Raw genomic sequence first — 72,089 nt, 5'->3', positions numbered from 1 at the left:
CAAAATTTTAATAACTCTAACAATATAAACTCTAAGTTTCTAAAGCAAAATGTTAAAGGATGATAAGAAGAAATAGATAAATTCATAATCATACTATGAATCATAGCACACCTTTTCAACAATTGATAGAGCAGAGACAAAAGCCATAAAGGCCCTAAAATAAACCTCAACATTTTCAAAACATTTGAAGTAATATAGAGTGTATTCTCTAATCAGCACAACTTATCAAAACTGTGTATTTCTAAAAACAACAACACAGGTTGTGCTAGTCACCAAGATGGAATAACATGGACCAGTTTATCTTTGTATCATAAACAACTAGAAAATCAGACAGAATATATGAAATGGCAATTTTTAGACATTGGACAAAAAGCAATATAGGACTATGATCCACGAAAGAAGAGAAACAAGCAAGATAAGCCCTATTATTGCCCAAGTTTATGTCCTGGGAGGCAATTACCAGGCTGCAGTAGGGAGCTGTGGGGGGAGGGGCTCAACATAGACCCAGCCAGTCTTGCTAAGTTAAGGAGACAGACAGGAAAGCTCAGGAAAATCAAGACAACCAGAATTTGTAGGTTGGGGTACAGGAGAGGAGGTTGCTACACAAAAAGAACTCTAGAAATCTGCAGAGGGGTCCTTTTGAGTTTGTGGCTGAGGAAAAGCCCCTGGAAGGGAGTAGCTGAAACAATTTCCTAAGCATACAAGGCTAGGAATAGTTTGTGTTCCTACCAGCTGGAGTGGAAAGACCTATAATAGATGAGGCATCAAATAAAATTTTCAAAAGTGTATTACCTAAGTAGTGGGGTAATATCAGTCAATAGATTAAAAGCTTAACAAAAAACCTCAAAACATTTCAAATGATACAAGGTAACTGTACTGCACACCAAAATAAAATCCAGTAGTATTAAAAGGAAAACAAAATCCAACAACAAAAATGTGCAATTTACAATGTCTAGCATCCAATAAAAAATTACCAGATATGCAAAAAGCAGGAAACTATAACTTATAACAAGAGGAAATATCAATCAATAGAAATGGACTCAGAAACAGAGATAATAGAACTAGTGGATAAAGATGTTAAAAATGCTTCATATTTCAAGAAGGGAGAGAAAATGTCAGCATGCTAAGGAGAGAAATTGAAGATATAAAAAAAGAACCAAACCAAACTTTTAGAGATGAAAAATACATCTGATAGAATATAATAACTAGATGGAATAATAACAACAGTAACTAGATGGAATTAACATCATATTTAGATACTACAAAAGAAAAGATCAGCAGAGTTGAGGACATAGCCATAAAAACTACAATGAATATGAAGGAAAAAAATGTTTTAAATCAGTGATCTGGGGGCTGGCTCAAATGGTGGAGCATATGACTTGATCTCAGAGTTGTAAGTCTGTCCCACATTGGGTGTAGAGATCACTTAAAAATAATAAAAAAAATTTTTAAAAAATCAGTGATCTGTAGAATAATATCAGGCATTCTAACATGTATATAACTGGAGTACACAGAAGAAGGGCAGTGAAAAGAAAAAAATGAACAAAAAAAAAGACCTCTCTGAAATTTGATGAAAAAATATATAAATCCACAGAAACAAGCTCAATGACTGCCAACCAAAAGAAATATAAGGAAAGCAATGCCATGGCATATCAGAATCAAATTACAAAATGCCCATTGATAAAATCTTAAAAACAGCCAGAAGGAAAAAAGACTCACTATGTGTAAAGGAGCAAAGATTGAAATGACAGCATTCTTATCAAAAACTATTTGAACCAATAATGGAGAGACATTAAAATACTGAAAGAGAAAAAAAACTTGTTACTTAGAATTCTTGGCCAGAAAAAAACTGTATAAAAATAAAGGCAAATAAAGACTTTTCAGAAAAATAAAAGTTGAGAGAATTTATCTCTAGCACCTGCCCTGCAAGAAATGTTAAAGAAAGTTCTTGAAGCAGAAGAAAAATGAGGAAAATTTAACTCTACAGAAAGGAATAAAGAGTTCCAAATGATAAACATATGAGTTAACAAAAATATATTTTATCTCATTTTTAAATCTCTTTAAAAGGTCATTGACACTTTAAGGCAAAAATAGTAACCCTGGATTGTGTGGATCATGTGGTTTATAGCCAATGTAAAATTAAAATGTATAACTGTAATAGTACAACAAATGGGAGGGAATAAATGGAAGTATATTTTTATAAGGCTCTTACAATAGAAAGGAAACGTTGTAACAGTATTTGAAAGTAAACTGTGATACATTAAAGATGTATATTGTAATCCCTAGACTAAGAACTATTAAAATATAAAAATAAAACAGAGATTTATCTAAGAGACTGATATGCTATAGGTTTTTATAAAAATTCAACTAATCCAAAGGAAAACATAAAAACAAGAAAAAATGAACAAAAAGCAGAAAAGACAAATAGGAAACAAGTAGCAAGGTTGTTTTAAAATCAGCCCTATACCTATTTATATTAAATGTAAATGGTCTAAATACTGAATTGAAAGGCAAAAATTGTTAAATTGGCTAGAAAATGAAGCCCCAACTATATGATATCTATAAGAAACCCAATTTAAATATAAAAATGCTAATAGATTAAAATTACAAGGATGGAAAAAGATATAACATGTAAAAATTAGTCACAAGAAAAGTGTCATGATTATACTAATATCAGAAAAGTGGACTTGAGAAAAGAAAATATTACCAGGAATAAAGAGATAGCTTTCATATGATAACATTAAGAGGATATAATAGTCCTAAATGCTTATGCATTTGAGTAACAAAGCTTCAAAATGTATGAAGCAAAAATGGGTAGAACTTCCAGACGAAAGAGATAAATCCAAATTAAAATTGGAAATTTCAGTACTCATCTTTCAATTATAGTAGAATAAATAGCAAATGAACAAAGATGTGGAAGATTTGAACGCTACTATAAACCAACTTGACCTAATTAATATTTACAGAAAAATTATACCAATAAATAACACATTAACATTCTGTTTAAGTGAATATTCTTTAACAATAAATAGAAAACAGTATTATTTACCATAGCATCTTGAAAATATTAGAAGACTGAAACCATACAAAGTATTTTTCTGACCACCACAGAATTAAACTAGAAATTTTAATAATACAATTTTCTGGGAATCTCCAAGTATTTGGATATTAAACAACATATTTACAAATAAGCCATGGGTCAAAGAGGAAAGCACACACAAAAAAGTAGTATTTTAAACTGAATGAAAAGTTTAAAAATATAACATATCAAAATTTGTGGAATACATCTAATGAATTGTTGAAAGGGAGAAAATATGTGCTTATAGAAAAGAGGAAAGATCTAAAATCCACGATATAAGATTTCATGTTATTAAACTATAAAAAGAAGAGCGAATTAAACCCTAAGTAAGCAAAAGTAAAGACGTAAGAAAGATAAAAACAGACATCAAGAATTAGAAAACAGAAAAATGCTAGAGAAAATTAACAAAGAAAAAGCAATTGTTCTAGAAAGTAAGCTCTTCAGGATGTGATTCTGGCAGTGGATCCCTCACTGGTCAGACAACAGCCAGGCTCCAGGGTGATTAGAAGTGTATGGTGATTTGTAATGCACATAAAACTTGATCTAACTAACCCCCCCCTGCCATTTTTTGCCTTTTCTAAAAAAAAATTGAGCCTGAATAATTTTTTACACATGATTCTCTCATATTTCCTCCTCAATTAAGTTAGAAATTACTAGAGGGGCGGGACTTTCTCTTAGCTTGATCATTTCCCTGAAAGAATCGTCTATAGACATTCACTTAGTATTTGTTCCTTTGACATCTGTATACAGGCACAGATAGTTAAAAGGAGGAAGTATCAAAGAAATTGTAGAACCATGAGTATTTCCTTTCACTATGTTTCCAACTTTCCTACTAAATGTCTCTTGAGAATTATTCTGGATTATGCATTTGAGACATAGATAAAACTTTTGGGGAAAACTATGGATAATACCTCAGGCCTTGGTATCTCTGTGTGTTCTCTGGAAAGAGTGTTCTGAGAACATCCATGGGCCCTACATGGCCATGTTGAGATTTCTTTTATACTCTGCCAATAATCCTCTCCACCAAAAGTAATTGAGGGGAATGGTGAGCCCAAATTTATCAGACAGATGCCCAGCATACAGTAGTCCTCAGCAGCATGGCTTACCCACATGCAACCTGCCATTAAAACTGTGCGGCCAGCACAAACTCTCATTTTGCTCTTATTAGTATGCTGGAAAACCACAATGATCATGATTTACTCAAGCTAAGCCCAACTCTTTCATGAAGAAAAAAAAAAAAATGGGCCTGGCTAAAGGGAAAAAAGGAAATTTCCCACAAGAATCATTCCAATTTAAATTCTGACTGGATCTTTACAGATCTCAAGTGAAAACATAAAAAGAACTATAAGGAGGGGAAAAGACAGCCTTGGACAGAGCACAGCAAATTGGAAAAGAAATCTGAAAGATGGATTCCCCAAAGACAATTAGCTTAATTATTTCCATGGGCATCCACTGCATTCAGTATGTATTGACTGACTTTACTGTTAATTAGACTAAATGACCTTGAGCATTTCTACAAAATCAGTTACATTCTATAGAGCATTTATTTTCAGTGGTATCTGACAGCAATTCAGCTCTTATCTTTTGATACTTAAAGTATGCAAGGGATTTAAAGTATACTTAAACATCTGTTGAAAAGGGATAAATGAAGAAAATCAAATATAAATTATTATATAATTTCCTCCAATTCTAAAATTCTGTAATCCTCTATTCTGCCACTATACATTTCTTTATAGCTAAATGTGGGCTTTAAATATCAATTTTGTAAATATGCTTGAAGAAAATTAAAGTCTGTGCTGTTCCAGAAAAAATAATTTGAATAAATGAATTTATAAGGAAGCAATTAATTAACTGATAATTAAGAGAACCTAATATATGGAGAATTAGTCAGGACCTGGGCTCCTGAAATGGGCTGAAATGAAATGGACTATTGGAAACTCCTCTGAGATAGAAGGTAAGTGATCAATGAAACTAGTAAGGGGATTCCTGCACTGGAAAGGCAGTTGAGCTTAGTGATTCCACAGGTCCCTTCCAAATACAACATTTCTATCATGCACTTGCATTTCTATTCAAGGCAACATGAAAATTAAGATGTAATGTGGCCCAAATATTGGGATGTGGCCAAGGCAAGGAAGAACTCTGTGTCTGACTTCCTTTGTGTAGAGTACTGGGTGGTCCTGCGATGGGATAAATCTATGGAGCCCAAGACACAGACCTCTTTCTGCTACCAACAAACAGACTGTTAAATGACCACTGTGCAAAGACCCGCTCAAAAGTTCCTTTTTGCTCAATAGCCGACCTACAAATGCTATAGATGGAGGACCTACAAACATCAGCTCCCTCTCTAACAGGCCTCCATACAGAAACCCAAATGGATCTTAACGTTATTGCCTGTGGTAACTACATTATACTTCAAGTGTCCTACCTAGTTTTCTACAAATGACTTCTTGGGGTTAATTTGGAAGATGAAGATGGCAGATGAAACCTGTATGACTGCAGTCTCAATATGGGACAACATGAGGGATGAAAGATGCCGAGGGAAGCAGCCAGGAACACAGGGTTGTTGATTTATGCACTTGCACAGGGGCTCAATAGTCGAGGCAACATTCACTTCATAGGCAGTTTTACCATTTTGAACTATTGTCAAATTTTGATTATAGCTTTATTGACTCAAAAAATGAGCAATTTGTCTATTTCTTATGACATTTTTCTAGCATAGAGCAGCTCTATATTTTGTTCTTTAAAAAATCAGTATATTTCCACCGTTCTCTAACAAAGGACAAACAAGTTTGATAATCAAAAGGCTTTGTTGGTCAAACATCTAAAATAACCTGTGTTTTTACACAAATAATTACATTTCTGACTAGCGTACCAACAGGTAAATATCTGAAAATATGAGCAAAAAAGTCCTCTATTGGTATTAGTGCACAGATTAAATGTAAAGCTGTATAACACAGTTCATATCATTGGTTTTTTGTTTACTAATATTTCTGAATTCTGAACTTAAGTCTACAAATACATTCAGGACAATATAAATCACTGTGTAACAGCAAGACTCAGTTCCCATTAGTAATATACAAAGTCAGTGTTACTTAGACATAAATTAGAGATTACTCATCCACTTAATACAGTAATTGATTATTTTTTGTTATGGAAATTCTGGCAGTACAAAAATTAACTACTGTTAAAATAATGCAACCTCCTGATAACTAGATATCATTTAATGCTATATGCAAAATGTACAGGAGCCAAAATTCAATCAATAGTGTCCTTGAAAAAATCAAAAGGAGTAAGAAATTCTGTGAAGAAACATGAAGTAATGTTGTTTACTAAAATTATACCATTGATGTTAAACCAACTGCAGCTTCTTGACTTTGGCACTAACTTCTCCCATGCTAAATTACCAGAAAGAGGAAGATTTCATCCAACTATAAGTCTCACTACCAGTCTGTCTATGATCTAAAACTAAATTTCAAAAATCAGCTTTTTTCCTATGTGGAATATAATAATATTGTCTTTGAAAGAAAGACTTATGATAATGAAGAATATCATGGTCTTTTCATTGTTCTAGATATTTGCTACTCGAGGTATAGTCCATAGACTAGCAACATCACTATTACCTGGGCCCCACCAGACCTACTGAATTAGAATCTACATTTTAACATGATCTCCAGATGATTCAAACACATACTACAGTTTGAGAAGTACTGTTCCAGATAACACACATAATTTGAAAATTATTATGAATGTGAATTACTACAACTTTGTAAAAATTTATAATTTATATTGACTGATGACTATAGTGAAGAATAAGATATTATCGTGATATCAGTAACTTTAAGTTGCTTTTGAAAAAATCAGTTATATCTCTCATTAAAGTATTACATTTCCCTGATCATCAGTGAAATGCAAAGGAAAACCACAATGAGTTATCACCTCGCACTTGTCAGGATGGGCATTACAAAAAAAACATAAGATAGTAAGTGTTGGTGAGAATATGGAGAAATTGGAACCCTCCTACACTATTGGTGGTAAAGCAAAATGGTGCAGCCACTAGAAAAAACAGTATAGAGACTCCTCAAAAAATTAAAAATAGAACTACCATATGATCTAGCAATTCCACTTTTGGGTTTTTATCAAAAAAAAAGTGAAGGGTATTAAAGAGGGCACGTACTGAATGGAGCACTGGGTGTTATACGCAAACAATGAACCATGGAACACTACATCAAAAACTAATGATGTAATGTATGGTGATTAACATAATATAATAAAATTTTAAAAATTTTTAAAAATTAAAAAAAAGAGTGGGACTAAATGTCCTTTCTAAAAAAAAAATTTTTTTTCTTTGGAAAAATAACAAAGTGAAATTAGAATCTAGAAGAAACATTTGCACTTCCATGCTCACTGCAGCATTATTCAAAAGTGCCAAAATGTGAAAACAACCTAAATATGTCCACTGATGGGTGAATAGATAAAGAAAATATGGCATATGCATACAATGGAGTATTATTCAGCCTTTAAAAAAGGAAATCATTGCCATTTGCAACCCATGGATGAACCTTGAGAACATTATACTAAGTGAAATAAGCCAGTCATAGAAGAACAAATATGGCACAATTCCACTTATATGAGGAATCTAAAATAGTCAAACACATAGAAACAGAAAATAGAATGGTGGTTGCCAAGGACTCGGAGGAGGGAGAAGTAGGGAGTTGTTATTCAACAGGTATAAAGCTTCAGTTATGCAAGATGATTAAGTTCTAGAGATCTGCTGTACAACCTTTGTGCCTATAGTTAAGAATACTCTATTGTACACTTAAAATTTTAAGAAGGTAGATCTCATGTTAAATGTTCTTACCACAGTTTTTTAAAGTTTTACAACAGCATGGTCACATTATTCATTAAAAGCTATTATGCACAGAAGAATAAAATCTCAAAAATCAAATGTGTGTATAAAACACTATACTTTCAGTGAGATACATATCCAAATACTTGGGGACATATTTAACTTTTCCAGTATTAGTCAGCAGTGGATAAAATATCTTCTTATAATTAAAAGGTATAAATTCCTTAAGGCGTTAAATGTCACAAAAGAGATGTCACACAAGTCTAGGAACACTTTCTATAGAAAGAAGATATTGGGATAGGGAATGGCAAGAGAGTAGGGGGACCCTAAGCTTGCCTCATCCCTCGAACACAGCTAAATAAATACCAAATCATTCTGAACACCCAAGAAATTGTTCTGAGGACTAAGAGAAGAAATTCCACATCTAGAGGTAGAAAAATAGCCACATCATGGAAGGTAAAAGCTGCAGAGTTGATTTGGAGAAGAAAAGAACTGCAGGTGCAGCAGAGGGGAAGGATCCCTGATCACAGAGAGAGGAGCGAGAGATAAAAAGAGAGAGACAGAATGAAAGTACGTGTAGGGGATTACACAAGAAAAACTCTTCCCCCAAACCATTGACTGGGAAAATTAGGCTGAGTACTGCAAGCGTTTATAAGCAGCAGAGCTCAAAGTCTGAAGGTTTAAAAGCCCATGCCATCACCAGGGTCATGGTCAGCAGGCTTAGCAGCACTCACTTGAGTGGGGAAGAAGGGTGGAGAACTGGGAGCAGGCAGCATGGTCTAAGGATCCCCTGGGTCTCACAAGGAGAAACAGTTCCCCTCTTGGAGTGCATTTGGAAGCAGTGGCACGGCCTCTCCGTGGACAGAAGACCTGGTGGTGTCAACGTGCTGCCCGGTTTACTACTGTAGGAGCAAAGACACCGGCTAAGATGGGGCACCTGGGGGCACAGTCAGTTAAGCGTCCAACTCTTGGTTTTGGCTCAGGTCATGATCTTGGGGTCCTGAGATCAAGCCCCTAGTTGGGCTCCACGCTCAGTGTGGAGTCTGCTTGAGATTCTCTCTCCCTCTCTGTCTGCCCCTCCCCTCGTGCTCTCTCACTGTCTCTCATTCTCAAATAAATAAATCTAAAAAAAGAAAAAAAGACACCAGTGGAGGGCAGCAAATTCGATGTCAGCTTTTTGCTGTGCTTTACCATAAACTCAGAACTCGTGCGCGGTCACGTGACCATTTTCTGGGCCAACTGGCCCTGGCTACAGCGCGGTAAGACCCTCTCCCAGAGATAAGTGCAGTCCTGCACAGGACAGGTCCCTAAAATTTCACATTTTGAAACTAAGCCATGCACCTTAGATAAAATATAGGAATGCTGTGCCGCCTGGCAGGCAGACAGCTTAGACACAGACGGGGAAGGCAGGGATCTGACGGAAGCCGGGTACATGAGGGGTGATTGTAAGCTCTTTTGTGAGGGCTTCCTAAAGAGTGGCAGGTGCAAACTCCCTGCTCTGGGACAAGAGAGTTGGGAGATGCCATTTTCCTCCCAATCCATCAGCACCGAGGAGAGGGCATAGACCTATCAGCTAACAGGTGCGGAGTCAGATACTAAACTTAGGCGTCAGGGCTGGCTCCTCCAACTTTAGTAAGTAATGCAGCACCACCCAGTAGATGCCTGAGCTGCTTACACCATGTGATGCCCACCCCGCCCCACCATGCCCTGCAGGTGTCTCTCCACTAGGGAAAGTCCACCTGAGAATCAGCTCAGCAGGCCCCTCCCCCAGAAGACCAGCACAAATCCCTTGCACACATCAAATCTATTGATCGTAGAGTGCTGTAGCTTCAGCTCTAGGGGAAACAGGATCTAGTTAGTTCCTTTTTTTTTGGATCTACTTCTTTTAACAAGCAGACCAAAAAACACCTAGTTAAAACTTGCCACACAGTGGACAAGGTCCAAACACACCCCACTGAAGGCAAGGAGAAACTCTGTACATGACTGACCTGAGGGAAGGAGCAGCCAAAACACAGCAGCAGAGTGCACACTCTGAAACACCTCCTGAAGCACCAAGCCCAGGACAGCATAGGATCTCTTCTTAATATAGCCATCACTCTCAGGAGCAGGAATATAACAGGCTCTCCTAACAGTCACACACACACACACACACACACACACACACACACACACACACACAAACAGTGACCCAGACAAAATGACAAGACAGAGGAATTCACTCCAAAAGAAAGAACAGGAAGAAGCCACAGCCAAGGGTTTAATCAATACAGATACAAGTAAGATGTCTGAATCAGAATTTAAAACAATAATCATACGGATACTAACTGGGCTTGAGAAAAGCATAGAAGACACTAGAGAATCCCTTACTGCAGAGATAAAAGAACTAAAAAAACTAGTCAGGCAGAAATAAAAAATGCTTTAACAGAGATGCGAAACTGAATGGGTGCAAAAACAATGAGAATGGACAAAACAGAGGAACAATTCAGTGATATAGAAGATAAAATTACAGAAAATAATGGAGCTGAAAAGGAGAGGGAAAGAAAGGTATTGGATCATAAATGTAGACTTAGGGAACTCAGCCTCAGTGACTCCTTAAATCGTAATAACATTCATATGATAGGAATCCCGGAGAAGAGTGAGAGAGAGAAGAGAAAGGGGCAGAAGGTTTATTTGAGCAAATTATAGCTGAAAACTTCCCTAATCAGGGGAAGGAAACAGACATTGAAATCCAAAAAAAGCACAGAGAACTCTCATTAAATTCAACGAAAGCCAGCCATCACCAAGACATATCATAGTCAAATTCCCAAAATATACAGACAAGGAAAGAATCCTGAAAGCAGCAAGTGAAAAAAATCCTTAACCTACAAGGGAAGACAGATCAGGTTCACAGCACATCATAAGTCCAGAGAGACTTGGCAGGGCAGAAGAGAGAGGCATGATATATTCAATGTGCTGAATGGGAAAAATATGCAGCCAAGAAAATACTGTATCCAGCAAGGCTGTCATTCAGAATGGGAGGAGAGATGAAGAGTTTCCAGAACAAACAAAAACTAAAGGAGTTTGTGACCACTAAACCATCCCTGAAAGTAATATTAAAGGAGACTCTGAGTGGAGAAAAAAAAGACCAAAGTCAACAAAGACTAGAAAGGAACAGAGAACATCATGAGAAACTCCAACTTGACAGGTAACACAATGACACTAAATTCATATCTTTCAATAATCATTCTGAATGTAAATGGACTAAATGCTCTAATCAAAAGACATAGGATGTCAGAATGGATTTAAAAAAAAAAAAAAAAGACCCAGGGGCACCTGGTTGATGCATTCAGTTAAATGTCTGGCTCTTGGTTTCGGCTCAGGTGGTGATCTCAGGGTCATGAGATTGAGCCCAGCATCAGGCTCCACACTCAGCAGGGAGTCTGCTCAAGATACTCTCTCTCCCCTCCTTCTCCCACGGCCCCTCCCCCCTCAAATAAATAAATCTTTAAAATTTTTTAAATAAAAAATTAAAAATAAATAAGAATAAAATAAAAATAAATTTTAAAATTCAAAACATCTATTTTATGTTTAATAATTCAATTTGCATTAAGTCCTAAAGAATAGTTTTATGTTTGTAATATTTCTTATTATTGAGGAAGATGCACTTTTTTCTAGTTTGCACAAAAGCATGCAAAGGGCCAGTGGCAGCCTTGGAGGTAGCACAGCCTACAGGAGAGAGCGCTGCAAAAGAATTAAGAGCCAGCCCTGACGCCTAAGTTTAGTATCTGACTCCACACCTATTAGCTGATAGGTCTATGCCCTCTCCTCTGTCTTAGTTTCCTCATCTGCAATGTGGGACTGACATAGTTTAAGTAATTATTTGATGTTATTATATAAAGCACTTAATACCTGGTGTATAACAATTGCTCAATAAGTATTAGCTGTTGCTATTATTATCTTTAGTGTAATTTAAAGTGCATATCATAGCTCTTAAACTCTAATAAGCATGCAACATATGATATCTGTTACTATGATTATAATCATCCCATCCCAGGAAATTTCAGGGAAATGAGATTGGGGGAAAGCAACCCTCTCATTGAAACTTGGATGTGAACATAACATGTCACCGATCACAATTTTGAAAGGATGAGTTTTTTTCATTCAACTCAAAAGTCAGGAATATATTATGAGTACTGTAACTTTTCTTCTTAATACTCATCTTGCCCCTGCTTTCAGAAAAATCTAGTTCATTCATAATTATTCCATTCATTAAAATGCTAAATGTTCAAGACACACTGGTGCATAATACATGATTTCTGACCCAAAGAATCACCCATTAACAGAGGTAATTATTAGTGTGGATAATAGCACAGTAGCTAAATCATCAGTAGCTTTTTCTAAGCACCACCAAAGGCTTTAAATTCCAGAAACAGAGTAATCAAATAGAAAAAGACTAGCTCCAGGAAGAACCCTAAGGGTAGGACTCACTAACTTAATTCTTTGATCCTTGTCCTATGGTTGGCCTTCCCTGGTACCATAACTTGTACAAATATTTTTAGGAAAGAAAACTTAAATTTTGATTGACAAATTGCCCTAGAAATGGTATTCTAGTGACCTATGACATCTAGAGGGTCTATTAGGAGTGACAAAGAGGTTTGATCTAGTGGAAATATAGCTGCACTAACTCTATTATCAGATTACTATTTCCCCACTGAGTGAGGCTGTACATCCCTGCAGCCACACTCCAGGATGTCAATGCCCATGTCATCACTTCAGAGTCAGGGTATAATATCTTAGCTAATGAGCTATCTTCACATTCTAGACAGAGTGACCTGAGGGCTTTAAGAAGAAGCTTCCTAGGTTTCATTTGCCTGGACTTTTAAACAAAGCAGCTACTGAGTATCATGGCTACCATAACTAGTGAATGACTGCACAGAGTATTATAGACTTGGGATCCTTTAGGGGCAGACACCTCCTAGCACCCAGACCCCACACATCTCTGATATATTCCCAGAGATGTGCCATGGGTATCCATGACCATCACCCCTGGGGCTGGCATCTACCTCAGTGGAAGGTAGACAGGCTGTTCAAGAAGTTCCTTAGCAGGCATCTCAGTATCACTTCAGTACACCAACTGTCATTCTTTGTCTGACTAAGCCTTATATGCTTTTGAATTTTACTTTAAATTTGTTTTCACTGGTGAAAACAACATTCTGACTGCTTTGATGGTTCTACTCCCAACAGTGGTCTGACTTCATTCCACTACTGTGCCTATTTCACTCTTCTCACTCACCAATTATTTACTTTGTTTCACTTAGCTCATCTTTTGGATCAGCAGGAATTTCAGTCAAAAAAGGCTGACTTGAAATTGAAGACGACACAAAGAAATGGAAAGACATTCCATGCTCATGGATTGGAAGAACAAACATTGTCAAAATGTCAACATTACCCAAAGCAATCTACACATCCAATGCACTCCCTATCAAAATACCAACTACGTTTTTCACAGAGCTACAACAAACAATTGTAAAATTTGTATGAATCACAAAAGACCCTGAATAGTCATAGCAACCTTGAAAAAGAAAAGCAAAGCTGGAGGCATCACAATTCTAGACTTCAAGCTATATTACAAATCTGTAGTCATCAAGACAGCATGGTACTGGCACAAAAGCAAACACATAGATCAATGGAACAGAATTTAAAAATCCAGAAATAAGCCCACAATTATAGGGTCAATTAATTTTCAACAAAACAGGAAATAATATCCAATGGGAAAAAGAGTCTCTTCAACAAATGGTGTTGGGAAAACTGGATAGCTACATGCAAAACAATGAAACCGGACCACTTTCTTGCACCATACACAAAAATAAACTCAAAAATGGATTAAAAGCCTAAATATGAGACCTGAGACCATTGAAATCCTAGAGGAGAACATAGGCAGAAATGTCTTTCACATTGGCTGTACCAGCATTTTCCTAGGTATGTCTCCTGAGGCAAGGGAAATAAAAGGAAAAATAAACTATTGAGACTACATCAAAATAAAAACTTCTGAACAGCTAAGGAAGCAATCAACAAAGCTAAAAGGCAACCTACAGAATGGGAGAGATATTTGCAAATAACTTATCCAGTAAAGTGTTAGTATCCAAAATAAATAACTATACACCTCAAAAAAATAATCCAATTAAAATGGTCAAAAAACATGGACATTTCTCAAAAAAAGACATTCAAATGGTCAATAGATACATGAAAAAGATGCTCAGCATCACTTACAATTGGGAAATGAGAATCAAAACCACAATGAGCTATCACCTCACACCTGTCAGAACGGCTAAAATCAAAAGCATAATGAACACCAAGTGCTGGCAAGGATGTGGAGAAAAAGGAACCCTCATGCACTATTGGTGGGAATGCAAACTGGTGCAGACACTTGAAAACAGTATGGGGGTTCCTCAAAAAGTTAAAAACTAAACTACCCTACATTGCAGTAATTGCACTACTGGGTTTTTACCCAAAGAATACAAATACACTAATTCAAATGGATATATGCACCCCTATGTTTATAAAAGCCTTATTTACAATAGCCAAATTATAGAATCAGCTCAAGTGTCCATCAATAGATGAATGGATAAAGAAGAGGTGGTATACACACACACACACACACACACACGTGTGTATGAAATCTTACTCAGCCATAAAAAAGAATGAAATCTTGCTATTTTCAATAACATGGATGGAGCTAGAGAAATAGAAATAAGCAAAATGAGTCAATGAGAGAAAGACAATACCATATGATTTCACTGTGGAATTTAAGAAAGAAATGAGCAAAGGAAAAAAAAGAGAGAGAGACAAATCAAGAAACAGACTCTTAACTGCAGATAACAAACTGATGGTTACCAGAGGGACGGCAGTGGGGGATGGGTGAAATAGGTGGTGGGGATTAAGGAGTGCACTTGTGATGAGCACTAGGTGATGTATGGAATTGTTGAATGACTATATTGTAACTAAACTGTATGTTAACTATACTGGAATTAAAATTTAAAAAATGATAAACATCAAAAAAAAGCTGACTTGAAGGAGTGGGCATAGTGGCTACAGATAAGCAGTGATGAGAAAGAAGTGAGTTTTGCATGTTTTATGGACTGAATGTTTGTGTTCCCCTTCCAAGTTCATATGTTGAAGCCTCACTCCACAGTGGGATGCTATTTGGAGATGGGACCTTTGGAAGGTAATTAGGATTGGAAGAGATTGTAAGGATGGGGCCTCATGATGGGATTAGTACTCTTACAAGAAGAGATACCAAAGAGCTTGCCTATTCTGTGTGTGTGTGTGTGTGTGTGTGTGTGTGTGTCAAGAAAAGGCCATGTGAAGACACACAGAGGAGGCAGTCATCTAAGGCCAGGTAGAGTCCTCACCAGGCAAAGTGAATTGTCTGGCACCTTGATCTTGGACTTCCCAGCCTCCAGAATTGTGAGAAATAAATTCCTCTTGTTTAAGCCACCCAGTCTATAGTATTTTATTATGGCAGCCCAAGATGACTAATACAGCATGGAATAGAACTGATACTATGTATCTGAATATCATTGTAAATCTTTAATATTTTAGGTCCTCCATTAGCACTAGAGGATATCAGGAATTATTTGCTCATTTATTTATATGTAAATTCTTGCAGAATTATGAAATATATGCTATACCTGAAAATGCCTATAGTTGACACTCTTGTTATATCAAAAACAGAATTATCTTAGAAATTGTAAGCTGTGCAGTCATACCATAAATTTAAGTATAAGCATGTTTCATGATGCATTAGATTAACTGTAAGAATCCAGTGCAATGTAATATCAATTTAACTAAAACAAATTATTTTCAATCATTCAACAAATTTAATGAAATTCCTTCTATATGGGTGTGGTGGTAGATGCTATCTATTCAAAGGTCTGTGTGCAGGAGTAAGAAATCAGTGTAATGAGTAAGGCATGGACTCCACCATTAATGGACCTAATGCCTGACACCCCAAAACCCATAAAATACCCACCTGAAAAGCTTCTGCAATAATTAATTTGCTGACATCTATTATAGACATATTCATTATTGACTCCATTTTTCAAATTCCTACTCATATGCCATTTATTATGACTTCAAATCCACAACATGAAATACATGTCCTTATTCCAAAAATGAGAATTTTTCCAAGTATAGAGATAAGAATCAATTTGATTTTCAGAGTTAATACAGCCTAGTAACATGTCTATGCAAAAAAGGGAAAAAAGGCTGAGCTCAAAAGTTTTTCACTTAGATACAAAAACAGACTATTCAAAGGCTTGCAGACTGCATTCAAGACTCTGTTGGAGATAATGAGACACCAGCTGCTTGTCACTCATTAACGGAATTTTATGTAGCCAAAGAAGAATGATCAAATATCCCTTCAGAGCTAGTTGTGCCATCTATCTTTCTGTACTGCATAGTATAAATGCATACATTTCTTTTAGAAACTAAATACAGGGGCACCTGGGTGGCTCAGTCGTTAAGCGTCTGCTTTCGGCTCAGGTCATGATCTCAGGGTCCTGGGATCGAGCCCCGCATCAGGCTTCCCGCTCCGCGGGAGGCCTGCTTCTCCCTCTCCCACTCCCTCTGCTTGTGTTCCCTCTTTCGCTGTGTCTCTCTCTGTCAAATAAATAAATAAAATCTTTAAAAAAAAAAAAAAGAAACTACAATTTTTTTATTAAAAGAAATACATTTTTTGGGGGCGCCTGGGTGGCTCAGTCGTTAAGCGTCTGCCTTCCACTCAGGTCATGATCCCAGCGTCCTGGGATCGAGCCCCACATCGGGCTCTCTGCTCCACGGGAAGCCTGCTTCTCCCTCTCCCATTCCCCCTGCTTGTGTTCCCTCTCTTGCTGTGTCTCTCTCTGTCAAATAAATAAATAAAATCTTTAAAAAAAAAAAAAAAAGAAATACATTTTTGGATATATTTAACTCTTAATAACATCTTCTGGCAGGGAAAATGTACTTTCTCCTTCAAAGAATATTGGAGTTGTGAACTTATCCACACCTGTTTCACATCTGTATAAAAAAAAGAAAGGTAAACTTCAGCATCACCTCCACCCATGCCTACAGGCGAATAAAATAAAAGTGCAGTAACAGCAGCAAAATGAGTTGGGATGGAAAGAAATGCTTCCTCTACCAGGAAAGGAGTGAACTAGTGTCTATGGATTCAAAAGTGGATTTTGGAGACAGGATATTAGTCATAGCTAATTTCCCACTGTGAAATAATCTTAAAATTCCTCATGCCCTAAAAGTATACAGGGGAATATTACATCAAAAAAAAAAAAAAACCTAAAACAAAAAACAAAGACTGTTCAGAGAGTGATTTTAGCATAATTCAAAACTAAAGTGTGTGACATAAACTTTTATTTACCTGTAAAAGTCAGGAAGCAAGTTGATAAATGACTTCATTCTTCCCGAACTATTTCTTCATATATAAAAACAGTATCTAAGAGCTGTAGCAGCTTTAGGATACAAGTAGTTTATTCTCACATGGCATTAACACCAAACAACAACAACAACAAACATGTAAGGAACAGATGTGAAGTTCCCATGCTGCTAATAAAAAAAGAAAAACAGAATGACAACTAAGCCAGATAAGTAATATTACTTTAATATCATTTACATAAATGTTATTTAAAACTATTATTTCTTTTAGAGGTGGAAACTTGCATTTGGAAGAACACAAGTCATCAAGAGGTCCTAAGGAAGATAACAGGAAAGAAGGACAAAGCAAAGAAAGGAGAGGTTTTTCCTCAGTCACAACAAAGAAAACAGCAGAATGGACCAGCCCTCTCATTTATGCACAGCACAACATTTAGTAAGCTACCATGATTCAACTACCATGATTCAACTCTCAACCTTGAGACCTTCCCTGATATTCTCAATCAGATTCACCTACTCTTCTCTCACCAACTCATTTAATAATGTCAGTTTCACAGGTATGTTCCCCTCTCTGGATATAAAAGCCTGCAAAATTGCTGGTATGTAGTACGTCTTCAGGAACTAGTTCTTGGAATCAATGAATTTCTCAGAAGTTTGCTTTGATAGTTCTAGATCTTTCCTCCTGAACACTGCCATGAGATGGTTTCAGGGACAAAAGACAGGGAAGGAGAGGTGGAAGGGGAAAAGATCCACTCTGTAATAACTTAGATTGAAAATCCCTTGGGTAGGGACTTGGAACTCCTTTTTTTTAAGATTTTATTTATTTATTTATTTATTTGAGAGAGAGAGAGAGCAGGGGGAGAGAAAGGAAGGGGAAATCATCTCAGGCAGACTCCATGCTGAGCACAGAGCCCAAAGGCCCAATCCCACCACACAGACATCATGACCTGAGCCAAAACCAAGGGTTGGTTGCTCAACCAACTGAGCCACCCAGGCACCCCAGGGACTTGGAATTCCTTATAGCTTTATATTCACCACAGAGCCTAACACAATGCCTTGTATTCAGTAACACTAGATAGGTATTTGTGGATTTAGCTCTCCCACAGATTAGCTCTGTTTAGATGAAGGACATTTTTTATCCTGATTACTGTTTCTGCAAGCAGAATCCTGATATTGTTGTTGTTGAGATCAATCACAGTCTTATATTTTGGAACCTTGCCCTCAGAGCCTGACTTTGGTTATTCTTTTCTCTGTATTACCCTTTCACCTTGTACATTTTGTATCATCTCACTGGTCAGGCCATCTTACAATTCTATGAAGCTAAGTTGTTTATTTTTGTGCTAGTACTGCAGAGTGGCTAGCTAGCCAGGGCAGTCATTCAATAGCAGTTTACTGAAGACAACCCCACCAGGATCTAGAATCCATTCACTGGTCTTCCACCTTTCTCTGTCCTTTACTCCCTTCATATCCTCACTTCTTATATTCCAACATTCAACATTATAATCACTCTGGTATATACACTCTCAGCTCTCACTGGTCTTCTGTCATTCTGTTGTACCTGTTCAGCAAACTCCAACCCTGCTTAGATCTAATTTTCCATCTACTACTCACCTGCACCTGAGTAACTAAATATGTATGAAGATAAACCACATTAAATGTTCCAAATGCTGACTGGTCTCTTTTTAAGCTTATAATCAATAACTTCAATTGAGTTCCTAGTTTAGCCCAGGACCCTTACTTCATTTCCCCAGAATAGTCACTCCCCAGCCCTTCTAGATGATTATATACCTCCCCCCACTTCTCAAACCTCTAACACCTCCTCTTCCTTCCTCACTCTCATCAGATAATAAGATCAGATAACATTGGCTCCCACTAAGAAAATAGAAGCAAACAGAAGAGAACTTCTACAAAATTCTAACACGTCTACCCAACTATTGTTTCTAGCCCTACCCTTCCTTCAGGTACTTTTATAAATGGATTGTGCTTACTTGGATCAAAGCCAGTCTTTCACTTGTACATTCAATCCTCATACCTACTCAAGGACATTTCTCTAGGAATTCTTTCCTCCCTCCCCTGCACTATCAAGTCTTTCCTCTCCACTATTTCATTTCCATTTGTAGACAAACATCATTATTTCTTAATAAAGATTTTTATTTATTTATTTGAGAGAGAGAGAATGAGAGACAGCATGAGAGGGAGGAGGGTCAGAGGGAGAAGCAGACTCCCCGCTGAGCAGGGAGCCCGATGCTGGACTCGATCCTGGGACTCCAGGATCATGACCTGAGCCAAAGGCAGTCGCTTAACCAACTGAGCCACCCAGGTGCCCCGAAACATCATTATTTCTTAATCTAAAACAAACACTCTCCCCATCCCCATCTCTCATACCACTTCCTCCTTTAGCTACCATTTCATTGCTCTTCTACCCTTTTCAGAAAATACTTCAAAGGAGTTGTGTATACCTGCTGTTTCCATTTCATCTCCTCCCAGTCTCTTTTGAACTCATCCCAAATCATAATTTTATCCCCACTATCTTTTCATCCATGACCCCCATGTTGCTAAATCCAATCAGCCATCTTCAGTTCTCATCTTACCTGAATTATCATAAGAATTTTACATCATTGATGACTCCCTCCCCTGAGAAACATTTTCTTCACTTGGCTTTAGGACCCATACATTCCTAGCTTTCCCCCTACCTCCATGGCCACTTCTTCAAAATCTCCTTTGCTATTTCTTCCAAATCTTCCCAACTATTGTACAATGGGATGTCCTAGGCTTCTTAAACATCTTATTTCTATCTACACTCACCCTGTTGGTGATATCATCCAGTCTTATGGCTTCAAATTCCAACCATAAGAAGCAATGACTCTCAAATTTGTATCTCTCCCCTGAACTCCATAACAACATGCCTTACCCCCATCTCAACATGTCTGTTAGATATCTACCCAGGATCTCAAATTTAACCCATCCAAAGGCAAGCTCTTGGCCTTCTCCCAAAACCACCTGTTTCCAATAGTTTTCCATCTCAGTAAATGCAATTATATCCTCCATCTCCTCAGGACCAAAAATCTTGCAGTTATCCTTGACTCCTCACACCTCACATCTAATCTATCAGTAAATCCTGTTGACTCTGCCATTAAAATTTCCCTTTCCCTCCTTCCTTTCCTCTCAAAATCCAAAGCACTGACAGCACCAAATGGGGCAACAGAAACTCTCATTCATTGCTGGTGGGAAAGCAAAACTGTACAGACACTTTGGAAGATCATTTGGCTGTTTCTTACAAAACTAAACATATTTTACCATATAGTCTAGCAATCACATTCCTTGGTATTTACCCCCCAAAATTGAAAACTTATGTCCACACAAAAACCTGCACACACACGCTTGTAGCATCTTTATTCCAATTGCCAAAACTCGGAAGCAACTAAGATGCCCTGCAGTAGGTGAATGGATAAATATACTGTGGTACATCCAGTTTACTTTTTTAAAAAAAGAGATGGATCTCAACATAAAGCATCCCAGTGCTTTATAAGAAGGGGTGTCTTTAGAATTCCTACTCTGTTACCCTAAAATGGTTACATCTGTCCTGCTGATGTCCCTGGCTGGACTGTGAGCTCTTGAGAGCAGAGACCATGTATGATTATTCTTTATATACACAAAGTTCCTAACACAGTATTCGGCACATACTGATATTTAGTAAGTGTTTATTAAAATAGCATATGATGTTTTAGACAAATTTGTGTCACATTTTAGGTGGTTTTTACAAATTAATTTTTATTAAAATGTCCCTTAAAAATAATCATGTCTATCAGTAAATAAACTCATTTTTTGTACATTGGAAATCCCAATACATTGACATCAACGTCATTTGTTTAGTCGAAAGAAGATGAAACAATGCAAGCATAGTAATGATGCATAAACCAATGGGCTGAAATATTATCTTATTGACTTTGCCTTAAAATGAAACTTCTTGGGTGGCTCAGTTGGTTAGGCGACTGCCTTCAGCTCAGGTCATGATCCTGGAGTCCCGGGATCGAGTCCCGCATCGGGCTCCCTGCTCGGCAGGGAGTCTGCTTCTCCCTCTGACCCTCCTCCCTCTCATGCTCTCTGTCTCTCATTCTCTCTCTCGCAAATAAATAAAATCTTAAAAAAAAAAAAAAATGAAACTTCTTGACTGACATACTTGAACTTTGATTAGTCACTAGCAATTGCTTGATCACTAGGGTGATATTCCTTACTTTCAAGTCACCAGGTGTCTCCAGACAGACAAATTTCTTTTAAATTGGATTCACGATCTTAAATTTTCTTCCCTGTAAGAACTGAATTAATGAACCACAAATATTTCTTGAGTATGTATTATGTCCACATCACAGAAATGGTCATTGTATGGGACCTCTCCAATACTTTATAATATAGATAAGGAGATAAGTCATACACAAGAATGACAGGTATAGATATACAGAGTCAGTATGCATGGAATGGCTCCAGCAGGAAGGGCTTTAGCAGAATCAAAAGTGAGAGGGATACCCATGTATAGAGGTAGGAAGAAATATCTGGGAGGAAATGGACTTACAGCTATATAAGGGAGGAGTCATGAAGAGTTTAATGAAAGGAATAACATGTGCTTCCTTGAATGTGAAGGTGATGCTAAACAAGGGGAGATTGATGACCATCCTCTCCAACCCAAACTAGCTTTTAAATTGCTAATGGTTATATGTAGCTCCAGAATGCACTTTAATTTTAATCAATATTAATTTTATTTTAATTCAATTTCTCCTATAGAGACTTTCCATTCTGATCTCACCTTCTTAGATTGCCTATATGGCTTCTTTCTTTGCCAATATCCATGTTTCTATAATTCCTAGGACTAAAACTAATGATTCTCAAGAGTTCTTATAATTCTTTAGGATACTATAATCATGTTCTTCCTACAGAGTTCCCTGTTTTGGTCTCCATCTTTATCTTTTACAGCTTATTTCACTATTAGAACCATATCCAGCAAACCCCATTGTGTCTCTGTTAAACATAAACAAGAAATAGCAGAAGACTGGAGATATCACCAAAATATAATTTGCAGATTTTTTTTGCAAATAGATGTTATAGATGAGGATTCAATTTTTGATGTAAAAATCCTAAGCCCCCAGGACATCACTGTGGGAACCAGAAATGATCCTGCATCAAAATTTTCACAATTGGTGAGTATGGCACACTTTTTGCTGGCCAGAACTCTGAAATGAGGGGTACCTGTCCTTATTCCTGTTTTCCTCTTAGTCTTCCTACCTACCTACACTTTCCCTTTACCCTTTAAAAACCAAGCCCTTTTTGGCTAGTATCTAAAATCTATAAAGAACTTACCAAACTCAACACCCAAAGAACCAAAAATCCAATCAAGAAATGGGCAGAAGACATGAACAGACATTTCTGCAAAGAAGACATCCAAATGGCCAACAGACACATGAAAAAGTGCTCAACATCACTCGGCATCAGGGAAATCCAAATCAAAACCTCAGTGAGATATCACCACACACCAGTCAGAATGGCTAAAATTAACAAGTCAGGAAATGACAGATGTTGACAAGGATGCAGAGAAAAGGAAATCCTCCTACACTGTTGGATGGAATGCAAGCTGGTGCAGCCACACTGGAAAACAATATGGAGGTTCCTCAAAAAGTTGAAAATAGAGCTACCCTATGACCCAGCAATTGCACTACTGGGTGTTTACCCCAAAGATACAAGTGTAGTGATCCAAAGGGGCACATGCACCCAATATTTACAGCAGCAATGTCTACAATAGCCAAACTATGGAAAGAGCCTAGATGTCCATCAACAGATGAATGGATAAAGAAGATGTGGTGTGTGACACACACACACACACACACACACTGGAATATTATGCAGCCATCAAAAAATTTGTGCTCATGCTGCTGATCTAGCAACCATACTTTGAGAACCACTCATATGGACCATTGAAGAATAAGGAAGTAGGATGAGCAATATCACAGATGATGGAATCAACATAAGGAGTCTGGCCTGTCTGGAATATAAATATAGCTATTAAGCTACTCTGACTTGTCCCCTCGGAAGACAATCTACCTCACTGCAATCTGGGGCATTCGCCTAGACCTGATCCACCTGCCATCAAGCAAAACCTTGGCATCTGGCAGAATGAGAGAGAGCTGCCAATCACCCACCCATCCAAGTTAGAAGCCTTAAGTAAATATCCAACAGGAGTCACTCCCTTACCTCCAATATTACTATAGTTCATCTCTGTAGAGTTGTTTATTAAGGCCAATTGAGTCTTTAGGCCTCACTGAAAAAAAAATTATCTAAAGTACTCAAGTGTCTTGGTGCTTTATAAAACTTTTCAAGAACTTGTACACTGTAATGCAGCTATATAAAGCTAAAAGAAAGCTATCACTTTCACAACTATTTACAATCTTGTTTCCAAAAATTTGTAGAAATCAAAATTTCTAATTGCTCCCCTGCTAATGTCAGTCTTTAATCTACTCCGTCACTTCCTGGTTCTCTGGTGATCTTAACTTCAAATGATGTAAGACATTTATCTCACAATCTCTCACCAGTAGCAGATCTCTGCCTATCTAAGCCTCATCTTGTATTATTGATTTAAACAAAATGAGAAGTCTGAGGCTTAATCAATATTTCCCATATTGATTAATGGACCTTGACCCACATGCTACAGCAAAGCACATTCAATGAGGTAGTACAACATGTTATCTTCTTTGTCTTACCAAATTGAATCAATAAAGTGAACAGAGTGGCTAATGGGCAACCCTCACAATAGAGACTACATTGCCTGGTTCAGAGGGAAAAAAAGACCTTACATCATCAAAAAAGAGACTCTACTCTTATGCATCTTCTTCTATCTATCTATCATCTACCTATTACCCACTCTATGAACAATGATCTTAATTCTCTGAGCTCGGTTTTAAATTTAGCAATGGTATCAGTAGGACCAAACTAAAAAAAAAGTTGTCATGTGTCAAAAAAGCAAGTGGGATACCAAGGACAATAAAATAAAAGAAGAATAAAAACAAGAAGGTAGATGACAAAAATGACCTTACTAGAGAGAGCAAAGAGGAATTGTCATAATATATTTAAAGGTAACAACAACAGGGCACCTGGGTGGCTCAGTCGTTAAGCGTCTGCCTTTGGCTCAGGTCATGATCTCAGGGTCCTGGGATGGAGCCCCGCATCGGGCTCCCTGCTCCGCAGGAAGCCTGTTTCTCCCTCTCCCACTCCCCCTGCTTGTATTCCCTCTCTCGCTGTGTCTCACTCTGTCAAATAAATAAATAAAATCTTTAAAAATAAATAAATAAATAAATAAAGGTAACAACAACAATAATAAAGCCATTAGAAACTCATTTACACTTTTCCTCTCACAGAGACATTAACAGTTCTTTGTATACATGGGAAAGAGGTTCAGAATTCCCTTTTCCTACAGATGGGAGGGCTTACTGCCCAGGAACTATTTGCATTTTAGAGATAGCCCCTAAATGCATATAGCTGTTCACAGAATGCCATAGTGAAACAGAAGGAAGACTACAGTCTTCCATGGATGTCCTGATTACTTTTATTTATTTAGGAATATGTCTGCTTTTTAAAAGAATGTAATCACATATGATATGGAACACATCTAAAATAGAATAATTCAGCATTTAAAAAAAGAAGAAGCATTCTAATCAGTGGTATATACCTCTAATTAGAGGTATATATTTCCCCTAAAGACAGAAAAGGATTTAAATTTTTCAGGTTCACAAAAGTGACTCTTCAGATTAGCTACATATCAGTATACATAAGCATATGATTATTTGTCCCAAGGTATTTTCTCTTAATTTATTCTATTTATATGACCTACAATAAAGTTGAGTGCAAGCAGATAAGCAAATATATGATTTGCATTTGTGTACAATAAAATGTCAACAATTTAGAATCAACTAAATTAGACTCCCATAAATTAACCAGGTTGGGACTGAAGTTTGTACCATCTCTACAAAATAATTTACTAAGCAAATCAATAGCGCAAACATGATTGTAAGACACACTTTAAGCATATTATTATATTAATTCTTTGTGTGCCAATGATACTCCCAATGGCAAATCGGCCTTATTTATTTTTACAATTAAGCATAGAACAACCTTCACCACAACTTGTTAGTTCTTATGCCTGTGCATTTTTAAATTCCTCCATCTTTCAAGTGATTTCAGCATCACAGCTGAACCCTCCACATTGTTCCTGTGCCTCGTTCCCTCAGTGTATGTTTGCCCCCGACCACAACCACAACATAAGAGCACCAGCTCCTGCTCCCATGGGAATCAGGTGGAAAACTGTGAATCCAAAAATAGAGGAAAAGAAGAAACTGGGAAAAGTAAGGAGTCAGACCCCAAAGCAGCCGGCCTTTCAGAAATACCCAGCCTACAACAGACCCATGCAAAAATACTCAACATCACTCAGCATCAGGGAAATACAAATCACAACCACGATGAGATACCACCACATGCTGGTCAGAATGGCTAAAATTAACAAGGAAGGAAACGACAGATGTTGGCGAGGATGTGGAGAAAAGGGAACCATCTTACACTGTTGGGAATGCAAACTGGTGTAGCCACTCTAGAAAACAGTACAGAGGTTCCTCAAAAAGTTGAAAATAGAGCTACCCTACGACCCAGCAATTGCACTACTGGGTATTTACCCCAAAGATGCAAATGTAGTGATTCGAAGGGGTACGTGCACCCCAATGTTTATAGCAGCAATGCCCACAATAGCCAAACTATGGAAAGAGCCTAGATGTCCATCGACGGATGAATGGATAAAGAAGATGTGGGGTGTACACACACACACACACACACACACACACACACACAGGAATATTATGCAGCCATCAAAAAAATGAACTCTTGCCATTTGCAATGACGTGGATAGAACTAGAGGGTATTATGCTAAGCGAAATAAGTCAATCAGAGAAAGACAAGTATCATATGATCTCACTGATATGAGGAATTTGAGAAACAAGACAAAGGAGCATAGGGGAAGGGAGGGAAAAATTAAACAAAACAAAACAAGAAAGGGAGACAAACCATAAGAGACTCTTAATCTCAGGAAACAAACTGAGGGTTGCTGGAGGGGAGAGGGGTGGGGAGAAAAAAATAAAATAAAATAAAATCACACTTGTAATTCTCTTAAAAGAAATAAAGTAGCAAAATGGAATACAATCATTAATAGAACTAAAAGATTATAGCTACTTTGGAGCATATTAAAGTCAGAAGCAAAAACACCTGTATCAAAAAATATATAGAGAAATCAAGCAAATATCTAAAAAATTATTGAACTCAATATAATATTATTCAAAGGTTTAAACTTCACTAAGTATCTTGAGAGCGCCGAATCCTAACCACTAGACCACCAGGGAAGCTTCACTAAGTATCTTGAAAATTATGTTTTATCTGACCCACTATAAGACCTAATTAGTACTGATATCACACATTTTGTCACAATTATAATTCTTCTGTGTTCAATATAATTTTTCAATTTTATAATCTTAGTATATATTAGTAATTGCAGTTTATCTAATTCATAAATCAGTATTAGAGTTTTGAAAGTTTAGTGTAACTGATGGTTTTATGAGAAAACTAAATATTATTTTTAAAATAAAAATTTTTATTTAAAATATTTTTATTTTAAAATATTTTTAAAATTATTTTTAAATGTATGTTTTTAATTCCCACACTGATTAAATCATTTCAAAGGAATATAAACATTAATTTATTGACTTTTGACAAGAACAACAACAACAAAATATTGAGCATATCTGATTTATCCAAAGATTCAAGTTAATTAAATAAACTTAGATGTTGGGGTGCCTGGGTGGCTCAGCCGTTAAGCGTCTGCCTTCGGCTCAGGTCATGATTGCAGGGTGCTGGGATCGAGCCCCGCATCAGGCTCCCTGGTCAGCGGGAGGCCTGCTTCTCCCTCTCCCACTCCCCCTGCTTGTGTTCCTTCTCTCGCTGTGTATCTCTCTGTCAAATAAATAAAAATCTTTAAATAAATAAATAAATAAATAAATAAATAAATAAATAAATCAACTTAGATGTTTATATTAAAAAAGAAAAGAAAAAGGAATGGCCAGCCTACATTGACTGCTACCCGTCCCAAAGGCTCTCTTACTGAGCTCTGTGTTCATTTCCTAGAACTGCCATAACATATTACCACAAACCAGATGTCTCTAAACACCAGAAACTTATTGTCTCACAATTCTGGTACCAGAAGCCCAAAATCAAGGCTCTCCAGGGCCACACTCTAAAGGAGAAAGCTCTTCCCTTGCCTCTAGCAGCTGTTTGTAGCTCCTGATGGTCTCTGGCTTGTGGCAGCATCACACCAGCTTCTGTCTCAGTCTTCCCACGGACTTCTCCATGCATGAGCAGAGTGCTTTTTAGTTGACAAAGCAGTTCCACATAGGGCGATCATCCCATTCTATGGTCATACTCCGTAACTGAGGTGCTAATATTTTTATTTTGCAGCAGAAATAACTGAATTCAGAGGGGCCTAAAATGATTATGCTAGGTAGAAGGAGATCAGAGTCTTAATTAAACTCCAGGTCTTCTAAGTCCAAGTCTATAACATTCCCACCATACCAAGCTATCCCTCTCTTCTCTCGCATACATACAAGCTAAAATATTTTCAACGTATTTTTCCATTGTAAGTGAATTACCACTAATTACAGATGTATGGAATATCAAGGATCTTCTTTTATATTAAAAAAATCAATATATTCCTGAAGTGGCTTTCAGACAAGTTCTCACCTAACCCGGACAGTGGTTCTCAACCCTAGCTGCCCGTCAGAATCTCTTGGATGTGGGGCCGAGGCATATGTATGTTTAACAAACTACCCAGTAATTCCACCCAGGTGCAGCCAGAATTGAGAACCCTGGACTGTGGGATTTTAGACCTTAGTTTACTCTTTGATATATTACACACACACACACACACACACACACGCACACGATGACTTTTCATTGTTACGGTTTTCTAAAAGCAAAAGTAACAATCCCAAACACATCTTTTATATAAGAAGATAATATTTTTAACCAAACTATTGTGACAATAGGGACACTGATACAATGCTGAATGTTGGATCTAGTGCTGGTCAGCTGGAGCCCTGGACACCCCTTAGGACATTCTCTCTTCTATCTTCTATACAATGTCTAGGCTTTAGGGTCCAATTCTGTGATGGAGATGTCCAGGGCTTTGCTAGGGAAAGGACAGACAGATGTTTTCATCCCTGATCCTGGCTATTTAATCACTTCTGTGAGTAGGTTATTTTACTAGTTTCTGTGCGTCTCAGGGCTTTTATGCACTATGTCTGTAATTACAAACAAAATCAATCCAGTTGCCCAAACAAGCAAATTTTTGTAGTACGAGTTCTGAAGAAACATTTATCCTGTGCTCCTAATAAAACAACAGTTCAACTCCAGTGAGCAAAGCAAAGACACCAGTACAGTACACAGAGTGTCAGTTTTACAGGGTGGATTGTCAGTGGCCATCAAAGTTACTGTATCCCAGGGCGCCTGGGTGGCTCAGTCGTTAAGCGTCTGCCTTCGGCTCAGGTCATGATCCTGGGGTCCTGGGATCGAGTCCCACATCGGGCTCCCTGCTCGGCGGGAGGCCTGCTTCTCCCTCTCCCACTGCCCCTGCTTGTGTTCCTGCTCTCGCTGTCTCTCTCTGTCAAATAAATAAAATCTTTAAAAAAAAAAAAAAGTTACTGTATCCCATACCTAACAAAACATTATAGAGCAGCTCAGCTATAAAGAATTCCACATATTATTCAGTCATAAAAAAAAAAAAAATCCTGCCATTTGCAACAATATGGATGGCCCTTGAGGGCATTATGCTAAGTGAAATAAGTCAGACTGGGAAAAACAAGTACCGTACGATCTCACTTATATGTGGAACCTAAAAAAGACAAAACTCATAGAAAAAGAGATTAGACTTGTGGTTACCAGAGGTTGGGAATGGGGGAAGGGGAATTCGTTGGAGGAAGGTGGTCAAAAGCTATAAACTTCCAGTTATAAGATAAATAAGTACTAGGGATGTAATGTACAACATGATGACTATAGGATATATAGGAACATTGTTAAGAGAGTAAATCCAGAATTCTCATCATAAGGAAAAAAAACTTCCTTTTTCACTTTATCTTTTTATTCTATTTGAGATGATGGTGCTAACTAAACCAGGTGTGGCAATTATTTCACAATATACGTAAGTCAAACCATTATGCTGTACACCTTAAACTCATACAGTGATGTATGTCAGTCATATCTCAGTAAAACTGGAATAAAATTTAATTTTTTAAATAACATAAAAAAATAAAGAATTCCATGAGAAGACAAAAAAAAAAAAAAGTAGCCTAAGGGCCAAGTTGTCTGCTCCTGAATATGAATGGATAGGAGATCAGGTGGAGCAGAGTTTCTTGACCTGGAGTTCATACCTTCCCACCCCCACCCTCACAAATTATGTACAAAAAAGTGAATGCAAAATTCAGTTAAGTTTGTGCATATCTGAGTTTTTCAGGGAACAATGCCTATGTAGATTTACCAGATACTCAGAGGGGTTTGTGACTCAAAAAAAGGCTTGGAATCACTGTTACTAAAGAACACACAGTCTGTGTATTTTCCTATAAATTTTTCTTTCAAATGAGATTTGAGAGTCTTTTGTTCACTCGCATGGCCCTCATCCCCAGCATGGGCATAGGCTTTCAGTAAATCTGTATGAGGTAAATAAAAGTTGACCAGGAGAGAGTGTCTATAATGACTGAAAGGACCTGGAAGTGATACCTTCTCTGTGGCTTTAACAGTCCCCTGGCTTGAGGACAGTTGAAGACCCTACCAAAGAGATCCTGAATAGAAGGTGGGTGAGAAAGTACCCAAAGGCAAGACCCAAACTCTCCCCAGAAGTTATGTGTAAATCTCTCCAGTACTTAGACAAATGAATGTTCGAGGGCTCAGAGTTCCTCACCATAGATCAAGATTGCCATAATTTTAGTGGCATTTATATTGCTTGCCTACAGAAGTATGCCAGACTATCAAATTATGTATGTGTATTCGATGGCAGTGGTTGGCAATATTGATATACATTTTCCTCTTAAATGGACTGATCACTCATTTAGCTGTCATCTCGCATCTGCCACTGAAAACAGAGAAGACAAATTGAGTCCATTTTCAAATTCAGCAGAGTTGTTTATTTACTTAAGCACAACATATTCATCTCTGCTAGTTTTCATATGGCAGCAAGAGAGTCAAGCCATCCAGCTGTAAAACTAATTAATAGAAACAACCTTTGAATCACTAAACTGGCAGTCTGGTATTGCTGATTAGATCATCACGGGAATAGTGAGTTGTAAAATTATTATTAAAATAAATCCAGATTTTCATTTTATTATAGGAAAGGAATTTCTAACCAAAAATTCTTTTTTTAATTCAGGTAAAACTGGTATATAAGGTTTTGTTTTTTTTTAATATTTTATTATTTATTTGACAGAGAGAGACACAGTAAGAGAGGGAACACAAGCAGGGGGAGTGGGAGAGGGAGAAACGGGCTTCCCGCAGAGCAGGGAGCCTGATGCGGGGCTCGAACCCAGGACCCTGAGATCATGACCTGAGCCGAAGGCAGACGCTTAACGACTGAGCCACCCAGGCGCCCCGGTATATAAGGTTTTATTAGTTTCAGGTGTAGAACATAATAATTTGATATTGGCATGCACTACAAAGTGATCACCATTAAGTCTAGTTACCACCCATCACCATACCATTGACGCGTTTCCCCCTTTTCACCCACTCCTCAACCTCCTTCGCCTCTGATAACCACCAATCTGTCCTCTGCATCTATGGGTTTTATTTTTTTTTTGTTTGATCATTTGTTTTGTTTTTTAGTTTCACATACAAGTGAAATCATACCGTATTGGTCTTTGTCTGACTTTTTCACTTATTATAATCCCTCCAGGTCTATACATGCTGTCACAAATCGCAAAATTTTCTTCTTTTTTGTGGCTGTGTAGTATCCCATTATATGTATATATACCACATCTTCTTTATCCATTCACCCACTGATGGATACTTAGGTTGTTTACATATCTTAACCAAGAATTCTTTGTTGTTATTTGGCATGGGGGCAGCTGCAGTATTTTTCAATTTTTAGTTATTCTCATGTCATATAAACATGGCTGAGAAAAGATGTCATTTTTGGAGTTCTTCCCAGAAAAAAATAAACTCTGAATAAAAAGAAAAACGACTACCTCTAAATAACCTATACCTGTTCAAGAATACGCAGTTCTGATTTCTAAAAAAAAAATGAATCTAAAGACCATCCTTGAGACATGAATTCTCACCTTCTGTCATGAGTCTTTTTTTCCTCCACCTATCCTCCTTCCAAATGAAAATGCTGGCCATTTAAGGTTTTTTTCTTCACATCACAAAGAAACGTCTATAGGAGCATTATATTGATTTCTCCTTAAAGATTAGAGTCCTCTGCTACTCAAAAACTACTAAACATGTTTACCTCAGAAACATGGGGAATGTGGTCTATTTTGTCTCCGTTTAAAAGCACTAAAGAGACAGACAAAACATGAACTCTCTGAAGATCACTTCAAACATGTATTGCTCATCACGTGTATATTTCAAAATGCTTTTTAAAATCTTTTTAATGCCTCCTATTCTTTCCTTTCACAAGAAATTATTTTGTAAAAAGTTGTTATAAAGTGAGTTCCTCACCGAAAAAAAATGCCTGAGGAATCGTATTTTATATATGCTATGAAATAACCAGCCAAGTCTGTTATTCCACAGTTAGTTTCTGCAACACCTCCAGTCATCGAAGGGCAGAACTATTGGTAACTCAGTGCATATTATTTTTGGTACATTAGTAAACATTGTAGACCATGTTCAGCCCAAGAATTATTCCTGGAGAGTTAATTGTTAATTGTATAATTTTCTTGCCCTAGAGAAACAGAATTTACAGAAAGCTCTGCAATAATCATGTTTAATGTTGATGGCTTTTTGAAATAAAAAAGAACTTCTCTTATTTTTTCTTCCTAAAACCATACCAATACATAGCCATTGTATTTACTTAGAAAAAAAAGAAAAAAATTGAAACATCCTTAGTCCCACGACTTAGCAATAACCACTGTTAAATAACTTGCTATATATGTTCCTAGACTGTTTTCTATGCTTATGTTAATATGATAGATGATATATAAAAATTGAATATTTAAAAGGTACGGTTATATAACAATTTTCCAGATTAGCCATGACTTAAATGACATCATTTCATTTTTTTTTTTACAAATTCACTGGTATATTTATTTTTTTAAATACAGTCTCTCTGTAAATGTGGAGGATTTCAGTATCGATGTACATCAGGCTTTCCTAAGCATTACAAGCAGGTTTCAATGAAACTTTTAAAAGTAAGAAGGAGTATGCACCTAAATTGTTATAATTAATACAAGACCCCTATCCTCAAAGGAAAATATAATTAAATGGGAATAAGGTCAGGTATCCAAATTCATAAATCAGAAATTGATGCAGTTCCCCAAATGTTACAAATGCAACAATTTCTAAGATTCATTTAAAAGCATAATGATAATCTCTCTCTCTCTCTCTCTTCTCTCTCTGTCTTACTCTTGTTCTCACTCTCTATAACTATTTCTCTATTTATCCATTTATCTATCAATACACTTAACCCTAAGTCATTAAATACAAGGGTTATCATTCCTACTAATATTCCTATCACTTTAACACAGTGAAGAACATTATGGACCTTGATATCAGAAAGCCCAGGTTTGGACACCAAATGTTTATTTTGGGGAAAGTTACATTAGTGCTTTAATCCTAAGTGTTCGCATCTGTTAAGCAAGTGCCATAAAAATACTTATCTTTATGAAGTCACTGCAAGAATTAAATAATCTTTTAAATGCTAACCATAATGTGTGGTAGGAGTAAACATTCAATGCACCTAACTTGTTATAATTAAAATAAGGCCCATATCCTCAAAGAAAAGTATAAATGGGAGGAAAAGCCATGTATTCAAATAGTGCAAATGTAGTAATGTAAAATAATTTTTAAAAATGAGGGTAGTCAAACTTTGGGCTCAGATTTTGAAGTTCATGTTATTAAATGAGCTTACTTTATAATCATTCTCTGTTTATGGAAGAACCCTTTAAGTATTAAGCAATATAATAGCCAAAAAGAAAATTAATACAAAATAACTACATAAAATGCCTTAGCTATTTTAGCTTTCTTTTTTCAACTGATGTTCCAATACTGAGAAAAAATAAAATACAGAGAATGAAATTATACCATATAGTATACTTATGTGACAAAGGTAATACATAAATATCAAAACACTATCAAGAAATTATGGACAAAGCTAAGTGTTATAATCAAATAAAACCAACAGAACTTACTTGATGTTTACAACATGGATCCCATTTAGGCTTATATCAGAATTAAGTGCCTTGAAAACAATATATACCCTATAAACATTTATTTATTTGACTCTAAAATATCTATAATGGAAGTATATAAAATAGAAAATGTTAATCCCCTATCTGCAGTTTAAGTTACCATCAGGGAGTGTAACTAGAAAGAATCAAACTGAAACATCATGGAAGTTCCTCAAAACAATTAAAAATAGAACTTTCATACAATCCAGCAATTCCACCTCTGTGTATTATTTGAAGAAAGTAAAAGTACTGCACTGGGTGTTATACACAAACAATGCATCATGGAACACTACATCAAAAACTAATGATGTAATGTATGGTGATTAACATAACATAATAAAATTTTTAAAATGCAAAAAAAAAGAACTTTTGAGGACAATAAACACAGGTACTCTTACAAACATTAAAAAAAATAAAGTCTATAGTTTCTCTAAAAAAGAAAAAGTAAAAGCACTAATTTGAAAAGATACATGCACCCCCATATTCCCTGTAGCATTATTTACAATAGCCAAGATATGGAAGCAAACTAAGTATCTATTGATGACTGAATAAAGAAATGGTGATATACACACACACACACACACACACACACACAAAGGAATATCAGCCATTTAAAAAAAAAGAAGAAATCTTGCCATTTGTGACAACATGGATGGACCTTGAGGGCCTTATGCTAAGTGAACTAAGTCAGAAAGGAAATGATAAATACCATGTGATCTCACTTATATGCAGAATCTAAAGAAACAAAACAAAGCAAAACAAAACATGAGCTCATGGAGACAGAACACAGATCAGTGGTGGGGATGGGGAGTGGGTAAAATAGGTGAAAGGGGTCAAAAGCTACAAATTTTCAGTTAATAAAATGAATAAATCATGGGGATATAATGTAAACCATGGTGACTATAGTTAACAATACTGTATTGCATATTTCAAAGTACCTAGGAGACGGGATCTTGAATGTTCACATCACAAGAAAAAAATTAAAATTATGTATGATGATGGATGTTAACTGGACTTACTGTGGTGATCATTTCACAATATATACAAATACTGAGTCATTATGTTGTACATCTGAAACTGAAACATTTGATGTCAATTATACCTCAATTTAAAAAAAATAATAAAGAATCAAACTGGAAGGATGAGATGCCATATATACCAATGATACTATCCAAGAGACTCTCAATCTCAGATTAAGAGTTTCAAGCGCAAAAAAAAAATGTTTCAAGTGCATCCAAAAGTGTAATTAAGTAGGTGTAAATTCATGGAAATGTGACCAAATTGCGATTCTACCTATTTAACCTTAATAATTATGTGTTACCCTGTCTGAAGAAAGAGTGTATCATAAAAGGACTGAATTGCATAGTATAAAAGGAGAAATTAGAGCAACAAAACTCTAGCACCATTCAGAGAACACCTTGATTACCAAAGAAGAATGTTCTGTCTCTGGTAGCTATAGATCTATTATAAAGAAACATGGGTCAGATTAATGTAGCTTCATGTCACTCATCATCAGCCTCATTTACCCAAATCTATTTATCATGGTGCCATTATGAATAAAATGAGGTTTCCCAAGTACAGTTACGGCTCCCTCCTGCTAAGAGCTCCAATGCCTTGGGGACCCTCAGGCTCTGCCTTCTACCCACCATTTTAAACATACCGTTTGCATCAGATGTCTCTGCTTTTAATTTTATTTCTTCCAACTAGGCTTCTGCCACTCTTCTCAGACACTCCATATCCTTACTCTAGTTATCCCTCCATTTCAACTGTATCCTGAATGCCATCTTTCTGATTTCTTTTGTCTAAAAAAAAAAAAAAAGACCCATGTTTGAATTATCCAAACTTGTATAATTTCATTACCTAATGATGCCCTCTGTGTAATATCCCAACCATTTTTCAGAACTTGAGAGATAGTATTGCACTGCTACTTTGAGAACATGTGGAATAATTATCTACAATGATGACAGTTTTGTCTATCTCCATATTGTTCTTATATGGGCAGTTCTAGACTGGATAAAATTCATGGAAGTATGATTTCAGGAATCCAGGAGTCTCTTAGCATCTATACAGGATCTTGTCATAACAGAAAAGCAAGTAGTATTCAAAGACTGTTAAAGTTGTGTCAAAAGGATAGAAGAGTCGAATTGAAGAGCCTAGCACTAGTGAAAGAGGAGGTCATTTGAGCATCCATGATAATAATAACTGCAATATGAAAACACACCAGAACTATTATTATGAATACAAAATATTTTAAAACTCCATTGCTGTCCTTTGGAATGTGCTAAGAAACCTGTCATTCTGTAAACTAGTAAAGAATCTAACCTTTTCTATATAAACTATACTTAGGATAATCAAGTTGATTAAAGGAAGTTACTCTTTTAGAATTATTCCAGCTAATAAATTAAGAAGGAATGACAAACTTCTGTTTCCAAACATGATAAAGTAAAAAGGATGTGATTTTCCCTTCCAACATAAAGAACCAGGCTAAATATATAAAACAGTATTTTTCAGATATTAGACAATAGATAGTAAAGAGCAGTTATCTTTTTTTTTTGCTAATTTTATCTATTTTATTTTCCTGTTCCTTTGCACTTTACCCTTCTTTTATTTCCATCTAGTCTTGTTGCAAATGGTTTCCTGTGTCTTTTAGACCATGTTTTTATTTATTTTTTTTATTAACATATAATGTATTATTTGTTTCAGAGGTACAGGTCTGTGATTCATCAGTCTTACACAATTCACAGCGCTCACCATAGCACATACCCTCCCCAATGTCCATCACCCAGCCACCCCATCCCTCCCACCCCCCTCCACTACAGCAACCCTCAGTTTGTTTCCTGAGATTAAGAGTCTCTTATGGTTTGTCTCCCTCTCTGGTTTCGTCTTGTTTCATTTTTCCCGCCCTTCCCCTATGCTCCTCTGTCTTGTTTCTCAAATTCTTCATATCAGTGAGATCATATGATAATTGTCTTTCTCTAATTGACTTATTTTGCTTAGCATAATACCTTCTAGTTCCATCCATGTCATTGCAACTCCATTTCATTTTTGATGGCTGCATAATATTCCATTGTATGTGAGATATATATATATATCGCATCTTCTTTATTCATCTGTTGATGGACATCTAAGCTCTTTCCATAATTTGGTTATTGTGGACATTGCTGCTATAAACAATGGGGTGCACATGCCCCTTTGGATCACTACATTTGTATCTTTGGGGTAGTTATCTTTAAAAGTAAAGAAACAAATGAGGTTAGCCCTACCATTGCCCTCAGTTTACTGCCTGATTGTCCATGCCTTGCAGGGAGGGAGAACCTAGATAAAGCCTGCAGCCTTGATGAGTTGAGAAGATAGGAATCAGAGTCCCAGGAGGCCAAGGCAGTCAGAGCTTGACAGGCACAGTAATGGAGGAGGAAGCTGCATGCAGAGAGAAACTTAGAAATCTGCAGAGTAATCTCATCCCCTTGAATCTTTATACAAGTGTTGGCATATATATATATATGAATCATATATATATATATGTATATATGAATAAAAGATGAGGGTAATAAAAGAACCAATGGAAAGTAATAAGCCAAAATTCACTAGGGCTAGAAATTGTTTATGTCCCCACCAGCCACAGTGGAAACACCTCATAAGACATTGGCATCAGATAGGATTCTCTGGAGGGTATCACTTTAGCAGTGAGGCTAAAATAACCTTAGACTAAAGGCTGCTCTGGACACATTCTAACCAAGTTAAGTCACAACAGGGACAAACTGATTCCAAATAACTTAACTGCATATTAGGAAAAAAAGTCCAACACTACCTAAAGGAATAAAATAATATCTAGCACTCCAGAATGTAAAATTCACAATGTTTAGCATTCAATCAAAAATTATGAGGCAAGCAAAGAAGCAGAAAAATATGAGCAATAACCAGAAAAAAATATCAATGAACTAAAATAGTCATAAATGACAGAAATGATGGAATTAACTGATAAAGGTCTTAAAACACTTCTATAAATACACTCTAAATGTTCAAGAAGGTAGAGGGAAACATACATATTATGAAGAGATAAATGTAAGATATAAAATACAGCCAAATGGAACTTTTAGATATTAAAAAATCTCTATAATAAAAACTACACTAGAAGGGACTGATAATGTATCAGATATTGCAGAAGAAAAGACTAGTAAACTTGAAAAGATAGAAATAGGAATTACCCAAAATAAATCACAGAGTAAAAATAGACTGAAAATAAAATAACACAGCCAAAATGACCTGTGGGGAAATATCAGGCATTCTAAAATATGTTTAATTGGAGTTCTAAAAGGAATAGGGAGTCATTAAAAAATGTATTTTAAAAAACAATGGGTGGAAAATTTCCAAAATTTATTAAAACTATATATCATAGGGAAATAATGATCCATGGGTCTCTCATATTCCTGCACATCTTACATCCAGAGGCACTATTTTTGTCCTGAACTATATTTTGAAAGATGTTTGTATAGCAAACAACCTTAGAAGGTGATGGGTATTAAGGAGGGCATGTATTGCATGGAGTACTGGGTGTTCTACGCAAACAATGAGTCATGAAACACTACATCAAAATCTAATGATGTATTGTATGGTGACTAACATAACATAATAAAAAATGAAAAAAATAAGGTGTAGTGTCTCCCTCGAGAAAAAAGGTAGCTTTGTTTACTGTCTTGGAAGATATAGTATCACTCTCTAGAACAAAGGAAAGGTATGCTTACTGAACATTATAAAAGATTCGGATTCCCTAAGTTTAGGATCCTTGTCTGTAACACTGCTCACTTGAATATTCAGATGTCATCTGGACTTCTTCACATCACTTTGTAACTGAGGAAAATGTACATAGGCTAGCTACTTGTACTGTGAATAATAAAGTACTCCTTGAAACTTAGTAGTTTGCAAGTTGAGTAAAATCTCTGACCATTCACAATTTTTGACGTATACACACAGATCTAAGCAGTTCAACATATCCTAGGAAAAAGAATCATAAATAAAACCACACCAAGGAAGATCACACTCAAATTGCTGAAAATTAGTAATGAAGAGAAAATATTAAATACAGCCATATAAAAATGTACATTATATCCAGCGGAATATAGTTAAGATTGACTGAAAATGTCCCATAAGAAACTCTACAAGCCATGGGTGCCTGGGTAGCTCAGTCAGTTGAGCATCCAACCCTTGATTTTGGCTGGGATCATGATTTCAGGGACGTGGGTTCAGGCCCCATATTGGCGCCACGTTCAGTGTGGAGTCTGCTTCAGATTCTCTCTCTCCCTCTCTCTAAAATAACTCCAATTAAATCCCTCTGCCCCTCCCCCCACTCTTTCCTTCTCTCTCTCAAATAAATAAATCTTTAAAAAAAAGGAAACTTTACCAGCTAGAAAATAATAAAATAATATTTTTAAGTGCTGAAAGCAAAAAACAAAACAAAACAAAAAACAAAACAGGAAAAATATCTTTTAAAAATAAACACTTCCAATAAACAAAAGTTGAAGGGCTTCATTGCCAGTAGACATGCACTACAAATAATGTCAACAAAATTCCTGAGGCTAAAGGAGAAGAATGCTATTTGGAAATTTAAGCCTACAAAAAGAAATAAAGAGAATCTGAAATGGTAAGTATATGGGCAAATATTTTCAAAATATATTTCTCATTTTTAGTCACCTTAAAAGATAACTGACTCTTAAAAGTACAAATAATAACAAAAGTAAAAATAATAACAATGTATTATGGAGTTTATAGCATATTTACAAGTTAAATGTAAGACAATAATAGCACAAAAGAGAGGAGGGAGTAAATAGAAATATACTGCTGTGAGTCTCTTTACATTGAGGGGCATAACAACATTTGAAGGTTGATTGTGCTAAGATAAAGATATACATTGTATGCCCTAGATCAACCCCCACAAGAAAAATAAACTAAGATGCATAACTATAAGACAACGGTAAAGAAAAATAGAATAGTCTAGAGCTAAGGTACTCAATGGTAAAATGCGCTCTTTGAGGAAGATGCAGTCACTGCTACAGCAGAGCCTTGGATGCCCTGCTCCTGTTTCTGACTCATTACTGTTCGTTCTCACTGAGGAACAAGTCAGTCAGGAAGCCGTGTTGCAGCCATGGCTTTTAAAGACACCGTGAAGACACCCATGGAACCAGAGGTGGTGATTCACTGAATTATTCTCACCAGCCACAACATAAAATCTTTGGAAAAGGTATGTGCTGACCTGATCAGAGGCACAAAGGAAAAGAATCTCAAAGTGAAAGGAGCAGTTTGGATGCCTACCAAGACTCTGAGAATCACTACAAGAAAAACTCCCTGTGCTCAAGGTTCTAAGACTTGGGATTGTTCTCAGATGAGGGTCCACAAGCAACTCACTGATTTGTACAGTCCTTCTAAGATTGTTAAGCAGATTACTTCCATCAATATTGAGCCAGGAGTCAAGGTCACCATTGCAGATGCTTAAATCAACCTTTTTAATAAATTATCAGTTGTTAAATTTTTTAAAAATGGTAAAAAGCTTTTCCTCTAAGATCAGGAACAAGACAAAAATGCCCACTCTCCCCCACTTTTATTCAACATAGTATTGGAAGTCCTAGCCAGAGCAGTTAAGCAAGAAATAAAAGGCATCCAGATTGAAAAGGAAGAAGTATAACTGTCACTATTTGAAGATGACATGATATTATACATAGAAAACCCTAAAAACAGCCAAAAAACTTAGAACTAATAAATTTAGTAAAGTTTAGGGTATAAAATCAATATAGAAAAGTCTGTTGCACTTTTCTGTACACTAATAACAAATTGACCTATATGAAAAAAATGGAACTCCAACATTGCTGGTGAAGATGCAAAATGGTACTTCCACTTGGAGAAGGTTTTGCAGGTTCTTATACAGTTACACATACACTAACCATAAAACTCAGGAATCCCATTAATGTATATTTACCCAAGAGAAATAAAAACATGTTAACGTTAAATACTTTCTTTTTTTTTTTTAAGAACTAATAACCTGTCACTCCCTTTCAGTATATAATAGGAAGGGTTTTTAGATATACATACTGCAATACTTTAAAAATGAAATTAACTTATGTCTGGAATTTGCTTCAGAATAACCCAGTATGGGTGAAACAAACTCACCTGTGGGTTTAATATTGTTTTAATTGGATGAGATGTATATGGGGGGTTCATTATACTATTCTTTCTATTTTATATATAGTTTTTGAAAGAAAAAATTAAAAGTCCAGGGGAAAAAAATCCTAAATTACTTCCTCTTTAAGTTACAAACTAAAATAATGCCAATTGAAATGTCCTTGGTCCTTGAGTAGCAAGGATTATAAATGTTGAAGGAGTATTACTATCAGTTTGTAGCAGTTGAATTCCCCTCCTCAACTTCTTGAAATGGAGGAATAGGCTCAGTAGATGTCACTCAGGCTTAAAGATTTGAGAAGTTATATTCATTCACCTCTACTTTTTATCTTTATTACAAAATTTTGACAACCACAGTTAATGGAGAAAATATTTCTGATGTTAGGGCAAGGATAATTGTTTTGCAGCATAACAACACATTCTTTATGGACTATCTAATTGGCATTAACCATTTCACCAGAAAGTAGAAGTCCAGTTTAGTACACTTATATCCAGTTTAGTACAGTCAATTGTTAGAGACATCAGCTCAAAAGGACCCAGAATTCATGATTACAACTGTACCAAAATAGATAGCTACAAACATAGGAGTTCATCCAGAACAGCTTTTCATCCAACAATCAGTTTCAAATCAGCTAGATCAAGAACACACAACCATTCAGTTGGTGTGCTATTCTGTATGCTAAGTATCAAGAACCCTAGAAGTCACTTCCAGCAGAATCTCAACTGAAGTTGATAAAACTCATCTGGAGATAGCAGCAGACATTTGCTCATTGTCTGAAAGATAAGGATGTTATATTTTTGGACCTTAAATGTCTGCTGAAGAGTCTAGAACTAACTACTCTAAAGGTAATACTAATAATAAATAATAATCCTTATTACCAATTAATATTTCTTAACTAGTGCTCCCAGGATACTTCATTTTAATCATTTTGTAGTTAAGCTATATGTTCAAATTCCATGAAGATTTAGACATAATAATCACTGTTTCTTTTTTATTATTTCCTTTGGCCATAGCAGTAACTTTTTTTTTTTTTTACTGTACTTATTTAACCTTTATTTTTTAGGTTTTTATCTAAATTCCAGTTAGTTAACATACAGTGCAATATTAGTTTTAGGTGTACCATTTAGTGATTCAACACTTACATACAATACTCAGTGCTCATCACACAAGTGCACCCCTTAATCCCCATCCCTATTTAACCCATCCCCCCTCCCCATGCACTCTGGTAACCATCAGTTTGTTCTCTATAATGAAGAGACTATCTTTTGGTTTGCCTCTCTCTCTCTTTTTTCCCCTTTGCTCATTTGTTTCTTAAATTTCACATATGAGTGAAACCACATGGTGTTCGTCTTTCTCTAACCCAACTTAATTTCACTTAGCATAATACACCCTAGCTCCAACCACATTATTGCAAATGGCAGGGTTTCATTCTTTTTGATGCCTGAGTAATATTCATTCAATATTCATTCTTTCCATAATTTGGCTATTGTTGATAATGCTGTTATAAACATCAGGGCGCATGTATCCCTTTGAATTAGTATTTTTTCATTCTTTGGGTGAATACCTAGTGGTGCAATTGCTAGATTGTAGGGTAGTTCTATTTTTAACTTTTTGAGGAATCTCCATACTGTTTTCCAGAGTGGCTGCACCAGTTTGCATTCCCACCAACAGTTAATTTTAGTCATTCTGACTGCTGTGAGATGATATCTCTTTGTGGTTTTGATTTGCATTTCCTTGATGATGAGTGATGTTGAGCATCATTTCATGTGTCTCTTGGCCATCTGTATGTCTTCTTTGGAAAATATCTATTTACATATTCTGCCAGTTTTTAACTGGATTGCTTTTTGGGTGTTGAATTTGATAAGTTCTTCATTTATTTTGGATACTAACCCTTTATCAGATACGTCATTTGCAAATATCTTCTCTCATTTTATAGGTTGCCTTTTGGTTCTGTTGTTTCTTTTGCTGTGCAGAAGCTTTTATCTTGACAAAGTCCCAATATTTTATTTTTGCTTTTGTTTCCCTTGCCTCAGGTGGCGTATCTAGTAAGAAGTTGCTATAGCTGATGTCAAAGAGGTTACTGCCTGTGTTCTCATCCAGGATTTTGATATTTCCTGTCTCACATTTAGGTCTTTACTCCATTTTGAATTTATTTTTGTGTATGGTGTAAGAAAGTGGGCCAGTTTCATTCTTCTGCATGTTGCTGTCCAGTTTTCCCAACACCATTTGTTGAAGAGACTGTCTTTTTTTCATTAGATATTCTTTCCTGCTTTGTCGAAGATTTGTTTACCAGACAGTTGTGGGTCCACTTCTGGGCTTTCTATTCTGTTCCATTGATCTATGTGTCTGTTTCTGTGCTAGTACCATACTGTCTTGATCACTACAGCTTTGTAATATAACTTAAAGTGGGGAATTGTGATGCCTCCAACTTTGCTTTTCTTTTTCATGATTGCTTCAGCTAGGGGGACCTGGATGGCTCAGTCGGTTAAGCATCTGTCTTCGGCTCAGGTCGTGATCACAGGGTCCTGGGATTGAGCCCTGAGTCCGACTCCCTGCTCACTGGGGAGTCTGCATCTCCCTCTCCTTCTGCCTCTCCCTCTGCTTGCTCTCTCTCTCTCTCAAATAAATAAAATTTTTAAAAAGATTTTAAAGATCGGAGTCTTTTGCTGTTCTATACAAATTTTAGGATTGTTTGTTCTAGCTCTGTGAAACATGCTGTTGGTATTTTGACAGGGATTGCATTAAATGTATAGATTGCTTTGGGAGAATAGACTCTTTAACAGTATTTCTTCTTCCCATGAATAGATACTTTTCCAGAGAAGACATAGAAATGGCCAAGAGACACATGAAAAGATGCTCAACATCACTCATCATTAGGGAAATACAAATCACAATCAAATTGAGATACCACCTCTCCACCTCTCACCTGTCAGAATGGCTAAAATTAATAAGTTGGGAAATGAGAGATGTTGGCAAGAATGCAGAGAAAGGGGAACCCTCTTGTAATGTTGGTGGGAATGCAAACTGATGCAGCCACTCTGGAAAACAGTACGGAGGTTCCTCAAAAAGTTAAAAATAGAACTACCCTAAGATCCAGCAATTGAACCACTAGGTATATATCCAAAGGATCCAAACATGCTGATTTGAAGGGGCACATACCCCCAATGTGTATGCAACAGATTTCTGTACGTTGATTTTGTATCCTATGAATTTACTGAATTTGTGTGTCAATTCTAGCAATTTGGGGTGGGGCAGTCTTTCCTTTTTTTATTGTTAAATGCATGAAAACACAAAACCCATGCAGGGTCTGGCAAATACTCTTCTGCATGTTGGTAGACATTGAAACATTATTTACTCTTTTATAGACCATGCATTATAAATAGAAGGTACCTCAATAAATATTTCTCCACTGAAGGAGGAGAAAAACGGCACTAGTTGTTTCCCTTTTCTAAAATTAATCTGTACTTTCATGAAATGTATTGTAGGATTTGAAATGATAGCCTCTCCTTGGGTAGGACTAAGAGTTTATGTTGTCCAAGTACAAACTTGCTAGAGAAAACAAAGACTGAGTTAGGCTCTAAAACTACATTGTGGCTTAAAAATGGAGAGTCAGTATTTAAAATTCAGTATTTCACTGCAGAGTAAATTCTCAATTGCAAGGGCTCTTTACCCAGTTAGTTGATAATCATCCAGGCCGTCTGTCCCTATTCTTCTGGCTATTTTATTATCCACCAGAATCTTTAACAGGGAATGAACAAAGAAGTAAAAAAAAAAAAAAAAAATGAAACACAGCTGTCACCAGGTGAGGGTCATAGCTTAATGCTGGACGATACAGGATTAATGGGGCCTATTAAGGACTAAAACATTCTCGTCTTCGGATTTGTTTCCCATGTTTTCTTTGACCCCAATATCATGGAAAATTGAAAACTGCTTACATAAAAAAAGGAAAAATTAATGAAAAATTTATCTGAGCCAACACAAGATAAAATATTTTTAAATCATAGTCTCATTTTTTTTAAGAACCAAAACCCCTGGCCAGACATTTCTGCTAATGATAAACCCTTAATCTCCTGTGATTTTGTTTTAGAACTCATAACCTGCCATTTTCTTTCGTTGTAAGAAAACAACTGACAATGCATGACAGCATCGACTGGGAGCACCAAATCTTCCTCTCCCACCATGGTTGACCATAGCCCAGTTATAAAAGCTCTTTCCAGTCCTATTTTGTTCAATAAGCAGGGATAAGTTTGTTCTTCTGGCAAAACATTCGAGATATATTTTGTCTTTTACTTTAACCTTGTCTACTACCGGCCATCCTTGTAGAGGATATAAAGGTGAAACATCTAGACAACTGCAAGTACCCCCTGCATTCTGCTTCTTAGAGGAGCTGACCTTTTCTATACAACTCCTCAGGTAGCCAGATGACCTTTAATATCAGTACATTTTCCCCTATGTTGATAGTTTATGCTAGCTTCTTTTCTAGCACCTTTGCTTTCACACAGCTAATGTATAAATGTGTAAGTTTTGTGTGAATGCCCTTACAAACCAGCTGGTAAAAAAAAAAAAAAAATCAGTTTATAAATAAACCTTACCATGCTCGTTTTCATTTTCCTTTATGTGAAATTTTTTCTAGGAGGCAACAGTGAGTCTTGCTGAGTAAAAACCCAAGAACAAAATGTACACAGTTCTCTGTTCTAATGAAAGGATTTTAAATGGGTAATAAGGCATGAGAAGAGAAAAAAATTATAACACAGGTCACTGAACCAAATGTAAGGAGTTCTCTCTAAAGTAACAGTCAACACTCAGCATGTACTTATGGGGTTGTCAGGCAACGGGGATTTCAGCAGGATCCTTTCTGCTTAAACAAGTTGAAGTTTAGTGAAACTGGTATGAAACTCAAAGCTGTAACAGTGTCATTCTACCATGAAGAAAATAACATTTTTACAGGACTGAGGTTCTTGTTCAGCTAAGTTGTAGTCATGGTCTCAAGTTCCTGGTTGCTTTAATAGCCTAAAGAGAAATAGGAATTATAATTGAAATTTTTTAAAGAGATATATTTTAAACATACAAGATCTGAAATTACGCCTTTGTTGAGAACGCCTTGAATTTGTAGATGAACTCATCCTTGATTTCATGGCCCAGTCTACAATTATACCAGCAGTCATACATTATCGTAGCCCATCATTTGGATTGTTACTGTTTTTCCTTATTAGAGAGTCCCAATTATCCTCTAAATATTTACTCATTGCTTCTAGGATAGCAAGACTGGACATTCTAAAGACTGGTATAGTTCTGACCTTTAGGGCCAACAAAGTAAAGCCTTTTGAATGTGAATGGCCTATAATTTTCCAGTAACTTCTGACTCAAAGCAACAAAGTAAAATTTCACCAAAACAGTCCACCCCAAAGCACTAAGAAGTATCTGGTTTCTAAAGTTATCAGCCACAGTACAATCAAAAGTTTCTCAACACACGGCTCCCTCTTTTCTCGTGGTCACCCAACTAGACTATCAACTATTCTCTCTACCCTAGAATCATCTAAACTTCCATCATTAATTGGCATTCCTGTCACTCATTATTACCAATCTCCTAGGACCCTAACTTGGTTTGGGCACTAGCCCTAACCAACCCTTCCAAGTCATCTCTCTCGCATTGTTGACTGAGTGTCCGTGGCATCATTTTCCAGGGCAGAGAGAACAAAAAGCTGTAAGTGACTAGAAAATTAATTCTTTCAATTTGAATTGAAAACCAATTCAAAAGGCCTCATCTGGGCTGACCCTCTCACTTTGATTGCCCAATTAGGAAATATTTCCTGTTCAACTGAGGTGCCGATGAATCCCATCCTTCTAAGGAATACAATAAAAATAATTTCTAGTTCTTGGGGCACCTGGGTGGCTCAGTTGGTTGAGCAACTGCCTTTGGCTCAGGTCATGATCCTGGAGTCCCAGGATTGAGTCCCGCATCAGGCTCCCTGCTCAGCAGGGGGTCTGCTTCTCTGACCCTCCTCCCTCTCATGCTCTCTCTCTCTCAATAAATAAATTTAAAAAAAATCTTTAAAAAAAATAATAATTTCTAGTTCTCATTTTTTGAGCTGCAGAAACTGGGTCCAGAATATTTATCTGAACATAAGTCTGGTCATGATTCTAGGCCAAGGATTGGTAAACTTTCTGTAAAGAACCAGACAGTAAATATTTTCGGCTTTGTGAGCCATATACAATGCCTGTAACACACTATTCTGTGGGGTTTTGTTTGTTTATAATCCTTTAGAAATATAAAAATCATTCTAAGCTTGTGGGCCATACAAAATGGGCTATTGGCTGTTTTTGGTCCATGGACTATAGTTTGCTTACCCCTGTTCTTTTTTTTTTTAAGATTTTATTTTTTTTATTTATTTGACAGAGAGAGAGAGAGAACAAGAGAGGGAACACAAGCAGGGGGAGTAGGAGGGGGAGAAGCAGGCTTCCCGCCATGCAGGCTTCCCGCCAAGCAGGGAGCCTGATACAGGGCTCGATTCCAGGACCCTGGGATCATGACCTGAGCCGAAGGCAGATGCTTAACAACTGAGCCACCCAGGCACCCAACATCTTACATTTTGAATCTTTTTCAGAACAAAATTGTTAAAGAGCAGTAGGAACTAAATGTGATCTTATTCCTGTGTCTTATGAGATATCTTACCCCTTTAAATTCCTGTTTAATTTTCAAATTTATGGCAAAAGCCTCCAATCTGTGTTTCCTCTAAGTTATTTTGAAGATTTTTCAGTACAAAAGAGAATGATTTCAATGATTTTTCAGTGTGTCAGGGTCCCTCCATCAACCAGTCTAGTCCACTCTCCACTTATGGGCTCTTCTAAGACAAAAAGGTTCTTAGTGAACTGTGCTGTAACGCAAGGCCACAGGCTCACATTGAGGGATGCTATAACAAACAGTCCTTTGAAACTTGACAGTGTATCTGCTGTAAGGATAGTTTTGAGGATGTTCATCATGAAACTGAGCAGTGTCATCTTCACGAGGCCATTCAGGAGAAATGTATTTCTTCTCTCAATATCAAGAATTATGCTTACCTTAAGCAATTCATCTGCTTTTTCTCTTCCATGAATCATGCAGAGTTCATCCTTGAGAAAGTAGTCTGCAGAGTGGTTAGACTGATATAAACTGCTTCATAGCCCAGTTCTACTGCTGACTAGCTCTACAACCCTGGATGCACGAAACTTTCTGTACCTCAGTTTCCTTATCTGTAAAATTATGTTAAGAACAGAACCTTCTCACAGGTTGATATCAAGAACTAAATGAATTACACGTACATAATACCCATAGCACAGAAAATAACTCAACAATTATTATTTCCTTTTGAAATTGGTCTACTTAAGGCTACTAATTCATGGGATATATTTAGTGTTCTCTGCGCATTTCCCAGTTCTTCTTGCAATTGGTTTTCATTTTGACTCTACTTTCTAAATGTCCTCTTTTTAAAATGTGTAATATTCATCATCTGTTTCTGACCATGAAATTAATAAATCTGCAATGTCTAAATGTGACAACATGGACAGACCTTGAAGGCAATATGCTAAATGAAACAATTCAGACAGAGAAAGGTAATATTGTATGATCTCATATATCTATGGACTCTAAAAAAGCCAAACTCCTAGAAACAGAGAATAGAATGATGGTTACCAGGGGCTAGGGAGTGGGGAGTAATGGGGAGATGTTGGTCAAAGGGTACAGACTTGCAGTTAGAAAATGAATAAGTTCTTGGGGCACCTGAGTGACACAGTCGATTAAGTGACCAACTCTTGGTTTCGGCTCAGGTTGTGATCTCAGGGTCATGAGACTGAGCCCCATGTTAGGCTCTGTGCTCAGCGGGGAATCTAATTAGGACTCTCTCCCTCTCCCTCTGCCCCCCATCTCTCTCTCTAAAATAAATAAATCTACAAAAAAAGAAAATGAGTAAGTTCTGGAGATTTAATGCACAGCATTGTGATTACAGTCAACAATACTGTATTATATACTTCAAAGTTGCTAAGAGACTAGATTTTAAGTGTTCTTGCCACAAAATGAAATGATAATTAGGTGATGTGATAGAGGTGTTAACTGACGCTGCAGTGTTAATCATATTGCATATAAAAATGCATCAAATGAATACATTGCACACCTTAAGCTTACACAATGCTGTATGTCAAATATATCTCAATTTTTTAAAGAATAAAAATAGATTTTTAGAATATAGAACTCTATAGGGGTGCTTGGGTGGCTCAGTCAGTTAAGTGCCGACTCTTGGTTTCAGCTCAGGTTGTGATTTCAGGGTCCTGGAATTGAGCCCCAAGCAGGGCTCCCTGCTCAGCACAGAGACTGATTGTCCCTCTCCCTCTGCCCCTCCAACTCATGTGTGCTCTCTATCTCTAAAATAAATAAATGATAAAATCTTTAAAAATATGTATTTAGAAATCTATAATATTATTGATAATAAACACCATTTATTGAACACTTGGTAAATGCTAAGCTAAATGCTTTACATATATTAAGTACTTCAACCTTCACAGAAATGTTATTGCTATTTTCTTCATTTTACATATGAGGAAATGAAGACCTGAAGTAACAGCACCACTTAACCCAGGATCTCACAGCTGGCAAGTGATATTCGAACCCACACCTTTATAATGTCACCATCCTGAGATAACTACTAGAAACATTCCCATACAGTTTCTTCACCTACAGATGTTCTTGCATATGTGTGTGTATGTGTGTGTGCATTTTAATGGGAATATTTCATATAATCTTACATTTATTTTTTTTCCATTATTTTCATTAATTAGTATTTGAAATACTAATAACTACATAATACTTCACTTTGTTTATGCCAAAATATACTTAAGCATTGTTTTTTGCCAATTTTGTTTTTTTAATAAAACTTTAACAAACATTCTTAAACAGGGAGATTTATAGTCCTCTCCCAATTACTTACCTAGTACAAAAATCTTACAAGTGAAATTACTGGGTTAAGATACATGAGCATTTTAAGGCCATTATTCATATCTCCAAAATGTCTTCAAGAAACACTGATCACTTCAATCTTGCACTAAAGTTCAAAGAGGTTACTATCATGTCCAAGGTCAAATTAAAAAGAACTATTTTAAAATCTACTGGACTCTTATTGGAATTGTATTATACTGATAGACTCACTTAGAGGAAATAAGTATCTTTTCATCCAAGAATGTGATATGCCCCCCCAAAAGAGTACATAGTATGCCCCATCATTTATTCAAGTCTTTTCTGTAATTCAGTATTTTTATAGGTTTTCTTCATATAGATCTTATGCATTTGGGATAAAATTTATTTCTAGATATCCTATTTTTTGTTAATACTATGCAAGTGATTGTTTTCCATTATGTTCTTTTTTAAGATTTTATTTACTTATTTGAGAGAGAAAGAGAGAGCAAGAGCAGGCGGAGAGGGAGAGGGACAAGCAGACTCCCCACTGAGCATGGAACCTGATGCGCGGCTCAATCCCAGGACCCTGAGATCATGACCTGAGCCAAAATCAGAAACTTAACCGATTGAGCCACTCAGGCGCCCCTCCACTATGTTTTATATCTAATTTTCTATTGTATAAAGGAAAGCTTCTTAGTTACGATTTATTCTTTTCATTAACATTTAACTTGTAAAGAGAAATCTTAATTATTTCTCATATTAGTACTATTCACTGTTTAGTTGATTTTCATGGATACTCTACATGCCAGTCTGAAGATTAGTAGAGAAGCAAATGTAAATATCCAGGTGAAAATTCCCACCCCTTCTCCTTTTGCCTGCCTTTGGGTTTGTTCATAATTCCCTGGAGCAGTGGCACACCAAGATGGAGGGGGCAGTCCAGTCAGCCTCAACAGGGAGAAGTATATTATTACCAACACTGTTTATAATTTCAGACTCCAAGCAATAATAAAAAGCAGATACGCTTATTCCCTAGAACCCTACACAAAGCTCTGCTACCTCAGCCCCTTGGTTGTCATAGCTCTGGTGGGGCCCTGAGTGGGCTTTACACAAGAGTATGCCAGTAGAAGATCATTCTGTGTTCTCACAGGAAAGAGGAGACATCTATATGGCCAAGAGTGCATAAGGGCATAATGAATTCATGAAATGACGCTAATATTTTTCAAATATGGAATCTATTTGTAAGGTGTTTTAGTCCTTAAAAAAAACTGGTTAAGTCAAAAAGAAGGATCATGGGTGTCATCTTATCAAAGTTAAGATGTTTTATTATTTTTAAGACCAACATTAGGATATTGTTCATATATTATCCCAATAGCATCTCTTTACTGACTTATCTTTGCTTCATAAACCACAGACACAAGTTTTGGATTTTCTGTGTTCTCTGGGTGTGCGTAGTCCTTAAAATTTTCATATTGTATTTCCAATTCCATGCCCTTATCTGAGGAAACCTTAAAGCACCACATCCCACACACACGCCTCACCCCAATGCACTGCCTAAGTCAAGAATGCTGGGTTCTAGCTCTCTCTCTGCTACTACCAGCTTGATAGATGACCTTGGAAAAATTCACTTGATATCTCAGCCTTGTTTTCCATCCTTAACAGGGAAAATTCAAGTGACATTACTCTAAGACTCCCATCACTTTATGATAATCAAAACTCCAAATGAGCAACTTTGAGCTTCTCGAAGATGTATCAGCTCGTGGTTTACTCATCTTTTTTCTTCTCTTTCTGCCACTATGAACCATGACATTGTTAAAACCCAGACACAAAAAGTAAAGCCCTGAAAAGCGTAGACTATGAAACTTAAGAACACCTTCTCTCTTCTTTTCTGAGTTTCTCATCAGACACTCTTAATTGCTCAGAGGCTTCTGGATTACTTGATGTGATAAGATGTGGCCTTGCACCTGCTGTGTTCTCGTCCACTGCCATTGTCACATACGGAACCATGACAGCAATTAACACATCCCAGGGCTTGGTTTCTACAGTGGGAAATGTGTATGAAATAAATAGAAAATTCATGAAAATTCTAATAAATATTTTTAAATTTATAGTCATTATTTAAAGCTTAAAATAAATCCATAGCAAAATAATCTACCCTGAATGACAAAAAAAATATCATGTAAGTTTCCATTTTTTTCACATCCTGCCATGACATTTAAACTCTTACACCTTAGTTGTCCAGCCATAGAAAGCACAAAGGAGAGATAGGCCTCCTCATTGGATTATTAGTCACACATCCTCCATGAATTATAGAAAGGGCGTATTAATATCTTATGCAAAGAGCATAAATGAAGACCCGAATCATCCACGCTGAGATGTGAATATAGTTTATGGCTATTTTCTTCTACATGTAACCCCTCATGGAGAAATTCTGGGAAATGACAGCACAGCTATGCATTTTGAGAGTTTATTTACCAGGGCTATAATTTGTCTTATGATATAGTAAAACCATTATTATTTTATTTCACTGTTATGTTTATCTGGTTAAGTCAGATAACCTTCTGTTCTTTCACGGTGATTCAAACTTTGAAGCTGCATGTGAAGAGAGGCGAACATCAAGCTGCCGAGCTGTGTGATCCCTGGGCCCTTTCTTCTGCACGGAGGCAAAACTGGGCAGTTATGGAGACCTTCTGTGTTCAAACACTCTACCCATGAAACACTGGGCAACTTGCTTACCGTCTCTGTGCCTCTGACCACTGACATGAGATTGGCAATATTGACTTCCCAAGGTAGTAGTAAGGACTTAATGTGATAAGGCCTATGAGGCTCTCAGCACCATGCCTGGTACCTTGCACACGTTGTGTAAGCATTTACTGATATTTTCATTCATTCCATGCTCCAGCAGCACTTGGCTCTTTTAGTTCCTCAAATGTGATGAGCCTTCTCTTGCCCTTAGGACTCTGCACAGGGGCTCTCCTTCATAGCACTTACCCCGGTAAGTAATCATCATATATGCATTTGTGCAGTGATATTTTACATGTGTCTTCCCCTCAGGTATAACTTCCATGAGGTCAGGAACTGTTTTTGTCTCCCACTGCATACCTAGAGATAGGTCTGTGCTCACCAGGGATGCTCAATAGATGTGTCTTAAGCACTAAATGAATAAATAATAAACCCCAGAGAAGAATACGAATTTAAGTCATTTTTTTAAAAAAGCACCGTAGGGACTTGGGTTTGTTAAGGCTCTGTGTCTCAAGTCCATTCCTTATCTGCTCTATCCTCTGACAACATCAAATCTCAGTTTCCCTTAAAGCCTTAGAGGTATTCTTTTACATATTTCCTTTCAAAGTTCTTCTTCAGAAGCTGTATTGCAGAAGTCAATCACGTCTTTTAGAGGACTACATAAATGTAGGATAGGATCTTGGAGATTACTTCATTTATTTCTTCTTCGAAATTGTGGATACTGTGAATGAAAATCTATTCAAATTGAATCAGTCAGTAGTAAATAGAGTGTTCCCAGAACAAAACTTCTTAGCAGATGATGCAGGAGTTTGAAATTCCATATTTGTCCCTTTTGGAAGTAGAGACAAAACTACAATGGGCCCGGTGTACCCTAAAGATACTGTTATTTTGGCTTAGGGAATGCAGTTAGTAAGGAAGATGTACTTGTAGAGCAAAGAAATGATGTCCTGTGGGGAGTATGTATTTGATTTTTCCCATTACTAGCATGTTATTAGTATTTTCCTACAAGGAAATTAGTACCCTCAGATAGCAATGACCAGATGGCTAACATTATAAAAAGCACTTCGAACTGTTCTGTGAGAAGGTTTTATATAACAATATTATTCAAACCATCATTCAAAATTAACACTTGGCGGGTCTTACAAAACTTCGGGCCACAAAGAAAGTAAGTTTGACAAAGGCTCTGTTTGAAGTCGACTTAGCAACTTGAAAGTGCATGACGACACCTGTCTTTTATTCAATCCATTCAAATATGCAACCTAGTTATGCCTTTTCATTTAGAGTCTTACCTTATGACCTTGCTCCTCACAGTGTGGTGTGCAGACCAGCAGCTTCGGCATCACCTGGGAGCTTGTTAGAAATGCAGACTAGAAGTCCACATCTCAATGTTCTGAATCAAAATCTGCATTTAGCAAGATTCCCCAGGTGATTTGTATGCACATTAAATTCTGAGAAGCACTGCTGTAAACAGTTTTACTAAAAGCAGTGAAAATTAAATGGAAAATTTCAGTGCCAAAAAGAAATACAATGTTTTTGAAAAAGGTGTATTTGGAGTTGTTTTTAAGATTTTTATTTATTTATTTTGACAAGGAAAATCTGTGGCCTAAGATGGCCTACTGAGCCAGCGAGAGAGTCCCAGTCCTTGCCCCGGGGCTCTTCCGGGTTCTTCTCCCTGCCCCACTTTGCGCACGCACCAAAAGTGCCAAGTATGCAGAAGTGGTGTATAAATTGCCCCCTTTGTTTGTGCTCGGTGCTCAGACCTTTGGAGACTACTCTCCTCTGAGCCCACCGGCGTTAAATAAACCTCCTATCCTCCAAGATCTCTGAGTGCCGCTTGGTTCTTCCATCGGGCGATCCAGTCCAGGTTCCATAACAATTTGAGAGAGAAAGCACAAGCAGGGGGAAGGGGCAGAGGCAGAAGGGGCAGAGGGAAAAGCAGGCTCCCCACTGAGCAGAGAGCCTGAGGCAGGACTCGATCCCAGGACCCCAGGATCACAACCTGAGCCGAAGGCAGATGCTTAACTCACTGAGCCACCCAGGCGCCCCAGAAAAGGTGTATTTGCTAAACAAAGTGTAGGAGAAGGTGATATGCAGCTGGGGGCAGTAGAGTCTGAAAGACTTAACCACCAGCTCTGCTTCTCACTGGCTGTGTATATCAAACACTTCTCCCCAACTCCCACCCTCTGGACCCACCTTTTTAACTCCAGCCATTGCTCTGGTAACACAATGCACTGCACATCTGGAACCTGACAACACCTGACTTCAGCTGTTCCAGGTAGCTGTGTCTCTCCACCTGGGCTTCTCTACTGCCCCCAGGAGACATACCTTTGGGAAAACTACTCAGTTTCTGAAATATCTACACCCTTTGAAGTGAGAATTCTCCCCCCATAGGGCAAACCTTGACCAACCCTGAACAGCAGCTGCAGTCAATTCTGAGGTGGAGTCTACGGAGTGCTCCCAGCAGAATAAGTCCCAGTAACCAGTAGCAGTGGCTAGCTGTTTATGGGAACTGTGGCTTTCTTCTAACAGAATATGCAAAGATGATAAGATGGCACTCCTGTGATTACGTTACATAAAATTCCATCTTGCTAGCAGACTCACTCTAGGGAGTCTCTCTCCTTAGCTGGCTCTGAAGAAGTAAGTGGCCATGTTGGCAGGCCCACATGGCCTAGAGTTGAGGGCAGCCTCCAAGAATTGAGCTGGTCTCCAGCCAACAGCCAGCTAGATGCCAGGGCCCTCAATCACGCAGCTGCAAGGAAATGCATTCTATCAACAAATCAGGTGAGCCTGAAAGAAAATGCTTTCCCAGCTGAGCCTCTAGATGAGAACACAGGCTGGCCCATAGCGTTATTACAGCCACGTGAGACCCTGATCAGAGAACCCAGCTAATCCGTGCCACTATCCTCACCAGAAAAACTGTTAGATAACAAAAGTGTACTGTTTTAAGGCTCTAAGTGTATTGTAATTTCTTATGCAGCCATGGAAAATTAATATGCCCTCCATTACCCTGCAAGCTTCAGGAGGTTAGGGACTGTATCTGATATATGCAATGCCTAGTTGAGTACATGACACATAACATTGTTCAGTAAGTATGTTACATGTTGTACAAACACATATCTTTGGGTTTCTGAACAGAATTCACAGTATGTATATCTAAAACTATATCCTACCATCGTTAATATAGTACTGGAGTCAATAACCATATATTAAATCCCTATTAGCAGACTGCATATATATAGATTATAATACAAACAAAATATGCAATCAAAAAGGAAATAAGCCCAGAAATAATTTTTACTTTCAATACCCCTAAATGTCTGACCAAAATTTGCCCCAATATTTTTAATGCTCCAGGGTCCAATCACACAAACACTGTTAACATACCTCTCCTTCTAGCCTTTTTTTTAATATGCCATTTAAAACACAGTTGAGAGGGGCGCCTGGGTGGCTCAGTCGTTAAGCATCTGCCTTTGGCTCAGGTCATGATCCCAGGGTCCTGGGATTGAGCCCCACATCGGGCTCCCTGCTCAGCGGGGAGCCTGCTTCTCCCTCTCCCACTCCCCCTGCTTGTATTCCCTCTCTCGCTGTGTCTCTCTCTGTCAAATAAATAAATAAAATCTTTTAAAAAAATAAAAATAAAAAATAAAACACAGTTGAGAGTATATTATACATAAAATTGCTACGTGGATTATTTCACTTAACATCCTATCATAAGCATGTTTTATTGTCATTATCAAATGAGCCATTTTCAAAGACACATTTGAAACACTTGGCTTCACATGGTTTCAAAAATGTTCTCCCAGCATTCTCCGCCTGATAACGTCTCATATCAACAGCCCATCGCTCTGAACAGGTGTGACACAGCTAGCTTCCACACTGGTACAGCCAACTAGACCCAGATTTCCTAATTTCAGTCATGTCTCTTCCCCTCATTAGGGGGGCCAGCTCAGTGTTCCAGATGAAACCCCAACAAGTTGAAGAAAACATCGCAACACTCCACTTTCTAATGAACTCAAATCCTCTTCTAACCTAAAACTCCTTGCAAAGGCCTATTACAACTGCTGCAACCAACTCACTGACACTCAGTTGTTATATATGTATATAAACACTGGTAATTTGGTCATGGACATTTATTTCCTGGATGAATTTTTCATTTTCTCACTTCATTGCCTTAATCTCACTCATTATGAATTTCCCCTACAGATGCCATATAAAACATGCTAATGACTAGCTGGAGTTGGGCTCAAAAACCCCTTGCTTGTATTGCTGTCTCATTACTTAATGCCCTCTTGGAACCTAATGACAAAAAGTGATTAAATATTCTGGGAGCTATAGGAATAAAAGTAACTAAGGTACAAAGACCTATTAGTTACTTGTAAAACAACTGGCATCAACTGATATTTGGATTGTCAAATCTAATTTCATACTTTTCTTAAGGATCTATAACCCTTTCTGAGTGGAGCATATTTGCTCTCTTATTGAAGATCAGCAGAAAGAGAAATCAACTTTCTTCAGGAATAAATTTTCATGGCTGCTTTTGTTGTTTCTTTGGTTCTAAATGGCCATGAATATCTTCTCTCAAATATCTCAGGATGGGGGAGAGAATAGCAGTTGGTTAGGTGGCTGGTTTGCGTTTATTAAAACCCACTCCTCTTACTTGATTTCCCACAAACATTGAGAACTAATATACTTTAAAATGCTAATTAAGGGGCGCCTGGGTGGCTCAGTTGGTTAAGCGACTGCCTTCGGCTCAGGTCATGATCCTGGAGTCCCGGGATCGAGTCCCGCATCAGGCTCCCTGCTCTGCGGGGAGCCTGCTTCTCCCTCTGCCTGTCTCTCTCTCTCTCTCTGTCTCTCATGAATAAATAAATAAAATCTTTAAAAAATAAATAAATAAATAAATAAAATAAAATGCTAATTAAGTAAATCATTTCCAAGCCTGGTTGAATTCAATTCTATTCTATACCTGTACCCACACAGCTGAATGTGTCTGGAGAAAAACACATAATTGTGCTGACTGATCTCACTTTAAATTCATGACCACCAATTTCCTAACAAAGCTGACCCTTCCATTTGAGCACCAGATCTCCTGTTCAAGGATAGCACTCCCACAATCTTTCCTCCCTCCTATATCATTAATTTTCCCATCTGTACTTGCCATGCAGTATTTCTATCATCTTTCTTAAAAAGCTCCCATGATCCCACTTTCCCTCTCCAGCTATGGCCCCACTCAACACCTTGAAACAAAGGAACCTACTTTATCTAATTTCTCTCTTCCTGTTTTCACTTAAACCCAGATTGTGTTTTTGCCAGATTGCTCCATCAAAACTTCTCTTGCCAAGCTCTCCAATGATCTTTCCCCCAATGTCAGTAGCTTAATAAAAATTTCTTCTTCATAGTACCCATTGATTGTGGGTTGCCTAGGAGTCTGCTCCACATTGTCCTCTCTCTGGGACACTAGTTGATAAAGGAGTTACCATTGGAGCATTGCCACTTGCTGTGACAAATTGTGCATCAATTGCTAGAACTTCCATCCAGAAGTAACACCTATCATTTCCACTCTATTTCAGTTGGACAGAGCAAGTCATATGATCACCATGAGCAGAAAAGTACTAATCTAACATGAAGCCATATCAGAAGGGGAAATGGAAATATTCAGTAAACAGCACTACTGATTATCAAAACTCCCAAGTTTATATCTTCTGCCTAGGCTTTCCCCTAAACTCCAGATTCACATATCCAACTTTCTGCTCAACATCTCTACTTAGACATCTAATTGAAACCTCAAACTAAGCATCCTCAAAATTGAGCTCCTAATCTCCTCCCCGCTCCAAACATTCTCCTCTCATAGTTTTTCCATTTCATCTCATGGCAACTCTATGAACTCCACATACTCTGTAAGTTCCGTAGGAGTTTGTTGCTATTTGCCAATACCAAACACAACGTGTGGCAAAAAGTAGGCTGAATAAATGAATTAATGAATAAACCTTGTGGGTTTTGTCTCAGCTCACTCCGATTTCTTTACATTCTTTTAAAAGTGGTGACATAAAGTGAAAATCTCACTCAACAAGGATTCTGACTAATTGAATGCTGTGGGTCTTGAACAATACCGTAGCTCTTGAACATCTGGGACTTGTTAAGATACTCAAATATTGTGCTGAGTTCCCTCCCCTCTCCCTACAATTATTTTTCATGAGTGACAAACGCTATACTAGAAGTTCTCTGGCATAATAGTAGCCTCATAACTGAGCTTAAGCCTTCACTACCTGTATCCCCTCCCTCTTCATTCTATGTGCCCATTCTCTTTCTATATAGAGAGACAGACCTTCTAGGGAGTCATAGACTATGTCACACTTCTTTCACAAGTTATCCTTTGATCCTTATTAGGCATGTCCAAGACTACCTACTACAAGGTTGAGTCTTCCTATTTCAGAGCTAACTGTATTTACTTTTGCATTTCACTCATTTTTGTTTTCTCATCAAGCCTCTCAAGTCCTCTTTTCCTTACTCATTAGACAAATGCCATTCCAGGTGTGGAAGTTCACTTCCTAAAGCCTGAGTTTTTAATAAACTGTTTGCAATTTATGTTACTTTCTGGATATGACTGACATACCAGGTGAGACAACTGTCAGCTGTAAACTGATGTTTGCAAACCCAGAGGACCTTGAGACTCTAAATGAGGAAATTCAACAGCTCAAACTAAAGATGTTATTCCCAAATATATATCTAGGTATTTGCTTCTCTTTTTTTAAATAAGACTGGATTATATCTAAATTATATCCCTTAGAAGAAGTATCTTCTTCATACGTTTGTTGTGGTAATCACATCAGTATATATATATAACGTGCTTAGAATAGTACATAGCATGTAGTCAATTCAAGTTAAGTATGTGTTCCTGTTATTGTAATTTTCTTTAAGATTAATGATAGTTTAGTCGTCTAAGAGGATATACTCTCTTAAAATATAATCTGAAGTACTCACATGCTGTTATCTACATTTTAAATCTTTAGTTGATTAAAAAACAGTAAGATTTAAGTAAATTAAATTCAAGTGAAACTGTGATTAAACATGTTAGAAAACCCGGATATATCAATGCAGCATGAGATACAGGAAAATAATTAGATGCCAAGGACCACACAGATCCAGTAATTCTCTTCTGTGTTGGAGCTCATAACTTTCTCACCCAGGAGAAGTAAAGCTGCATCACCCTATAAGAACAAGCACAAGAGGGGCACCTGGGTGGCTCAGTCGGTTAAGTGGCCACCTTCGGCTCAGGTCATGATCCCGAGGTCCTGGGATCGAGCCAAGCCCCGCATCAGGCTTCCTGCTCAGCAGGGAGTCTGCTTCTCCCTTTCCCTCTCCCTCTGCCTCTGCCTCTCCCCCTGGCTTGTGCTCTCTCTCTCTCTCAAATAAATAAATAAAATCTTAAAAAAAAAAAAAAAAGAACAAGCACAAGCACAAGAAAGTTGCCCCACCTGAGTGGGAAAGAGACCGAAGCAGCAGTTTTGGCCCCAAAACTGATGGGCTGAACAACCTGAAGTCAGTCATAGGACAGTATGTTACTCAAATGTGAATAGAAATGACTACCCAAAATTTCTTAGTTTCCATAGTATGAAAGCATTCACTTTTTCAATGTCAGTCAATCAGAAAGTATGAATTTTCTCTTAGATGTGTCTCAATACATGATTCAGCCACAACTGGACAAAGCTCTGATTCCCTTTAGTCTGGGAATGTGGCCAATTCCTTTAAGCACACCGCCAATTCATTTACCCATTCCAACATGGGCCTCCAGGAGACAATGTCTCTTCATTTTAACTGAGTTCACCAGTTCTGCCTATTCCTCAATATTCATATCTTGTCTCTTCATTCATTCTCCCTGGAAATGTTTCTAGGCCAAGAATTATTCTATAACTACAGTCCTCCCACTGGCCCATGCATCATAGAACAATATATTATGACTATGATAGGTAGGGTGACTTGGGTCAAAGGTCATACACAGGCTCTTGCTTTCTGAAAAGCTAGGGGAAAATAGACCACAATTCTGAGAGTGAATGGGCAGAAATAAACAAAAAGCAGCACTTGGAGGAAGATATTCTAAAAATAGTTTTAAACAAGAAGCAAGAATCCTTGGCCCCTTCATATATGTAAGACCACATCTGTAACTCATATGATGACCAAAATTCCTATTCAGACCTCAGGTGGAACTTTTGTCACTTTTCCACACTTCACAGTGCTTTTGATGTTCATTTGCACTGCATTTTGCCTAAAACTAGACCCTTTGATAAGATGCTAGCTATTGCCACTGCCAACCACAAACAGTAGGTACAACCTCTCTTTGGGTCAGGAGTTTCTGAGATGCTTATAAAAGCTATGGATTTTCTGGGCGCCTGGTGGCTCAGATGGTTAAGCATCTGCCTTCGGCTCAGGTCATGATCCCAAGGTCCTGGGATGGAGTCCCACATCGGGCTCCCGGCTCGGCGGGGAGCCTGCTTCTCCCTCTGACCCTCTCCCCTCTCATGCTGTTTCTCTCTCGCTCGCTTTCTAAAAAATAAATAAATAAAATCTTTAAAAAAAAAAAAAAAAAAGCTATGGATTTCCAAGCACATATATTAGCTTAACCTGCACATATGTATATATCCTTAGGCTTCGTTGATGATCAATTTCAAGGATTTCCCCCAGCAAAGTCTTCTAGGTGAAAAGAAACCCTCACAGCTCTCCCACCACAAATCCTAGGTCCATTAGATTAGTCTGATCATCAAGTGGATTTTTGTGAAACAGTGACTATATTTAAAGCCAAATATCAACAATTCAGGGAAATTTTCTTCACCTTCTTTGCATGGAAACACTATACAGAGACAACTTTTATCTACCACACATTACTGATGTTTTAATTTGTAGGTTTGATCACCAAACAACTCCATTCAAGCATTTTATTGATTTTACTATCATTGCATTGCTTTACATAATATTTAATAGTTACAGTCGTCAGGATACTGCGCATTTTAACCAACTCTCCCTTATAACATTCCTGAGAGGCAGAGAAGCTTATTTCCTCTTTATGGGTAATCAAGCCAGAAAAGAACAGTTAAATACCTTTCCCAGTGTGGTAGTGAAAGTTGATATAAATGCTAACCTGATGACTACTTATTCTAGAATCATCCAACTATACCTTTCTCCTTCATGAAAGTTAGCAGTATTTCCAAATTTGCTGATCTGGAGAATGATTTAGTACTGTCAACTATTACAAAGCATTTGCATAGCATTTGAAAAAAATTATTTGTAACAAAAAATCCTCATTGAGCCTAAAAATGGATGTCCCAAATTTACAATATTAAATTCACACTATCTCCATTGTACCATAGTCTACTGATGTCACTTTCATTGTCATTTTTGTGATTGTCATTAGTTGGTTTATGCTTTAAGATCAGAGTGTCACCTAGTGGTACACTTTTCTGCTTGGCTTCAAATTTTCAACAGGCACAATTTGAAAACTCATTGATTATTCATTATGATGACAATGAATGAAAAAACTGACTACAACCACCTCCTTAAATCTATATGTATAGGAAATCAATTCTTTTGGAATTTCAAATCTCATATTTTCAAAGTGTATAACAAAATGTTGGGGGCTTTTTGTTTTCTTTGTTTTTTCTTGTTGAAGCATAACTGACATATAATAATATATTGGTTTCATGTGTACAACATTGATTCCACATTTGTATGCATTGTGAAATGATTACCACATAAGTCTAGTCACCAATTGTCACCATACAAAGTTAAGACAATATTACTGACAGTATTCTCTATGGTATAAATTACATTTCTATGACTTGTTTATAACTGGAAGTTTGTACCTCTTGATCCCCTTCACCAATTTTCCCCCCAGCCTCCTCCCATCTGGCAACCATCACTCTGTTCTCTATATCTGTAAGTCTGGGTTTAGTTTGGTTTTGTTTCTTTGCTTGCTTTGTTTTCTAGATCCCACTTATAAGTGAGATCATGAAGTATTTGTCTTTCTCTGTCTTTTTTCACTCAAGGCCTACCCATGTTGTTGCAAATGGCAAGATTTCATTCTTTTTTTTACAGCTGAGTCCCATTGTGTGTGTATACGTGTGTGTGTGTGTGTATGTGTGTGTGCAACATCTTTATCCATTCACCTATTGATAGACACTTATGTTGTTTTCATATTTTGGTTATTATAAATAATGCTGCAATAAACATGAATGTGCATATCTTTCTGAATTAGTGTTTTTGTTTTCTTCAAATAGATTCCTGAAAATGAAATTGCTGAATCATATGGTAGCTCTATTTTTAAATTTTTGAGGAAGCTCTGTACTGTTTTCCATTGTGGTTGTACCAATTTAGATTCATTTAACAATGCACACAGGTTCCCTTTTCTCCATATCTTCTCCAATACTTGTCTTTTTGATAATAGCCATTCAAACAGCTGTGAGGTGGTAACTCATTACGGTTTTGATTTCCATTTCCCTGATGATTAGTGATGTTAAGCATCTCTTCATGTGCCTGTTGGTAATCTGTATGTATTCTTTGGAAAAAATGTCTATTCAGATCATCTTCCTATTTTTTAATCACTTTTTTTGTTTTGTTTTGTTATTGAGTTATATGAATTCTTTAGATATGCTAAATATTAACTCCTTATCAGATCTATCATTTGCAAATAACATCTTCCATTCAGTGGGTTTCCTTTTCGTTTTATTGATGGTTTGCTTCATTATGCAGAAGTTTTTTAGTTCAATGTAGTCCTATTTGCTTATTTTTGCTTTTGTTGCTCTTGCCTTTGGAATCGGATCCAAAAACATGACTAACAGGGATATCAAGGAGCTTACTACCTATGTTTTCTTTTAGGAGCTTTATTGTTCCAGATCTTACATTCAAGACTTTAATCCATTTTGAGTTAATTTTTATATATGATGTAAGTCCAACTTCATTCTTTTGTATGTAGCTGTCCAGTTTTCCCAACACCGTTTATTGAAGAGACTGTCCATAGTCTTTTCTTACAGTCTTTGTTTTAAAGTCTATTTTGTTTGATATGAGTATAGCTATGCTAGCTTTCTTTTTGTTCGCGTTTGTTACACTAGCTTTCTGTTTCCATTTGTTACAATAGCTTTCTTTTTGTTTCCATTTGTATGGAATATCTTTTCCCATTCATTCCATTTCTGTCTCTCTGTGTCCTTACTTCTGAAGTGAGTCTTTTGTAGCCAGCACGTAGATGAGTCTTGTTTTGTTTTGTTTTGTTTTAACATTCAGCCATTCTATGTCTTTTGATTGGAGATTTTAGTCTATTTACATTTAAAGTAATTATTGATATGTGCTTATTACCATTTTATTAATCTTTTCTGGCTGTTTATGTAGTTCCTCTCTGTTCCTTTCTTCTTTTGCTCTCTTCCTTTGTGGTTTGGTAACTTTCTTTAGTGCTATGTGTAGATTCCTTTCTCGTTTTCTTTTGTGCATTCACTGTAAAATTTTGCTATTATTACTGTATATATATTTACAATAAAATTTTGCTGTGGTTACTGCATATATATTTATATATATTTTAACTTAATTGCAATTCTACTTGAACACATTCAAAACTAATTTTTTACTCCCCCCACAATGTTTTATATATTTGATGTCATATTTTACACCTTTTTATGTATTTTCAACTAATTATTGTAGTTTTAATTTTACTACTTTTGTCTTTTAACCTTCACAGAAGCCTTATAAGTGATTAACCTACTACCTTTATATATATTTACCTTTTCCAGTAATATTTTTACTTTGGTATGTTTTCTTGTCATTAATTAGTATTTCTTTTCAGCTTAAAGAGGTCCCTTTAACATTTCTTATAAGATTGGTTTAGTGGTGATGAACTTCTTTAGCTTTTGCTTATCTGCAAAACTGTGTATCTCTTCCTTCTATTCTCAGTGATAAACTTGCTGGGGTAAGTATTCTTGGTTGCAAGCTTTTTCCTTTCAGTACTTTGAATATATCATGCCACTACTTTCTAGCCTTCAAAGTTTCTGCTAAAAATCTGCTGGTAGCCTTATGGGGTTTCCCTTGTATGTAACAAGTTGTTTTTTCTTGTAGTTTTTAAATTCTCTAACTTTTGACTTTTTTTTTAAAGATTTTATTTATTTATTTGACAGAGAGAGAGAGTCAGTGAGAGAGGGAACATAAGCAGGGGGAGTGGGAGAGGGAGAAGCAGGCTTCCCACGGAGCAGGGAGCCCGATGTGGGGCTCGATCCCAGGACCCTGGGACCATGACCTGAGCCGAAGGCCGATGCTTAACAACTGAGCCACCCAGGTGCCCCTAACTTTTGACATTTTAATTGTGATGTATCTTTGTTTGGATCTCTTTGGGTTCATGTTATTTGGAATTCTCTGGGTTTTCTGCACCTGGATGTCTGTTTTCTTCACCAGATTAGGGAATTTTTCAGCCATTATTTCTTCAAATAATTTTCTGCCCCTTTGTTTCTCTCTTCTCCTTCCAGGACCCCTGTAATGCAGATGTTATTCTGCTTGATGTTGTTCCATGTCCTTAAAGTACTCCATTTTTAAAATTCTTTTTATTTTTGCTGCTCTGTCTGGGTAAGTTCTATTGTTTTGTTTTCCAGCTTGATTCCTTCTTCCACTTCATCTACATCTAGTCTTCTATTGAATTCCTCTAGCATATTTTTCAGTTTAAGTATTATATTCTTCAGCTTTGTGACTTCTATTTGGTGCTTTCTTATATTTCCCATATTTCTTTGTTGACATTCTCACTGTATACACCCATTCTTCACCCTAGTTTGGAAAGCCTCTTTATGACCATTACTTTGAACTCTTTATCATGGAGACTACTTATCTCTTGTTTCATAAGGTCTTTCTCTGAGGCTTTATCTTGTTCTTCATTTGGAACATATTCCTCTGTCTCTTCATTTTGCCTGATTCTCTGTATTTGTTTCTATGTATTAGGCAAAGCACCTTCCTCTCTTAGTCTTAAAAAAGTGTCCTCACGTAGGAGATGACCATTATGGCTGAGAAGTGCCATCTTCCCTGCCCACTGGAGCCAACTGCTCCAGGGGCATTCCCTGTGTGGGCTGCATGTGCCTGCCAGCTGTTGGGAGTGCCACAGTTGCAGCTTAGCAGGGGCAGGGTACTTCACCAGCTGTGACATGGCTGCAGAGTGCTCATCTGTGCTAGCAGGTTAAAGGGAGATTGCCAAATGGCACCTGCTGGCATTGGCATTAGCAAGGTAGCATGCAATGGCAAAAATGCCACCAGCCATTGCTTCCATCCCTGGAGAGAGTCCCAACAGATTCCTGCCTCTCTTTAACACTTGCTTTAAGTTAATAACTGGCTCGCCTTCACATATGGTCTAGCATTTTTAAACTGCTGCTTTCGTACTGGGTCCATGGTAACTGAGTCTGCATGTTAGCACTTTAAGAACAGGTTCTCTATTCCCTGAAGTGCTATGGTCTCCTGGACATAATCTTCATTGGTTTTACATTTTGGTGGTTTACGTCTCAGTGCAGGACTCAAGGGTTGGGGTGCCTGATGTGTTGCAGAAACCCCTTGCTCCTCAGGGAAGAGTTCCATATTTTTAAGATCCCTCCCAATTGTGGGTCACCATGGGGTTTTCTGCATGTGAGAGCGTGCCTCTCCTACCCCATCTTTTTTTTTTTTTAAGATTTTATTTATTTATTTGACAGAGAGAGAGAGATTGAGAGAGAGAGAGCAAGCACACAAGCAGGGGGAGTGGCAGGCAGAGGCAGAGGGAGATGCAGACTCCCCACCGAGCAGGGAGCCTGATGTGGGACTCGATCCCAGGACCCCGGGACCACGACCCAAGCCAAAGGCAGTCGCCCAACCGACTGAGCCACCCAGGAGCCCTCTCTCCTACCCGTCTTAATGCAGCCCTTTTATCCTTTGTCGTGGAAGTGTTTTTCATCTATTTTTTTAAAGATTTTTCAGAGGAAACTACTCCACATGTAGCTGTAAATCTATTGTGGGCATGGGAAGAGGTGACTTCAGGATCTTCCTATGCCACCATCTTCTCTGCAGGGTTTCACAAAAATGTTGTTGACAGAACAGAAGCTTATTGTTAATGTTTACTGACAATAAAAGTTCTAAAGTGAGATGTAAAATTGAGATGCTTCTTCCTAAAGAATCAGGAAATATAAAAGACATGCTAATAATATGATAATGCCCATCCCAAGACAATAACTCAAGAATTAACTGTCTGCAAATAATCATCTGTGTAAGCAGTACCTTGACTTTAAGGTTCTTAAAAATGCAAGCATGGAGATGAGGGAGCTAATCATACTAATTAACTCACTGTGCCTTGTAACAAATTAACTTTAAGTAAAGGAATAGGCAACTGGAGAAAAAGGCCAAAATCTCAATTAGTTAACCTGAATAGAACATAAATACTCTCAGAACTCATTTGCCCTTTAGAATAAAAGAGTAGAACCGAGGTGTTGGGAGCAACAATCACTCCTCACTGACAGCCTAGAATTCTCATTTATGACACCATTTTTAAGTTCTGCATTTTGATGGGAGTGTTTACTATATTTAGGCAGCAGAGTGTGACCAGTTGATATAAACTATCCATAACCACCCCCAACCTCAGTGAACCAACATAAGCTAAAACTCTGACAAGTTCTTTCTATTGGACTACAGTCTGCTTTAAAAATGTTTCTGGCCAGAAAGCTTTGTAGAACAGGTCATACTCATGACTGTCAGCATTAATTTCTAGTCATAAATTGCAGAAAAAAGTCCTCTGCATACATGATATCATTTTACAAAGCCTATATCACCATTATAATAAATGCTGATACTCTTTCCAATGTTTAGGAAATAAAAGTATAAAATAAGATTCATTCCTTACTTTTAGAGGATCTAGTTCTTATATCTATCCATTCCCTTCTCAAAATATGCCAACTCTTCCTCCACAGATTTGAGCCTCCGTATCTTCAAAGATACACAGGTGTAACCAACTTAAAGGCTGTTTCCTTGATGCTACTACTGATCTTTCCAGAAATATCCTCAATGTAGCCTTCCTTTCACAAAGTTCTTTAAAGGATATTCTACTTATAGTGCTTCTGTTCTGACTCACACACCTTGAAATTCCCATCATAACTAACCACCACCACCCCATAATCATTTTTTTAAAATCAAACTTTCCAAACCACTTTTCTTCTGAAATCTTTCAGGGTCACCAGTGACCTCACCAAATCCAGTAGCTTTTTCTTAACCCTTACTTTCCAAGACCTGTCTGCTCTGTTTAGCATCAGTGACTACCACCTTCTTCTCCAAATACTTTCTCCTCTTGGATTCCAGGACAGTGCAACTGTCTGACTTTCCTTCTCCCTTTATGATTCCAGAGATATGCATTTTATATCTGAATACCATCTACTTCTATTATGTGAATGAGTACACTAGTATTGACCACAGTGAAATATTTCTTTCTTTAGTAAAAGGAAATGAGATTTTACAAGAGCTATGGGATGCCCAGGAAAAGAGACAACCATACACTTTTTGGCCAATTACACCTTTCTTTGTGTGATCTCTGTAAGGCACACCCCACTCTGAGGAGCCAGGTGTGTGGTTTAAATGGAAACATGGAGATTTGGAGGACACGGGCAGTGTCTGGCCTTCTGAGAATATATGGGTATATTCTAAATCCCTCCTGAGCTCCCAGCAGACCTACTAACAAGTATGGTCTTGGTTAGAGGACACTGATTCATAACCTCTTTCCATAGCTTAAATTATTTGTTTTTAACTTTATCATCTGCTGTGTCTAAGATTTCTATTCAATGGGCTTTTAGTGTTTAAATTTTAAGCTGTAACACCATAAGGAAATACTCTGACAGTTTTTAAAATTATCAGGCATCAGTTTGACCAAAACTGCATACTCCAGGCAAGTGTGTTCTTAATATTATTACAATTATAAATGATCTGTCTTTTATTTAGATATTCAAGTAACCAGAGGAAGCTTCTTTTCAAAAAGCAGTAAGAGGAAGCATGTTGAAAGCATCAGTTTGATTTTGCTTGATCCTATTAGCCAAATATCCCAGAACTCAAACTCAGGGGAACTTTAAATGAGTGATCTGATTATGAAAATATGACATTCTGCACAGTACACTGAAGACTTCTGTTCAGGGTTGTTTGGTTGTATTTTATTTTTTAGAAATGAGGGTTGATTAAGCCTTAAAATGGTAATCCTAAAGAAACCCCCATGAAAGATTCAGAGGAGGCCCAGAAGAGGTCATACTTCAATTAAAAGGGGAGAGCTCTACTGGCCATCTAAAATAAAGGAAAGCAGTTCATATTCTCAACCCACTTCACTGTTTCCCTGCATCCCTCTCCTCTCCCCTTTTAAGACGATTTGTTGATACCACTAACTTCCTGTATTTTTGCATATCACTTTATTTTTTCCTGTAATAACTTGTATTATCCTTTGAGTTAAACTTTCACAATGTCATCTGGAGAATGGGGTATAAGCAGAAAATAAAAATTGAAATTCTTCCTCTTCCACAAACATGTTAATAATTATAATAATTGCTATCATTTCTATGTGGTTCATATATACAATGGCATATTACTCAGCTATAGAAAGGATGAATACCTACCATTTGCACTGACATGGATGGAACTGGAGGGGATTATGCTAAGTGAAATAAGTCAAGGAGAGAAAGACAATTATCGTATGGTTTCACTCATATGTGGAACATAAGCAATAGCACAGAGGACCACAGGGGAAGGGAGGGAAAACTGAAGGGGAAGAAATCAAGAGAGGGAGACAAACCATGAGACACTCTGGACTCTGGGAAACAAACTGAGGGTTACAGAAGGGAGGGAGGTGGAGGGATGGGTAACTGGGTGATGGGTATTAAGGAGGACACGTGTTATGATGAGCACTGGGTGTTATATGCAACTAATGAATTGTTAAACAGTACATCAAAAATTAATGATGTACTATATGTTGGCTAACTGAAAATAAATATAAATAAAAAATTTTAAAAAATAATCATTGCTATCACTTCTAAAGTCTTACTCTATGTCAGGTACTGTGTGAAGCATTTTGTAGACATTATCTCATGTGATTTTACCTCCACTCTCTGTGGTATTATTATCCTCAATTGATTGACAAGAAACTTGGACGGGTGACAAAACTTGCCTAGAAAGTAACAGAGCCAAGATTCTAATCTACATCTTTTTTCACACTAAAAGCGCATTCTTTTCACAACTAAATTAATCTAGTTTTCAATCATATCTTTAATGTATGAACGCTACACTTTGAGGTGAATACTTATTCTTGGGGACTAATCTAGATAGGGAATTTTAAATGCTCAACAGTCCAGGCTGTGTATCTCAGTATGTTAAGAACCCAGGAGAAGTTAGGACCACTACAAAAGACAACTGAGGACAAACCTACAGCTTACTTTTCCCCTTTAGTGGATAGTGACCACACTGTTTATTTTAAGATGTGAGTTGCTATGGTAATTGGAAAAGGCTGAATTGGGAGAGAATGGCCAGTGCTGTTATACTGGCCTATTCCCGTAAGCAGGCCTTAAAATGTGTTGCCTACTCCCATAATGCCATGAACGCCATGAGATAAATACATCTTTTATAATCCTACAGACCAGATTGGCCTCCATCTTTAATTCCAGAGAGTCCCACTAATGACAGTAAAAAGAAGAAAATTAATTCATACTTTGTTTAGGCTAACCTTATTTCTAAGTGAGTCTCTTCAAGTAAATCTCAAGTTGGCTCTATCTATCTATCTATACATATATGTATATAAATGTATTTTTATGCATAATGAGGTCATCTTTTCTCAAATGCGTACATCTCTGTCACAAGCTCGTCTACCAGAAGCCTGTTGAGAATCTTACTTAGTAGATGATACAATTATTAAAGGTTGACCTTTTCTGTGGAGTTTAATGAACTGAAAATTGCATTTTTAACCTTGGCTGGTGTGTTATCAGATGTCAGTCATCATTTCTTCAATCTATCCCAACTAGACTATAAATTAAGTGGACCCAAAATCTAATTTATTAGGCCAGCAGAAGGGGGAAAATAGACCCTTCCTGAAGTCATCTTAAGGTGGCAGTGGCAATAAGATTGACACCTGATTTGCAGACACAGTCCCACAATCAAATGAGAGCTTAAAATGGTTGTAACTTGAATATGGTGTAAGCAGGCACTCAAAGTCTGGTAAAGACTATCACACACCAGGCACGATGCCAACAGTGTGAAATTATACCTAAAACAAGTCCACTGTTAAGCTTAAAACTTACTTTTTACAATGTACTATTATTCCATTTTACAATTTCCAACATAAAAATTTTGCACATATCTCCCTTCATTGGTTATTTCTATTTTAAGCAGAATCTATTCACTGCACAGAATTTCATGTGCTAGAAAAAGTAAATATCCCCAACAATTTTATGTAACTGAGCATCTCCATTATGCCTAAATGGTGTCTCATCCACACCATTTTTCCTGTTTTCCTAATGGCGTACATTGTTCAGCTTATAAAAGATTTTCTAGCGCATAAACTCCTGACTTCTGCATTTCCCACAAGCTTCCTAAGATATCGCAGGTGAGATATTTGTGTAGATTGAAGCTACCTGTATGCAATGTTGGAATGATAAGCTCAATCAATTATGCAAAATAGCTGGTCAGTTCTGAGAGAAGGAAAAGAATTAATTTAACAAATCAAACACATATTCCACTCCAGGCACTGTGCAAGGTATTCCAAAGACTCAAGAACATGCTGAAGCCAGCCTCTGACCTCAAGGAACTTAGAGTCCTGGGTGGGGAACAAAGCATGTGTGCAAATGACTATAAGTAGTGCTCTTTGGTGTTAACTCAAGAAGGTAAACTAACCCTTTTTTGTCAAAAAGTCTATAAAACACGTTTGCTCAAATAAAGTCATCATTTTTACTGGATGATTTTAAAGGAAAGCAGCAAGTTTACATATATCTATATCTATCTATGTAAAGGAGATAGGTGAGAGATTCATTTTACAGCTGTCAAGATGTCGTTCTTTTAAAAAGCATTTCTTTTTTTTTTTACCCTTTCTCCCTGCCCCACACCGCAAGGTGATGAGCCTGGCAGGAAGGTTGGAAGGCAGTCCATTGACAGCCAAAGTCTACACAGGCAAAGAGTCAGAGTAGGGTGGCAGCCTACTAAGGTCAAGAGATTGCAAAATTTAGTAAATAAGTATGTAAATAGAGGATAATGGGAGCCTGGCTTTTCACTGTCAGAGAAGGAAGTCACAAATATGAAAAGGGGGAAGCAGGAATGACCCCTACAGTGTTAGTTTGTAATTGAAGATATCAGGGTACTCACAGTTTTTAATGTTTCTCTAGAAAGATAGAGACCTATAGAGAGATATAAATATGTATATATGCACATGTATGATACATACATGT

At 37.1% G+C, this 72,089-nt stretch overlaps 1 pseudogene; it reads left to right on the top strand.

Moving 5' to 3' along the window:
- Window positions 1-39,971: 39,971 nt before the first annotated feature.
- Window positions 39,972-40,404, top strand: LOC102728800 (small ribosomal subunit protein uS10 pseudogene; annotated as a pseudogene).
- Window positions 40,405-72,089: the final 31,685 nt, after the last annotated feature.

The sequence above is a fragment of the Leptonychotes weddellii genome, chromosome 9 (assembly GCF_054177405.1).
Source record: "Leptonychotes weddellii isolate Sample4059 chromosome 9, ASM5417740v2, whole genome shotgun sequence".
Classification (NCBI taxonomy): Eukaryota; Metazoa; Chordata; class Mammalia; order Carnivora; family Phocidae; genus Leptonychotes; species Leptonychotes weddellii.
Note: the sequence above shows the minus strand (reverse complement) of the source record. Positions and strands in the feature narration are given on the sequence as shown.